The sequence below is a fragment of the Pseudophryne corroboree genome, chromosome 5, assembly GCF_028390025.1.
Source record: "Pseudophryne corroboree isolate aPseCor3 chromosome 5, aPseCor3.hap2, whole genome shotgun sequence".
NCBI lineage: Eukaryota > Metazoa > Chordata > Amphibia > Anura > Myobatrachidae > Pseudophryne > Pseudophryne corroboree.
In genome coordinates this window covers 756,724,068-756,785,015 of record NC_086448.1, presented here as the reverse complement: position 1 = coordinate 756,785,015, position 60,948 = coordinate 756,724,068, and the positions used below count along the sequence as shown (strand labels likewise).

The 60,948-nt window shown below is 45.7% G+C and overlaps 1 protein-coding gene across 1 annotated transcript; it reads left to right on the top strand.

Moving 5' to 3' along the window:
- Positions 1 to 4,766: 4,766 nt before the first annotated feature.
- Positions 4,767 to 8,299, top strand: KCNS2 (potassium voltage-gated channel modifier subfamily S member 2). The gene is made up of 2 exons (XM_063924179.1): positions 4,767 to 5,561; positions 6,120 to 8,299. The coding sequence occupies exon 2, from the start codon at positions 6,151 to 6,153 to the stop codon at positions 7,582 to 7,584; it is 1,434 nt and encodes a 477-aa protein (XP_063780249.1). The 5' UTR covers positions 4,767 to 5,561; positions 6,120 to 6,150; the 3' UTR covers positions 7,585 to 8,299.
- Positions 8,300 to 60,948: the final 52,649 nt, after the last annotated feature.

Here is a 60,948-nt window from a genome sequence, read left to right as displayed (position 1 = left end):
CACACACACTCACTAGTTTTACTGACCCAGCATATACTGGGTCACCTCAGTCCCCACCCCCGTGCTTGGCTCCACCCAGTTCTGGAAAAAAAAAACAATGCAAATCCTGCGTTTGCCACTGCTAACTGTCATTTTTCAAGCCCGTATTGATTGGCTGGTGCGTTATCACCTTCCACTTATCACTGCTTTATCACTTCTCCAGGCTTAATACATGTGCCCCTGAGAACTGTAATTAAATATATGTAAAAATATTGTATTGAGAGTTTAATTTAAGGACATTTCCTGGGGTGACTATAACTGTATGACATGGTGTTGCCTTAAATAACCTTATGGTGCCATGTTTACCTTAACTACAACCTTAATACAGCTGGAAAGCAGTCAATGGGGAGCATATCCAATTAGCCATGGATTGTGTTGTGTGGTTTGTTCTCCCAGGTAAAGTGGAGAGACGGTTGTTACTTCTTACTGCTGCTTGCAGCTAATCAGGTCTAGTCACTAAATAAATTATAGCAAGACCAGCAAAGAAAATAGCCAAAATTGTTGAAGTTTGCTTGAGCCAACCATCCAGTCTACTCTTACATCACATCCGTCTGATTCATCAGGGACTCAGATAACACTATACGGCAATTGTACATTATACAAAGAAGTGGATGACTAATACATTCATTCATAGCTATGTTATTATATTGATTTGTATGTGATGTCAGAAACATGCTGATTTATAATATATGTACACGTTACTTGCATCATTGCTAAGTGCAGTTGGCAGTGCCCATTGTGAATAAATCAATATCAACTTTATGCAGCAATTTTCCTAGTTTTATAATAAAAAATAAATAATGCATTATGCATATACTGTTGCATATGGCTTTATTTGTTTTTCACTGTAGGATGTTTTATAACTTACTACTATACATGCTGCTATAGCATTTTGCCCCAGACTTTTCTTGCAAACAGCTGGTTTGAAGAATGGGACATGGCATCATCACGCTTTGTGCTAAATGTCATCTGGAATGAAATGAAACAGCGTTAACAGTCTCTGTCACCTGACAAGAGATGCGAAGCCTCCAACTGCAACTGTCTAACTAGCATCTGGTTACATAACAGCGGAACCACTGCTCTGTAATTCTCTGCTTCGCCTTTATGCTTCTTCACACTGAGAGACATGCTGATCATAGCTTTTTCCATACAGAGGAGCTGTTCTTGTTGCTACTTGAGAGGTACCCCACAGATAAGCACATATGCAAGGTGCAGGGAAAAAGCTGCACACACAGGGGCTGATGCAGAGAGAATGTAACTCAGCAGTAATTGCTCTCTTAATGTACATATTCGAGGTATCAAAACAAGTGTGCGGACCACCTCTAACCATATGCTTCGTGTACTTATCCTCATCAGTGCGCACTTGCACCAGCCTTATTCTTGGAGTACATGGTGCATCTAAAAACAGGTGTATCTGTGTTTCTAGACAACTCTACCTAACTGCAGTTCCAATGACACGCCCCCTCTGAACTTAGCCCCTTTGGGAACACCCCATTATAGGCCGGTAACGACCCTTTAGTCACAGACGGAGATGGAATGAATTGCGTATGAGCCATACATGAGTGCACATAGTTGCGGAGCATCTGCACAGAGAAAACACACAGCTTAACCTCTGCAAATATTCTTACAGCCAACTCTACATCAGCCCCCTATGCATTCATAATCAGCCATGTCTATATTCTAATAATGACTATATACAGATTTCTTTATGCACCATCTAAAACATAGGCCAAGACAGCATTTAGTTTAGAGATACAAAATGATTGTTAGTTGCCAGCATGGCACATATTCCTCCCTCCCCCCCCCCCCCCTCCCCCTGCTATATGCAGGATTCTGACAAATAACCACCAGGATATGCAATCCTGGTTTTAAAATAAAAGAGATGGAGGAGCCTACATATTACATTGTGCAATCATTGTTATATTTAGCTTTGGAAAGTGACCAGATGATATCGGTATGAATATTTTCAACCAAATTGAATTATTTGCACTTTTACTACCGTGCAGGGACAGTGGTTGCATTACAATGCTGTCCCTGTGAAGTCCCCACAGGTAGTCTTTTCAGTTGTCCAAAAAGACTGTCCTGCTCTGCACATGACGTATTGATCTTTGTTTGGTCACCGCGAGTGGAAGATCTTCGTATATGTTTCGTCATGGCGGATGAAGAAGACGTGTCTGTAAGATTACGTCAGAGATGTGTGATTGAATTTTGTGTTAAACTTGAAAAAAGTGTTAAATGAAACTCATGAAATGTTATGGCAAGTGTATGGTGGAGACACAATTAGCTGTGCTGCAGTATTTTGATGCATTTTCAGTTCCTTTGTCACAATATGCTGAACCTGTTCGAATGAGATGCCAAGTAAAGTTCGCATAAAGATAACCTTCCGTCATTTTGCAACATCTCCTCAGTTTTGGCAATGTTGACATCTGTAACCGCGGTGGAAGGTCTCCCAGAAAGCCCTTCGTCAGTCACTCGCATATTACCCTCTTTGAACTGCTTCCACCACCAAAATGTTGCAGCACGGCTAATTGTTTCTGTATATATAGATATATTGCAAACCCCGAACGCAAACAGTTATATATACTATGCATATATCAAAATCTACATATGTACAATATATATCAAGATCTATTTTGCAGGAAAATCTGACTAGTAATCATTAGGCAGCTTATCCTGACTGAAGTTGCAGTTTACAGATGTGTCCCTTTCAGTAGTTGCGACTCCCGAGATTCGCGGGGGTTGGTGCATACGCTCGCCCCCACGATCCATTCACTATGAATGGCAGACCTGTGGGTGCGAATGATCGCAGCCTCCAGTGGCATAGTGTTACTGCAATGCTTACGCATCATGGCAACATATGCAACAACACTAGAAGAGGACACATCTGTATATATCAATCCAGTAGATGTCACACCAAGTATCTTGTTGTGTTACTCCCTGAAGGAAAAATTGCAAACATTGTTTACAAAGACATTTTGTGAACAATAACCACAATATGAAATATACATCATAATACTAGATGCCACTACTGTCTTTGTAAAATTAGTTTCACTGAGCAACATATATATATATATATATATATATATATATATATCTCCTTTCCCAGTGCTTGTCTACCTTAATTCATATTGCTTCCTCCCCCACACACTCCTTTGTTTCCTAGGTGGAGTTTCCACAAAGGAGGGCATGTGTGTGTGTGTGTGTGTGTGTGTGTGTGTGTGTGTGTGTGTGTGTGTGGTGGGGAACAGTATGAATTCAAGACTACAAGTGCCAGGAAGTGCTCTCTCTCTCTCTCTCTCCCTCTCTATAGTGTACATATAATTATGTACACTCTATCTATCTATCTATCTATCTATCTATCTATCTATCTACACATGTACAAATCTGTGTTATTACACTGCCAAGAACACTAGCAGTGTAATCGCTGAATGAGGGGAGCAGAGTGGGAGGAGTTACAGCGGACTGCAGGGACTGATTGGATGAGATCCATCTGACCTGCAGTTTTCCGCTGAAATAAGGAGATTCCTCATATAATGCCATTCTCAGATGGCGTTATATCAGGTAAGCCTTTAAGGATTACCATCTACAATGCAATGTGGTAGAATTGCGTTCTCTTCTCCATTAACTCTTTTCCTACATAGCTGTGATACTTAAATCATGGGGAAATGTTTGTTTCCGCATGATTTAAGTGACAATTTGCTAAATAGAATTCTGATGATGAAATCACAAGCATGCAGACAACCCTAATACAACCAAAACATGTACAATAGAGAGGCATCTTGAGTGAAACTATAGTGACCATAAGCATTTAATAAGTCAAATATAGTAAGTTATTGATATCCTATGAACATTACAAGTTCTAATCACCCTTTTCAAACAAGACAATCTCTCCGTCTCCTTACTGTATTCCAGGGTGTGACCCCAGTTACTTACCTCTGTCTACCACATACTGTAGTATCTGTCTAACTACTAGTCAGCTCTTAAATGTTTCCATATCAACATATATAGATAATAACTAATGCTCATTCCTCCAAGCTATTTTATTAAAATCAAAAACTTTCAGGTGATTTGATTTGGTTTATATGTGGGACATATCAGTCAACCACCTTACAAATGTATCAAGCTCTCTAACGATATAGACAATATAGATATAGATAGATAAATATATAGATATCATACACGGTATATGTAACATACTAAATCTATACCTCATAAGACTTCCAATGATATGGACTTGCAGTGTACAGTTGAATGCTCTGGTCTCTGAGAACCTAGATAAGAAAATATCATTAGATCCCCTCTGCAGGCAAACACCATTCCTATTGGCTGGGCTGCCTGACTTAAAAGACAAATCCTTTCAAATTCCTGTCAAGCTTTCAAATATTATCTTCTACAATGCTAGATAAAAGCTGGATATGCACTCATTAGTTCGATAAGATATTGTCAGCCTGCGGCTCTCCAACTGATGCAGTACTACAAATCCCAGCAGTGCCTAGTAATTCCACATCAGCCAGTAATCCACAGGTTGTCTGCTCAAGCCTGATCTATATATAGCATTTTACACGCATAACAGAGACTTGTATCTTAACAAGCTTATTCTATTCATAGTATATAATGCATGTTACCTGGCACTATAGTTTATAATTAATTTAAATGTGTTCACCAAATCTGATTGCCACCTACACTGTATAAATCAGTTGCAGTGCCCACTGCCAATCATGGCTCTCCAGCACTCAGCTGCTGATTCTAAGCAATGCAGTGTGAGGAGACTAGTGCATGTGTGTAACAGGCAGAGGAGACATGTCAGGCTCTGTTCATCTCAGTGTGCTCCAGCAGAGCAAATATACATTGCGCATCCTATATAATGCATGCACTGCTTGTGTCATTAGCTGTTACTATGTTACACAGGGCTGCCACTAATCTCATTTTATACCCATGGCTGCACCAAGCTTTCTCTGCTCCTCGCCATGTCTCCTATGTAGGATGAACTTTGCTTTCCAGACAGGCAGCTCATCTGGTTTGTTCTTTCTCCTCCCTCATTGCATGATGCAGAGGAAATCCAGTCTGTAGCCAGCATCACTCACTTGGGAGCACCTGGGCAACCAGGAGGAGTTTCAGCAGCAGTCAGAAAAACAAAACCTGCTCGTCTGGGGGATTGGGAACAGTCACAAGCCGAGGGGAGACAATGACTGGAGAAGTAGGGGCTGAGAGCAGTCCCTAGACAGGGGCTCAGCGCAGGGAGCTGTCCTTTCAGCACCACCTTTCAGCAGACAGCCAGCAACCTGCTAACAGGTCCTCTGTCTAATTGCAACTTGCATCCCTGCATTTAGGACGTCAGATAGGACATGTCCATCAGGAATGTATCTGACCAGGGTCGTACGGGGATACTGAACAAGACACCCTAATGGGGGCAGTCACAGCTGCCAAGAGACGTAAATGGGGTGGCAGACATGGAGAGTACCTCTGGAAGATGTTTTTTTGGGGATTCCAAGCACTTGGTTGTAAAGTTCAGCTGAAAAGAGGTATGCATTCTTACTACGCTATTTCAACACGTTGTTTTATGGCTGGAGCAATGCAATATAAGACAATGCAATTTACTAAAGAGGCATAGTAGAGTGAAATTTGTAAACGAAATTACACTGTTGTATTTGCTTTTTGTTAAACAAAGCCCAATGTACTATTTCTTCAAACCACACATATTATATATAGCAATTGTTCACTGGCTTCTTCTATAATTGATTACATGTCCCTGCATTGGATAATATACATATGCAAATGCTGCATACATTTTTTTGCTATGTTGCATATCATGAGGATGTATGCTCTACAAAGCAACGTAGCCAACTCTGGGGAGGGGGGGGGGGGGGTTACAGCACCCCAGTATTTATGCTGCCCGCAGCTATGATTGTGCAGTCACATTTGTGAGTGATATGAAGGATGTAATTGAGCCCCCCGAATCATTTATAAAAGTTGCCTCCCATGATACAAAGTATAGATTGGGCTTTATGTTAGAGGGTTTGAATTAGATTAGAATATTGACATGATGCACTGTTTCTCATCATGAATTGCTTCGATTCTAGGTCTGTCCCTGTAGAGGCTTGAAATCTCAATATGACAGGCGCACAATTGAGGGATTTCTCTGAAAATGATTCTGAAGATGCAGAGATTAGTATAAATGTTGGCGGGTACAAGAAAAGGTTAAGGTACGACATGCTCCTGAGATTCCCAGATACGAGACTTGGCAAGTTGTTGGCATGTCAATCGAAGGAGTCAATCCTGGAACTGTGTGATGATTATGACGATACGAAGAACGAATTCTACTTTGATAGGAACCCAGAGTTGTTTCCTTATGTGCTGCATTTTTACAACACGGGCAAACTCCATGTCATGGGGGAGCTCTGTGTGTTTTCCTTCTGCCAAGAAATTGAATACTGGGGAATCAACGAGTTCTTCATAGACTCTTGCTGTAGTTACAGCTACCATGGGAGGAAAGTGGAACCAGAGCAGGATCAGTGGGAAGATAAGAGTGAGCAGGAGAGCACCACATCTTCGTTTGATGAGATCCTGGCATTTTATCACGATGCTTCCAAGTTTGACAGACAGCCCTTTGGGAACTTCAGAAGGAGACTCTGGCTTGCTCTAGACAATCCAGGCTACTCCATCTTGAGTAGGATATTCAGCATCTTCTCAATTGTCATAGTCCTTGGATCTATTGTTACCATGTGCCTGAACAGCTTGCCAGACTTCCAGATTGTCAACGCCAATGGCAGTACAGAGGAAGACCCTCGCTTTGAGATAGTGGAACACTTTGGGATAGCTTGGTTCACTTTGGAGCTTGTAGTGCGATTTGCTGTATCTCCAGACATCACTGTGTTCTTCAAGCATCCACTGAACATAATAGATTTTATATCCATAGCTCCCTTTTATATCACCTTAGTTGTCAACTTGGTGGTGGAGAGCAGTCCAGCTCTTGCAAACTTAGGCAGGGTGGCCCAAGTGTTGAGACTTATGAGGATTTTTCGCATTCTGAAACTTGCCAGACATTCAACTGGTTTGAGGTCTCTGGGAGCCACCTTGAAATACAGCTACAAGGAAGTGGGCTTGTTGCTGCTCTACCTCTCCGTGGGAATATCTATATTCTCTGTTGTAGCTTACACCATAGAAAAGGAGGAGAATGATGGCTTGGCCACCATTCCTGCATGTTGGTGGTGGGCTACTGTTAGTATGACCACAGTTGGATATGGGGATGTGGTCCCAGGCACCATAGCTGGGAAACTGACTGCTTCTGCTTGCATCTTGGCGGGTATACTGGTTGTTGTGCTTCCCATTACGCTCATATTTAATAAATTTTCTCATTTTTACCGAAGGCAGAGGCAGTTAGAAAATGCTATGAGGAGCTGTGATTTTGGGGATGGAGTAAAAGACATCGTGTCTGTTAATCTAAGGGACTACTATGCCCAGAAAGTCAAATCTCTAATGGCCAGCATCTCGAATATAAGTAAAAGTACTCCCAGTGAGCAGAGTCTCAACGATTCAATAAACTAGACCAGAGTAAACAAAAGCTGCCTGCTAGTTGCACATTAATTTACTCTCTCCACCTGCTGTCATTGCAATATCGCTAAAAATAAAATCAATACTCCATTTACATGCGTGGGAGCTGTTCTAACAGTATCCCATTACTTGACATCATAACTATCTGCCAACATTGTGTAACAATAACTGTCAATGATTGGCACAGCCCTGCTGCCTGGCTTCCACGTGTTGTTGGTCTCCCTTGTAATGATGCGACAGATTGTTCTCTGCACTGATGCAATTGTTCAGTCTTTTGCGATCACTGTTAAATCTGAGTGTGAGCAATATTCAATGTAACCAGATGTCTCTTTCTGTGGCCATGTTAACAAGTGAACCAAACTTGTACTGTATGCATAAGGTGAAATGTGTACTGTAACTGTGTCGGAATGCCCAGTTCCCCTGTACCCAGTGTTGTTAATCAGAAGCATTGGTTTTACTAACATCAAGTAATTGTAAGGATGTGTTGCTAGCTCACTGTGACCTGCAGACTTGTCCATTGCTCAAACCATGTCTTTCCTAAATCAAATGTATCATTCAAATATACATTCCTCAGCCAAATGTATAATTCAAGTACACATTCTTCAACCAAATGTATCATTCAGATATACATTTCTAAACCAAATGTTTCTTTCAAATATGCATTCTTCAACAAAATGTGAACTTGAAATAAAATGTATGATTTTTTTTATGGTCTTTGTCGAGGTGACGTTTACTATTGTACAGTATCTAGGTAGGTACACAAAAATGTAAGTAAACATTACAAATTGCTATAAAAAAAAGACATTAAAATTGCTAAATAATAATAACAACAACAACAACAACAACAACACTTCATAGGCATTGTAATGTTCTGTCTAATCAGAGAAAAGGATAAATTCATTAATACAGGAACTCTCGCCCTCATTCAGTATGGATTGCTTGTGCGACCCCCTACGCAATTTCCAGATTATCAGGAAACTGCGCAGTCAGAGGACCTGTTCTGCACATGTGCAAAGCATATCCTGTGTGTGGCTCGCATTTTTGCAACAGCCTCTGCTTGATTGACAGGCAGAGGCGTTCGGCAGAGACGGCCAGCGTTTCCAGAAACGGAGGGCGTTTTCTGGGAGTGGTAAAACCAAGGTCTGCATCTCGGATGCAGATTTCTTGGCCTCGCAAGACCGCCTTTGACGACCAGCTTGAGTAAACTGAGGCTTACTCACCTGGGAGTCTGTTGGGAACATAGGGGGTCATTCCGAGTTGATCACTCGCTAGCTGTTTTTAGCAGCCGTGCAAACGCTATGCCGCCTCCCACTGGGAGTGTATTTTAGCTTAGCAGAAGTGCAAACGAAAGGATCGCACAGCGGCTACAAAATAATTTTGTGCAGTTTCAGAGTAGCTTCAGACCTACTCAGTGCTTGCAATCACTTCAGACTGTTCAGTTCCTGTTTTGACGTCACGAACACGTCCTGCGTTCGCCCAGCCACGCCTGCGTTTTTCCTGGCACGCCTGTATTTTTCTGAACACTCCCTGAAAACGGTCAGTTGCCACCCAGAAATGCCCACTTCCTGTCAATCACTCTGCGGTCAGCAGTGCGACTGAAAAGCTTCGCTAGACCTTGTGTTAAACTACATCGGCCGTTGTGAAAGTACGTTGCGCGTGCGCATTGCGCTGCATACGCATGCGCAGAAGTGCCATTTTTTTGCATCATCGCTGCACAGCGAACATTTCCTACTAGCGATCAACTCGGAATGACCACCATAGCAACCAGCGATCACAGCACTGGGATTACAAGTGCAGCATTTGCTGTAGTTTGGATTGCATTTGCAAAGCTGCCTGCGAGCAGATCTACAAATGCGTCCCTGAATGAGGGCTTGTAAACTGCAACAAATTCAGGGATGTTCCTAGCGAAATTGTCTCCTGACATGACAGCTTATCAGGTAAGCTTGACATGCATTGTAAATAACACTGTAGACATTTGTAAACAACTCTAAAGGGATATTTATCAAAAATTGTGAAGAGGTGCATACAGGTGTTGACCACAGCAACCAATCAAAGACTAGTTATCATTCATTTAGTACATTTTATTCAATTATACCTAGATGAGGTTGATTGCAATGGCAACATCTCCATGTGTCCACTTTAGAAGACTGTAGAAATTCCATCCCACAGCTGGTAGAACTGGACTCCACCACCATAGAAATAAATAGTCTTAGCTCCCAGTCATTGGCAACGAACAGTTCAAAATTCACACTGCACCATGTCACTCCGAAACACAGGAGCTGCTTGGAGCTACAGTACTTCCCTTGTTCTGGAAACTGACACAGCACCACTTGAAACACCCCTTTTGATTACCAATGCTTGAAGAATAACAACTGCATACTGTATATTCTCCAAACCTAGTGGATGGTCTGGCAGTGTAAGACTGGCCCAGTGGGGAGCCAGGGTGATTCTCGATGGGTCCCAGTGACACAGAGTGAAGGTCCAGGTTGCCACCATTCAAGGCTAACTTACTTGTTGGGTAGCTGCCCAGACTAGGCACATTCCATACCTCCCTGCCCCCTATGTCCCCTGCAGACCACCAACTGCATCATACAGTAGAACCTCACAGTCACACTGATGGTGTGCGCATATCAGGTGGTGCATGCAGTCTGTAGCCAAGAAAAGTCTGCAAGTACCCCATGCTCAGCTACTTTGTGACATCATGGTGTCACACAAGTTGCACTTTGTGGCTACAACATCATGGAGGTTCTGTGATGTAGCCTAGACCCAGGAGCTCGGACCAAAAGGCAAGGCTGGGCTATTTTGCGGGGAGTTTGCAGGACACCCAGTAGTTAAAATTTGTGGGTGGTTGAGCCAGGTGGTGCCCCCTTTCAACAGGGTCCTTCTGGCCAACTGTTAGTAAGGCCCTGCACATTCTATATTTTCTTAAAAAGTGTTTATTTACTCAGCTTTTTAAGACACAAAACAGTTTATGTGTAACATACATTTTATTCAATTTATATATATCGCCATATAAGTTTATAGATATAACCATAATAAAAGTTATCCTTTAAATGACAACAATTATTACACAAATAGTGCTCCACAAAGAATTTATTGTATTTTTGCATCTAATGCAATTTGAGTATCTAACATTGTTAGTATATCAACAAGGTAGTTTTCTTCTTATTCTGTACATAATCCGAATGGCAACCTTTACCCTAGCACTCACCCTGACCCTCTTGGAAGTGTTGACATTGTCAACATTTGCATTTCAAAATGATGGGGCTGATTAAGAAGTGGATGCTACTTAGATGTTTTTTGCAGATGGACAATATTTAAAGATCCTTGCATACGTGGGAGCTGCACTGTATGTGTGCAGATCTGGGGATGTAATGTTGCTTACAGTGTCCCAAAAGCCTCAGGTTGATTGATTGGGCCAGTGTGCAGGGGGTATCTACTCTTTAGCCTGTACCCTCTTGCGTGGCCTTGGGCTGTGGCGAAGAAACAGCTTCATTATTTGGCTTTAAACTTTGCAAATGCCTGACCGCCTTTGCAACTTCTCAGTTCATCCGGTCAGCACAGATATGAAGCTGCATCGGCTTTGCTACACTCAGGAAGGATCTACAGTATTTTCTCCAGTTGGACTCCATACTAGATGTAATGGTCTGTCTACATGTGGGTTGATATGCTGCACTGTAGAAGCTTCAGAAGAGACATCACATTGTATACAAGGTATGTGGTACTGTTATTTTCCTTTTTTTTTTTTTTTTTTTTTACTGTGCCAGTGAATCTGTCTTTCTGTCTCTCTCTCGTTCTCTCACTCAATAGTTATGTTATTTTTGTCATTTTCCCTAATTGTGCTTTTGTTGTGTACTGCATATTATTGTGACAAGATGGTGCAGAATAATCTTTAGGGATTAATCCATACATTTGCCTATCAATACATTTGTAATAAATGTAAATCACTACAATTTGACAACATGAGAACACCCAACATGCATGCTAAATAAGTCCGCATAGGATGAAATTGCGTGCACTTGAGCCCGAGTCTCTGGGAACATGGCTTCTGTGGCATGTTCCCATTGGCTTCTCTACTGGTCATGCACAAATCTCTGTGAGATGACCGCTGCACCATTTTCCTGGTGATTTTTGCAGCTTTGATGTGGGACTCTTTCTCCACCCTTCTGGGTACAGTGGTTCCACACATTCACTAGTATTCCCTTGTCAGTCTCCCCTGCTCTCCATCTGCAGGCACACTTGAGGGTCCATTTATCAAACAATCAGGGGCGGAACTCCCAGAGGCAATGGAGATGCCTGCCTCCGGACACCAAGCCCTGAAAGGGGTATTTGCATGTACAGCAGCACCTGCGTGGTTCACAGCAGAATCAAAGTGTTACCACTGTTCTTCCAACGGAGCTCTGCGGCGCACCCGGTACTGCTGCAGAGTTAATGGGCTTGGGGGGTAATTAAGAGTTGATCGCAGCAGCAAATTTGTTAGCAGTTGAGCAAAATCATGTGCACTGCAGGGGGGGCAGATACTGTGTAACATTTGCAGAGAGAGTTAGATTTGGGTGGGTTATTTTGTTTCTGTGCAGGGTAAATACTGGATGCTTTATTTTTACACTGCAATTTAGATTTCAGTTTGAACACACCCCACCCAAATCTAACTCTCTCTGCACATGTTATATCTCCCCCCCCCCCCCCCCCCCCCCCTGCAGTGAACTGCTAACAAATTTGCTGCTGCGATCTACTCTGAATTACCCCCTTGGTCCGAGGAGCCCTGCTAACACTGCAATAGAAGACAGGATGGCCACTGCCTGGTACCGCTCAGCCTGCACTGCAGCAGGCGAGGGTGCACCTGCCACTTCTGCTGGACTGTGAGATGGAACCCGCCAGTCGACGCTGAATCACAGCGAAGCTGGAGCCCTGACAATTCACTGTGTTACCGCAGCCAGGTAGGAAGAGAGTGGAGAGTCAGGAGGCTGCAGCTGCAGCATACAGAGCTGTTGCTCTCAGCTTTAGACAGGCAGGAAATGTGTTTACTGTCACTCTCTGTCTGCCATGGCTGAGCACAGATAGCAGTTGCAGAGGAAGCCATGCAGAGCCCGCGGAGCTATAGAAACCTTATGGCCATGCAGGATAAAGGTAAGAAATGGGTGTACGGAGTTGGGGAAAGGGGTCTAATGTCAATGCTATGGGGATGGGGGGAGGGGAGACCGATGGGAAGTGGGGGGAAGAGGGCTAATGACATTGCTATGGGGGAGACCTATGGGGTGTGAGACACAGAAGGTGGGAGGGAGGTGCAGAGGTGATGGAAGGTGTGAGCGAGATACAGGTGTGAGACATGGAAGGTGGGAGGGAGGTGCAGAGGAGCTGGAAGATGGGAGCGAGGTACAGGTGTAAGACATAGAAGGTGGGACAGAGGACCAGGGGTGAGATATGAAAGGAGGGAATGAGGTGCAGGTGTGAGGTGCAGTGTTCACTGTACAGAGGAGTGAAGTGCTTGGTTGATAGAGGGAAGGAGGGAGTGAGGTACAGGCAGGGCCGGCTCCAGGCCTACTAGTACCCTGAGCGAGAACATGTAAAAGCCCCCCCCATATGCGCGCGACGAAGGCGCGCTCCAGGAAAAGTGGGTGTGGCCTCTGGAAAAGTGGGCGTGGCCTCATAACTTTATATTATTAGACTATAAATAAATATATTTTCACACCCCCTCTACGCACACAATTAGCAGCCTTACACATAACAGCCACAGTTGTGTTCCTTACACAATGTCTCCAGTATAGTGTCAGATACACATAATGTGCAGTGCCAGATAGACATGATATGCCCCCCAGCAGTGCCAGCTACACACAATATACCCCCCAGCAGTGCCACATAGACATGACATGCCCCCCAGCAGTGCCAGCTACACACAATATACCCCCCAGCAGTGCCACATAGACATGACATGCCCCCCAGCAGTGCCAGCTACACACAATATACCCCCCAGCAGTGCCACATAGACATGACATGCCCCCCAGCAGTGCCAGCTACACACAATATACCCCCCAGCAGTGCCACATAGACATGACATGCCCCCCAGCAGTGCCAGCTACACACAATATACCCCCCAGCAGTGCCACATAGACATGACATGCCCCCTCAGCAGTGCCAGCTACACACAATATACCCCCCAGCAGTGCCACATAGACATGACATGCCCCCTCAGCAGTGCCAGCTACACACAATATACCCCCCAGCAGTGCCAGCTACACTTGATAGTGTTCACTTTTTAGGGCAGGGTGCTGATCACAGGGAGGGCACATTTTTAAGTTAGGAGGGCAAAATGATGTACATACTGTAATGCTTGGTGCTCACCTACCCACACGGTAAAGAATGGACAGTGCGCGCAGCAAAAATTTAGGGGCGTTGCTTCGTGGGAAACGTGCGTGGCCACATAATAGTGGCAATTCGCATTACACCACACAGTAGTGCAGTTAATACACACTGCACCAGGTAGAACCTCCTAGACACTTTGCGCCAGGCAGAGCACGTTAGACACTTTGCACCAGGCAGAGCACATTAGATACTTTGTGCCAGGCAGAGCACGTTAGACACTTTGCGCCAGGCAGAGCACGTTAGACACTTTGCGCCAGGCAGAGCACGTTAGACACTTTGCACCAGGCAGAGCACGTTAGACACTTTGCGCCAGGCAGAGCACTGAGACTCATTGCCTAGCCACAGACGCCTAGCGGGAACACTACATGATATGCTCCCCAGCCGTGCCAGCTACACATGACATGCCCCCCAGCAGTGCCAGGTACATAAATGCCCCCACAGTGCCAGATACATAAATGCCCCCACAGTGCCAGATACATAAATGCCCCCACAGTGCCAGATGTCCCCAGAGTTCCAGATACATAAATGCCCCTACAGTGCCAGATACAGAAATGCCCCCACAGTGCCAGATATGCCCCCACAGTGCCAGATATGCCCCCACAGTGCCAGATAAATTCCCCCACAGTGCAGATATGCCCCCACAGTGCCAGATAAATGCCCCCACAGTGCCAGATAAATGCCCCCACAGTGCCAGATATGCCCCCACAGTGCCAAATACATAAGTGCCCCCACAGTGCAGATATGCCCCCATAGTGCCAGATACATAAATGCCCCCACAGTGCAGATATGCCTCCTCAGTGCCAGATACATAAATGCCCCCACAGTGCCAGATACATAAGTGCCCCCACAGTGCAGATATGCCCCCACAGTGCCAGATACATAAGTGCCCCCACAGTGCCAGATGCATAAATGCCCCCACAGTGCCGATATGCCCCCACAGTGCCAGATGCATAAATACCCCCACAGTGCAAGATGCATAAATGCCCCCACAGTGCAGATATGCCCCCACAGTGCCAGATACATAAATGCCCCCACAGTGCAGATATGCCCCCACAGTGCCAGATACATAAATGCCCCCACAGTGCCAGACACATAAGTGCCCCCACAGTGCAGATATGCCCCCACAGTGCCAGATACATAAATGCCCCCACAGTGCCAGATACATAAATGCCCCCACAGTGCAGATATGCCTCCACAGTGCCAGATACATAAGTGCCCCCACAGTGCAGATATGCCCCCACAGTGCCAGATACATAAGTGCCCCCACAGTGCCAGATACATAAGTGCCCCCACAGTGCCAGATGCATAAATGTCCCCACAGTGCCAGATGCATAAATGCCCCCACAGTGCCAGATATGTCCCCACAGTGCCAAATATAAAAATGCCCCCACCATGCCAGATATGCCCCCAATGCCAGATACACATGTCCCATGCCCCCAGGCCCCAGTGCCAGACATGTCCCCAGTGCCAGATATCCCCCCCCCCTCCCTCCCTCCCTCACCTGCTCCCGTGCAGCTCACCGGTCAGCGCGTCTGTTGCTGAGGTTGCTGTTCTTTGGCTGAGGGCAGGGAGGAGAGCGCAGCGTGCGCCTCTCCTAGGAGCCCTCAACCTCCGGCGGCCTCGGCGGTGTACAGGTTCAGTTAGGCGCCGGTCCGCAAGCCAATCAAAGCTCGCGGTCCGGCAGCCAATCAGCCTCAGCTGCTGGACTGCGAGCTCTGGTTGGCTCACGGGACGGCGCCGGTTAGCAGGGAGGGGAGGGGAGCGGACTGCAGCTGTAGCGATGGCTCCAGGCTCCAATATGGCGGCCAGAGCTAGCGGCGCCCATAAAGTGCGGCGCCCTGTTCGGCCGCTCTATTGGAACATGCCTGGAGCCGGCCCTGTACAGGTGTGAGGTGCAGGGGTGAGAGATGGACGTGGGAGTGAGGTACAGGTGTGAGACATGGAAGGTGGGAGTGAGATACAGGGGTGAGACATGGAAGGGAATAAGGTACAGGTGTGAGGTGCAGGCAGGGCCGGTTCAGGGGCTTTTTGCGCCCCGGGTGGCAATAGAAGGTGTGGCTTCATACAGGGGGCGTGGTCAGTTATGCCCCCTGTACAGTAGTAGCGCCGCTGAAATGATGTGCGGTGCGCGATGACGTCATCGCGCACCGCACAGCAAAGGTCCTCTCCAGTCTAGTTTCCCTTCACAGCGGGCAGCGGAAGCGGGACACAGCGGGCAGCGGGGGGCACAGCAGCAGCGGATCTTGCCCTGGTGCGGCGCCCTCCGGAAGGCGGCGCCCCGGGCAAAAGTCCTGCTTGCCCGTGGCAAGATCCGCTACCGGGTGCAGGGATGAGACATGGAAGGAGGGAGTGAGGTGCATGGGTGATAGAGAAAAGGAGGGAGTGAGGTGCAGGGGTGAGACCGAGAGATGGAACGAGGGACTGAAAACTGCAGGGCTAAAGAGGTACTGAGGGCATGAGAGGTGCAAGGGGGAAAGTAAGGGATGGAGGAAGTTAGGGGAGCAGGGGTGACATATGAGACATTAAGGAAAAGTGAAATAAAGCAGATATGGGTAAGAGGTGGATGGACACATGTGGTAGGGGACACAGCTTGGAAAACATATTATATGTGGTTTATTTTATACTATATATTGTTAAAAATGATCTAAAATTGATTTTTATCAAAATCCCTAAAGTTTCTGGAGTTCTAGGTGTACCTCCCATACTCAGCCATTCTATTAAAATTTCTATACCCCCCACTTCTAAATTCCCACTTTGACCACTGGAAGGGGTATTTGTAACGTTGTTAATCTTGTTCACATGCCAGTGCCTGGGATTATCTGCTTGGGCACCCGCCAAAATCTTACCTAGGGCACAAAATTGGTTAGGGCCGGCTCTGTATGCAGCCCACAAACACTACAGTCTGACCTATCTCACCTTCCCTATATATCCAGTCATGTATAATTTGTCTGTACACTAATCCAGCAGACAAAGGGGGTCATTCCGAGTTGATCGCTAGCTGCCGTTGTTTGCAGCGCAGTGATCAGGCTCAAAATCGTCTGTTCTGCGCATGCGTATGAGCCGCAGTGCACACAAATGCAAAGTACTTTCACACAAAACTATGTAGTTTTAAACAAGGTTGAGTGACTCTTTTCAGTCGCTCGGCTGATCGGTGAGTGATTGACAGGAAATGGGCGTTTCTGGGAGGTAACTGACCGTTTTCCAGGAGTGTGCTAAAAAACGCAGGCGTGTCAGAAGATAACGCAGGCGTGCCTGGGGAAACGGGGGAGTGGCTGGCCGAACGCAGGGCGTGCATGTGAAGTCATAACAGGAACTAAATAGTCTGCAGTGATCGCAAGGTAGGAGTAGGTTTGCAGCTACTCAGAAACTGCATGAAAATTTTTTCGAGCAGTTCTGCTAACCTTTCGTTCGCACTTCTGCTAAGCTACGATACACTCCCAGAGGGTGGCGGCCTAGCATGTGCACTGCTGCTAAAAGCAGCTAGCGAGCGATCAACTCGGAATGAGGGCCAAAGTACCCACAGGGATCACCTAACTTACTGCATTTGATGTTACGAGGAAGAGGTCCCGATAGACAGCAGTGTGTTGGGGAAGGGCTGTAGTGGGCAGGCTGGAGGGAAAAGGGAGGGGCTGTGCAAACTACAGCTAAAGTGAACAGCCCTTACAAGATGAGACTGGGTAGATAAATTACTCTGTCACGGCAGCCACAGACTACTCTCCAGCAATCCCTGCTGACAATGGGGGTAATACTGAGTTGATCGCAGCAGCAAGTTTGTTACCAATTGGGCAAAACCACGCACAGTGCAGGTGGGGCAGATGTAACATGTGCAGAGAGAGTTAGATTTGGGTGGGTTATTTTGTTTCTGTGCAGGGTAAATACCGGCTGCTTTATTTTTACACTGCAATTTAGATTTCAGTTTGAATACACCCCACCCAAATCTATCTCTCTCTGCACATGTTATATCTATCCCCCCCTGCAGTGCACATGGTTTTGCCCAACTGCTAACAAATTTGCTGCTGCGATCAACTCAGAATTAGGCCCAATGACAGAAGATGATAACAAATACTGTAATGCAGCCTTGCTGGTAGGTAGTTTCTAAATCCTTGTGGGCAGGGCCGTAACTACGTGTGTGCCAAGGGGGCTTGGCACACAGCGCAGTTGCCCTGGGGGCGCACGGCCAGCGGCATGTAATGAGTCAAATTGACTCATTACATGCCGCCTCTGAACTGCGCCGTGCGCCGCGCTGGAGGAGAGAAGACAGGAGCAGAGCGCCGGGCAGCGGAGGAGGAGGGAGGGGGAGCAGAGAGCCGCAGCAGCGCTATTTGATTGGTAGTAAGCGCTGCTGCAGCATCCCCCTCTCCTTCTGTATTGGCTGCCTGGCGCTGCTGTGGATGCATCCCAGCATCCACAGCAGCGCCGGGCAGCCAATACAGAAGGAGAGGGGGATGCTGCAGCAGCGCTTACTACCAATCAAATAGCGCTGCTGCGGCTCTCTGCTCCCCCTCCCTCCTCCTCCTTCTCAACTGACTTCACACTGCACCGAGAGGGAGATGCACGGGGAGCCTGTCAGCGGGGAGAAGGTAAGTATGTCTCTCTCTCTCTCTCTCTCTCTCCTGCAATGTGTAAAAAGGGGTCCCATCTGCTGCAATGTGTAAAAAGGGGTCCCATCTGCCGCAATGTGTAAAAAGGGGTCCCGTCTGCCGCAATGTGTAAAAAGGGGTCCCATCTGCCGCAATGCGTAAAAAGGGGTCCCATCTGCCGCAATGTGTAAAAAGGGGTCCCGTCTGCCGCAATGTGTAAAAAGTGGTCCTGGCTGCCGCAATGTGTAAAAAGGGGTCCTGGCTGCCGCAATGTGTAAAAAGGGGTCCCGTCTGCCGCAATGTGTAAAAAGGGGTCCCATCTGCCGCAATGCGTAAAAAGGGGTCCCATCTGCCGCAATGCGTAAAAAGGGGTCCCGTCTGCCGCAATGTGTAAAAAGGGGTCCCGTCTGCCGCAATGTGTAAAAAGGGGTCCTGGCTGCCGCAATGTGTAAAAAGGGGTCCTGGCTGCCGCAATGTGTAAAAAGGGGGACTGGCTGCCGCAATGTGTAAAAAGGGGGACTGGCTGCCGCAATGTGTAAAAAGGGGGACTGGCTGCCGCAATGTGTAAAAAGGGGGATGCTGTCTGCTGTAATGTATAAAAGGGGCTCTACCTGGTGTAGTGGCGCTACTGTGCAGCGTAATTTGAATAATGGAGACTACTGTGCACCGTAGTATGAATTGCTATTATTTTGTTGCCACGCCCCTTCCCGTGAAGCCACGCCCCTATATATTTTTCGCGCGCCTACGGCGCGCACTGCGCCTATCTTGTACGGGGGGGGCGCCAATGTCAGTTCTTGCACACAGCGCTAAAATGCCTAGTTACGGCACTGCTTGTGGGCTTGTAGTTTCTAAATCCTTGTGGGTATGTATACTGTCTGAGAGCGGTGGCTATCGGAAACAAATTCCTTCTGTATTTTGTATTGGGCACTGATATACTTGGCAATAAAGTGATTCTGAGTCTGGTATATTTGCAATACCATGCCTTGTAAGTGATGCCCCTTTAAAAAAATGTCCGAGTTCGGCCGGCATCCCACATGGCCGCCAAACATGGGCGGCATTACATGCCACCCTATATACCAGTGGTTCCCAAACTTTTCTGAATCACGGTGCCGTAGAGGATCAGAATATTTTTCACTGCACCCTGAAGCCAAAAGTTTCTTTCTGGGAAATTTAGAAAGAAATATTAAATGAAGTAAATTGGGTTTATATGTTAACCTTAGGTTCAGTTGTGTGAGGGACAGGATTTGCTTCTGTTCGTCCACATTTGTAATGATTCGCAGCCACCAGCAATGGTCTTGCTTATTCCATTGACCATAAATAATTTGAATTGGTCCTGGGCCCTTTGATAAATGTATATTTATCAAGGGGCCCTAGCCAGGCACTCGCTAATGTTTTGCCAAGCCTCTAAGCATGAACCCCTACTATTGCATTCCCCCGATAGGCCATTCTTGCCTCAGTCCGACACTGTACACAATACAGAGATTTAGATTTGCATAAAATACAGTAACCATGAACATAATACAAAGGTGCAGCCACCATCTTGGGTCATCAATCCCAAGGAATATTCATCAATGGAGCCAGGCAGCTATTTTAGGCACACTACATAGGATTACACTGTGCAATGCCTGGAAGAGATGAATTAAGGTGAAAAAAATACTAGGAGAGATCCTTGCTAATTCATCAGAATCATGCATTGTTTATACTTCATAAGAGAGTACCAGGCACAGCAGCCATCTTGGGCTCACTACATTGGTCACAATGGGGTCATTCCGAGTTGATCGTAGCTGTGCTAAATTTAGCACAGCAGCGATCATGAACTCAGACATGCGGGGGGGGGGGGGACGCCCAGCACAGGGCTACTCCACCCCGCATGTCAGTGCTGCCCCCCCCCTTCCCCCTGCAGAAGTGCAAGGGCATCGCACAATTACAGTGATATTGCCATATAATTCCCGTGATACTGGCATGTAATTACAGTGGTATTGCCGTATAATTCCCGTGATATTGCCGTATAATTCCCGTGATACTGGCGTATAATTCCTGTGATATTGCCGTATAATTTTCGTGATACTGGCATATAATTCCTGTGATATTGCCATATAAATACAGTGATATTGCCATATAATTCCCGTGACACTGGCGTATACTTACAGTGATACTGCCGTATAATTCTCGGGATACTGGCGTATAATTCCTGTGATATTGCCGTATAATTCCAGTGATCCTGCCGTATAAATCCAGTGATATTGTCGTATAAATCCAGTGATCTTGCCGTATAAATCCAGTGATCCTGCCATATAAATCTAGTGATCCTGCCGTATAAATCCAGTGATCCTGCCGTATAAATCCAGTGATCCTGCCATAGAAGTCCAGTGATCCTGCCGTATAATTACAGTGGTACTGGCCAGAGGCGGAACTACCGGCAGTGCAAGCAGTGCGTTGCACTGGGGCCCGCCTCTGTCCAGGGGCCCAAGCATGTAATGAGTCAAACTGACTCAATAAATGCCGCTGTGCGCTGCAGGCAACCGCTGCCCGCAGCGCACAGCCGTCCGGAGAGGAGAGGAGCAGCGGCACGGACGGGGGAAGGAGGAGGAGGGAGGTGAAGGAGGGAGCCGCAGCTGCGCTTTGTTACTGGTGGAGGCGCTGCTGCTGCTGCCCCTCTGCTTCACTATAGGCTGTCTTCCGAGAACAGCCTATAGGGAAGCAGAGGGGCAGCAGCAGCAGCGCCTCCACCAGTAACAAAGCGCTGCTGCGGCTCCCTTCTTCACCTCCATCCTCCACCTCCTCTACTGCCCGGGAATCGTCTGACGCAACTGCACCGAGGAGCCTGAGCCGGCGGAGAGGGTAAGTATAATTCTTCTTTCTTTCTTTTTCTCTTTTTCTCTTTTTCTTTCTTTCTTTCTTTCTTTCTTTCTTTCTTTCTTTCTTTCTTTCTTTCTTTCTTTCTTTCTTTCTTTCTTTCTCTTTCTTTTTTCTTGGGCCTGCCTGCCGCTATGTGTAAAAATGGGGGACTGCCTGCCGCTATGTGTAAAAAGGGGAATCAGCCTGCCGCAATGTGTAAAAAGGGGGGACTGCCTGACGTAATGTGTAAAAAGGGGGAATCAGCCTGCCGCAATGTGTAAAAATGGGGGACTGTCTGCCGCTATGTGTAAAAAGGGGAATCAGCCTGCCGCAATGTGTAAAAAGGGGGAATCAGCCTGCCGCAATGTGTAAAAATGGGGGACTGCCTGCCGCTATGTGTAAAAAGGGGAATCAGCCTGCCGCAATGTGTAAAAAGGGGGGACTGCCTGCCGCTATGTGTAAAAAGGAGGGACTGCCTGACGTTATGTGTAAAAAGGGGGAATCAACCTGACGCAATGTGTAAAAAGGGGGGACTGCCTGACGTAATGTCTAAAAAGGGGGAATCAGCCTGCCGCAATGTGTAAAAATGGGGGACTGCCTGCCGCTATGTGTAAAAAGGGGTAATCTGCCTGCCGCTATGTGTAAAAAGGGGTAATCTGCCTGCCGCAATGTGTAAAAATGGGGAATCTGCCTGCCGTAATGTGTAAAAATGGGGACGCTGTCTGCCGTAATGTGTAACAAGGGCACGCTGTCTGCCGTAATGTGTAAAAAGTGCACGCTGTCTGCTGTAATGTGTAAAAAGGGGAATCAGCCTGCCGCAATGTGTAAAAAGGGGGGACTGCCTGCCGCTATGTGTAAAAAGGGGGAATCAGCCTGCCGCAATGTGTAAAAATGGGGGACTGCCTGCCGCTATGTGTAAAAAGGGGAATCAGCCTGCCGCAATGTGTAAAAAGGGGGAATCAGCCTGCCGCAATGTGTAAAAATGGGGGACTGCCTGCCGCTATGTGTAAAAAGGGGAATCAGCCTGCCGCAATGTGTAAAAAGGGGGGACTGCCTGCCGCTATGTGTAAAAAGGAGGGACTGCCTGACGTTATGTGTAAAAAGGGGGAATCAACCTGACGCAATGTGTAAAAAGGGGGGACTGCCTGACGTAATGTCTAAAAAGGGGGAATCAGCCTGCCGCAATGTGTAAAAATGGGGGACTGCCTGCCGCTATGTGTAAAAAGGGGTAATCTGCCTGCCGCTATGTGTAAAAAGGGGTAATCTGCCTGCCGCAATGTGTAAAAATGGGGAATCTGCCTGCCGTAATGTGTAAAAATGGGGACGCTGTCTGCCGTAATGTGTAACAAGGGCACGCTGTCTGCCGTAATGTGTAAAAAGTGCACGCTGTCTGCTGTAATGTGTAAAAAGGGGAATCAGCCTGCCGCAATGTGTAAAAAGGGGGGACTGCCTGATGTAATGTGTAAAAAGGGGGAATCAGCCTGCCGCAATGTGTAAAAATGGGGGACTGCCTGCCGCTATGTGTAAAAAGGGGAATCAGCCTGCCGCAATGTGTAAAAAGGGGGAATCAGCCTGCCGCAATGTGTAAAAATGGGGGACTGCCTGCCGCTATGTGTAAAAAGGGGAATCAGCCTGCCGCAATGTGTAAAAAGGGGGGACTGCCTGCCGCTATGTGTAAAAAGGAGGGACTGCCTGACGTTATGTGTAAAAAGGGGGAATCAACCTGACGCAATGTGTAAAAATGGGGGACTGCCTGCCGCTATGTGTAAAAAGGGGAATCAGCCTGCCGCAATGTGTAAAAAGGGGGGACTGCCTGCCGCTATGTGTAAAAAGGAGGGACTGCCTGACGTTATGTGTAAAAAGGGGGAATCAACCTGACGCAATGTGTAAAAAGGGGGGACTGCCTGACGTAATGTCTAAAAAGGGGGAATCAGCCTGCCGCAATGTGTAAAAATGGGGGACTGCCTGCCACTATGTGTAAAAAGGGGTAATCTGCCTGCCGCTATGTGTAAAAAGGGGTAATCTGCCTGCCGCAATGTGTAAAAATGGGGAATCTGCCTGCCGTAATGTGTAAAAATGGGGACGCTGTCTGCCGTAATGTGTAACAAGGGCACGCTGTCTGCCGTAATGTGTAAAAAGTGCACGCTGTCTGCTGTAATGTGTAAAAAGAGGAATCTGTCCGCTGTAAGGTGTAAAAGGGTCTCTACCTGGTGTAGTGGTGCTACTATGCGGCGTAATTTGAATAATGGAGACTACTGTGCACCGTTTTATGAATTGGTATTATTTTGTGGCCACACCCCTTCCCCACGAAGCCACGCCACTATGTATTTTTGCGCGCCCCTATGGCGCGCACTGCCCCTGTTTTGCATGCAGGGGTGGGGCTCCGATGCCGTTTCTTGCACACAGTGCTAAAATGTCTAGTTACGGCACTGTTGCTAGGTATCCATTTCTCTGGCCCTGAGCAGGTCCCCCTCACCAGATCCTCTCCAGGGGTGAGGGGGTGGACTTGGATGGGATGTGTGTGGGAGGGGGATGTGGGGGGGGCCCACAAAGCATTTTGTCGCACCTGGGCCCACCGCTCGCTAGTTCCGCCACTGGTACTGGCGTATAAGTCCAGTCCAGTGATACTGCCGTATATGTCCATTAATACTGCTGTATATGTCCAGCGGTACTGCCGTATAAATCCAGTGATCCTGCTATATAATTCCAGTGATCCTGCCGTATAATTACAGTGATCCTGCCGTATTAATCCAGTGATCCTGCCGTATAATTACAGTGGTACTGGCATATAAATCCAGTCCAGTGATACTGCCATATATGTCCAGCGGCACTGCCGTATAAATCCAGTGGTACTGGCGTATAAGTCCAGTGATCCTGCCGTATAATTCCAGTGATCCTGCCGTATAATTACAGTGATCCTGCCATATGACTCCAGTGATACTGCCATATAATTCCATATAAATCCATATAATTCCGTATAAATCCAGTACAGAATAATTATCACAGGGTTTGATGTAGAGGTACGCTCTCCTGTACCGCATATTTTTACATAACTCCAGAAAAATAATGGAGAACAAAAATTTGGAGGATAAAATAGGGAAAGATCAAGAACCACTTCCTCCTAGTGCTGAAGCTGCTGCCACTAGTCATGACATAGACAATGAAATGCCCAAGGCCGATGCCTAATGTGATAGTAGAGGGCATGTAAAATCCAAAAAGCCAAAGTTCAGTAAAAAGACCCAAAGATGATGAAATGCTAAGGCCGATGCCCAGTGTGATAGTAGAGGGCATGTAAAATCCAAAAAGCCAAAGTTCAGTAAAAAGACCCAAAGATGATGAAATGCTAAGGCCGATGCCCAATGTGATAGTAGGGGGCATGTAAAATCCAAAAAGCCAAAGTTCAGTAAAAAGACCCAATTTTTTTAAAAATGGTCTGAGGAGAAACATAAACTTGCCAATATGCCATTTACGACATGGAGTGGCAAGGAACGGCTAAAGCCCTGGCCTATGTTCATGACTAGTGGTTCAGCTTCACATGATGATGGAAGCCCTCATCCTCCCGCTAGAAAAATGATAAGAGTTAAGCTGGAAAAAGCACAGAAAAGAACTGTGCATTCTAAGATGGTGTCACAAATCCCCAAGGAGAGCCAAGTGTGTCGGCGGTTGCGATGCCTGACCTTCCCAACATTGGATGGGAAGAGGTAGCTCCTTCCACCATTTGCACGCCCCCTGCAAGTGCTGGAAGTAGCACCCACAGTCTAGTTTCTGATATTCAAATTGAAGATGTCACTGTTGAAGTACACCAGGATGAGGATATGGGTATTACTGGCGCTAAGGAGGAAGTTGACAATGCGGATTCTGATGGTGATGTGGTTTGTTTAAATGAGGCACTGGGGGAGACACCTGCTGTCCATGGGATGAAGAAGCCCATTGTGATGCCTGGGCAAAATAACAAAAAAGCCACCTCTTCGGTGTGGAATTATTTCTCCACAGATCCGGACAACAGGTGTCAAGTCATCTGTTGCCTCTGTCAATCTGTAATAAGTAGGGGTAAGGATGTTAACCACCTAGGAACATCCTCAATTATAGGTCACCTGCAGCGCATTCATCAGAAGTCAGAGTCAAGTTGTGAAACTTTGGGTAAGAGTGTAAGCAGTCCACTGACACCTAAATCTTTTCTTCCTCTTTTACCCAAGCTCCTGCAAGCCACACCACCAACTCCCACAACGTCAACTTCCTCCTCAGTCAGGAACGTCAGTAGTCCTGCAGGCCATGTCCCTGGCAAGACTGAGGAGTCCTCTCCTAACCAGGATTCCTTCGGAGGATCCTTGACTGGTACGCCTGCTGTTGTTGCTGCTGCTGCTGTTGTTGCTGCTGAGAGTCGATCGTCATCCCAGAGGGGAAGTCGGAAGACCACTTGTACTACTTCCAGTAAGCAATTGACTGTCCAACAGACCTTTGTGAGGAAGATGAAATATGACAGTAGTCATCCTTTTGCAAAGCGGATAACTGAGGCCTTGACAGCTATGTTGGTGTTAGATGTGCGTCCGGTATCCACCATTAGTTCAGTGGGACTTAGAGAATTGTTTGAGGTACTGTGTCCTCGGTATCAAATCCCATCTAGGTTCCACTTCTCTAGTCAGGCGATACCGAGAATGTACAGAGACGTCAGAAAAAGTGTCCTCAGTGTCCTACAAAATGCAGTTGTACCCACTGTCCACTTAACCACGGACATGTGGACAAGTGGAACAGGGCAGACTAAGGACTATATGACTGTGACAGCCCACTGGGTAGATATATGGCCTCCCGCAGCAACAACAGCAGCGGCACCATTAGCAGCATCTCGCAAATGCCAACTTGTTCCTAGGCAGGCTACGCTATGTATCACTGCTTTCTGTAAGAGGCACACCGCTGACAACCTCTTACGGAAACTGAGGGACATCATTGCACAATCGCTTACCCCAATTAGACTCTCCTGGGGATGTTATATTGGACAATGCCACCAATATTGTGCGTGCATTACATCTGGGCAAATTCCAGCACGTCCCATGTTTTGCGCATACAATTAATACAATTAATGTACAATTAATTTGGCGGTGCAGAATTTTTTTTTAAATGACAGGGGCGTGCAGGAGATGCTGTGGGTGGCCCGAAAAATTGCGGGACACTTTCGGCATTCAGCCACCACGTGCCGAAGACTGTACCTGCCCTGCCATCACCTGAATCAAGAGGTGGTAACGAGGTGGAATTCAACACTCTATATGCTTCAGTGGATGGAGGAGCAGCAAAAGGCCATTCAAGCCTATACATCCACCTACAATATAGGCAAAGGAGGGGGAATACAGCTGACTCAAGTGCAGTGGAGAATGATTTCCGTCTTGTGCAAGGTTCTCCAACCCTTTAAACTTGCCACATGTGAAGTCAGTTCAGACACTGCCAGCTTGAGTCAGGTCATTCCCCTTTTTAGGCTTTTGCAGAAGCAGCTGGAAAAATTGAAGGAGGAGCTAAGATGGAGCGATTCCGCAAAGTATGTGGGACTTGTGGATAGAGCCCTTCATTCACTTTGCCAGGATTCAAGGGTGGTCAATCTGTTGAAATCAGAGTACTACATTTTGGCCACTGTGCTCGATCCTAGGTTTAAAGCCTATGTTGTATCTCTCTTTCCAGCAGACACAAGTCTGCAGAGGGTCAAAGACTTGCTGGTGAGAAAATTGTCAAGTCAAGCGGAACGTGACCCGTCAACAGCTCCTCCTTCACTTTCTCCCGCAACTTGGGCTGCAAGTAAAAGGATAAGATTTCCAACCCCACCCGCTGGCGGTGATGCAGGGTAGTCAGGAGCGAGTGCTGACATTTGGTCCAGCCTGAAGGACCTGCCAACGATTACTGACATGTCTATTGTCACTGCATATGATTCTGTCACCATTGAAAGAATGGTGGACGATTATATGAGTGACAGCATCCAAGTAGGCATGTCAGATAGTCCGTACGTATGCTGGTAAGAAAAAGGCAATTTGGATGCCCTTGCACAAACTGGCTTTATTTTACCTAAGTTGCCCCCCCTCCAGTGTGTACTCTGAAAGAGTGCTTAGTGCAGCCGGTAACCTTGTCAGCGATCGGCGTTACTTTCACAAAATGTGGAGAAGATGATGTTCATCAAAATGAATTATAAATTCCTCCGGAAAGACCTTTACCAGCAATTAGCTCCAGAAAGTACACAGGGACCTGTAATGGTGGATTCCAGTGGGGACGAATTAATAATCTGTGAGGAGGATGTACACAGTGAAAGGGGTGAGGAATCGGAGGATGAGGATGAGGTCGACCTCTTGCCTCTGTAGAGCCAGTTTGTACAAGGAGAGGTTGATTGCTTCTTTTTTGGTCGGGGCCCAAACAAACCAGTCATTTCAGCCACTGTCGTGTGGCAGACCCTGTCGCTGAAATGATTGGTTTGTTAAATTGTGCATGTCCTGTTAATACTACATAAGGGTGGGTGGGCCGAGGACAATTCCATCTTGCACCTCTTTTTCTTCTTTGCATCATGTGCTGTTTGGAGACTAGTTTTTTTTAAAGTGCCATCCAGTCTGACACAGCCATACAACTCCAGGGGTACTGCCATATAATTCCAGGAGTACTGCCGTATAAGTCCAGTCCAGTGGTGGTGTCCTGTGCTGTATATTGTTTACTCCAAATAAAAGGGTTATATACACTACTTATAGTATTATCCAAATTAATTTTACAGGCTTTGCCGTGTGTGTGTTTGGTTTAAGGGTACACTATCCTGTGCTACCAATAATAGGGGTCATTCCGAGTTGTTCGCTCGTTATTTTTTTCTCGCAACGGAGCGATTAGTCGCTAATGCGCATGCGCAATGTCCGCAGTGCGACTGCGCCAAGTAAATTTGCTATGCGGTTAGGTATTTTACTCACGGCATTACGAGGTTTTTTCTTCGTTCTGGTGATCGTAATGTGATTGACAGGAAGTGGGTGTTTCTGGGCGGAAACTGGCCGTTTTATGGGTGTGTGTGAAAAAACGCTACCGTTTCTGGGAAAAACGCGGGAGTGGCTGGAGAAACGGAGGAGTGTCTGGGCGAACGCTGGGTGTGTTTGTGACGTCAAACCAGGAACAACACTGACTGAACTGATCGCAGATGCCGAGTAAGTGTGGAGCTACTCAGAAACTGCTAAGAAGTGTCTATTCGCAATTCTGCTAATCTTTCGTTCGCAATTTTGATAAGCTAAGATTCACTCCCAGTAGGCGGCGGCTTAGCGTGTGCAAAGCTGCTAAAAGCAGCTTGCGAGCGAACAACTCGGAATGACCCCCATTGTGCGTTTATTACATCTGGGCAAATTCCAGCACGTCCCATGTTGTTTGTGCCGCACACTTGTGTCGCTTAGCTTAGTTATCCAGCTACCTCATTGCACCTCTTTTTCTTCTTTGCATCATGTGCTGTTTGGGGTCTATTTTTTAAATCTGCCATCCTGTCTGCCACTGCAGTGCTGCTCCTAGATGGGCCAGGTGTTTGTGCCGCACACTTGTTTCGCTTAGCTTAGTCATACAGCGACCTCGGTGCAACTTTTAGGCCTAAAGACAATATTGTGAGGTGTTCAGAATAGACTGGAAATGAGTGGAACTGAATGTTACTGAGGTTAATAATATCGTAGGATCAAAATTACCCCCAAATTCTGTGATTTTAGCTGTTTTTATATATTTTTCAAAAATCATCCAGATCCAAATCCAAAACACAAAACCAAGCCAAAACCAAAACACGAGTGGGGAATTAGAACCAAAACCAAAACACGAAAAGTTTCCGCCGCACATCTCTACTCAAGACCGACTTCTTCATCAAACCCAACCATCTTTCATCCTAACCCTCTGCTTCATGCTCACTGTAGTATCCACACATGTGTCACCTCTGTGTGTCTGCCTCCTCCCCTTTAGAATGTAAGCTCTCATGAGCAGGGCCCTCTCCTCTCGTGCTTTTCCTTCTCTTACCTAGGGGAGTATCCAATTAGCCGCGATAACGTGATCCCTGATCGCAGCTAATGTTATCGCACCTATCACATAAAAAATCTGCTTATCGCACCCTGGCCTTCATTCCGAGTTGTTCGCTTGCTAGCTGCTTTTAGCAGCATTGCACACGCTAGGCCGCCTCCCTCTGGGAGTGTATCTTAGCTTAGCAGAATAGCAAAGGAAAGATTAGCAGAATTGCTACTAAATAATTTTCTGCAGTTTCTGAGTATCTCCAGACCTACTCCTAGACTGCGATCACCTCAGTCCGTTTAGTTCCTGGTTTGACGTCACAAACACGCCCTGCGTTCGGCCACCTACTCCCCCGTTTTTCCAGACAATCCCGCGTTTTTACCTGACACACCTGCGTTTTTTAGCACACTCCCGGAAAACGCTCAGTTACCACCCAGAAACGCCCCTTTCCTGTCAATCACTCACCGATCAGCAGTGCTACTGAAAAGTGCCACACGAACAACAGCAAAACTGCTAAGTTTTTAGTTAAATTACTAAGCGCATGCGCCCATGCGCATGCGTACCATGCGTACCATGCGCATGCTCATTTAGCAACGAATCGCAGCACAGCGAAAATCGGCAACGAGCGAACAACTCGAAATGACCACCCCTGCCCGCTACCATTTTTCGCACCTCTCCTATTCCAAAATGGTGAAAACAGGATTTGCGCGATTATTCTAGCCAGCAAAAGCGATGATAAGTATAGAAGAAAATGGGGAAATCTACCTGTAACCCCCCAAAATCCAAACTAATATAGGAATACATTATAGAAGTCTATTAGTGGCCATAAAAAACTATTTGGTTTCATTAAATTGGGTTAAATGGCTGTTAAATGTTTTTTTTTTAATGTGGAAAAATGATGGGCTAATTCAGACCTGATGGCTGCTGTGCGTTTTCACACAGCGGGTGATCAGGTCTGAACTGCGCATGCGTATGCACCGCAGAGCCGGCCTTAGCTATAGGCAGGCTAGGCATTTGCCTAGGGCATTCAAGCATGTCTAGGGGCATCCAAGCATGTCCCTGCAGCATCTCATGCTGAGAGGGACAGTCCGCAAACTAACTAACTAACTGTTACTTTCCAAATGTATTCAATCAGTACTTGTATACACTGCTGTTTACATTTGTCCAAAAAAATGCACACGGTGCCTTAAACTTCCTCCGACATGCTTGAATGCCCCTGACTTGTGAGACCTCAGACAGACAGCAGAAGCCCAGTAAATGCAATTCCTGGACCTGTGACATTTTTACTGACTAAATAAGGTTATTACTGGATGGCTTCTTATGATAACACGTGTATTTTGGAAGACTGCTTCACAGAAACCTGACATCACCTATACTGCTTGTGCACATGGGGGAGGGGGACCCTGCCATCCTGTGTGTGTCCCTTATCCCTGTGCAAACCCCAGGTGTCTGCAGGGACATAACATGGGCAGTGTTCTCCCCACACTTTATTTCCTAGTCAGTCCATACCGTAAAATTCCCCTGCCATCTAGCACTGTAACGTGGTCAGTAAGTTGCGTTGTGTTATTTCTATATGAAACATCAGTGCAGCGTGACTTTTGGACACATCAGACTGGAGGGCAGAGCATTTAGCTCCCACAGTATAAAGTAAAGTGCATGCAGTTAACGGGAGTAACAGACACCAGCAAACACACTGAATAGTGAAGAGAATGGACAGTTTCTACATGTTTGATACTGATCTTTTTGTATAACCAGCAAGTGTGGCAGTATCTGTGGCAGTATATGTGTATTATGGGCATTACTAATGTGGGGCATATGTGTAAGGTGCATTACTGTGTGGCATTATGTGTATTATGGGCATTACTAATGTGGGGCATATGTGTAAGGTTCCTTTACTGTGTGGAATTATATGTATTATGGTCATTACTGTGTGGCATTGTGCAGAGTTGAACTGGCCCACAGGGTAACCCCCCGGTGGGCCCCACTACCTGAGCGTTGCAGGTACAGATGCAGAACTAGCGGCGGAGCTAGGGGGCACCAGACAAAATTTTGCCTAGGGCATCAAATTGGCTAGGGCCGGCTCTGATGCACCGCAATGCGCAGGCACGGTGGTCCACAGTGCCGGGGAGTGCCGGGAAGCGACAGGATGGTGCGAAAAATCTGATTGCACCGGCGATCGCATGAAGATTGACAGCAAGAGGGCGTTTGTGGGTCACAACTGACCGTTTTCAGGGATTGTCCGTAAAAACGTAAGGAGGGACCCGGCGTTTTGTGGAAGGATTTGTGACGTCAGCTCTGGCCCCGATCATCGCAGCGGCAGAGTAAGCCCTGGGCTGTGCAGAGCCAGAGACTGCACAATCTTCTGTTTGTGCAGCTCTCCTGCACATGTGATCGCACCCCTGCACAGCGAATTCCCCCTCCCCCTGTAGGCGGCGACTACCTGATCGCAGGGATTCAAAACACGCACCCTAGCGATCAGGACTAAATTACCTTACATAAAAATGTTTTTAAGCATATATTTGGGTCATTTTAGGGGACTTTTTTTTTTAAAAAAGTGAAAACGACCAATTACACCCACCTGCAAGTCTAAAAACAGTTTTCCCACTCATAAAGCACCCCAATATACCTATCCTATACCTTGTACCCTAATTTCCTTCTCTTTGCATTTTTGGACCCCAAAAATGATGTCATTATTGGCCAATTAAAAATAATTAAAAACTTCAAAGTGCCTAATTAGTCATTCAGGGGGGTGTCCCAGGGGTTCAGAACCAAACCCCGACATTTTTAGCTTAAGTAGTGATTTTGCACTACTTATCCCCAGCTCAGAGGTGCTGAAGAAAAATCTATGGAGACTTATCACTGGTAATAGGATACCAGTGATACCAGATGTGCGAAACCACAATATTGCGGCTAATTGGATACCCTTCATCAGACTATCATCTACTCCAGAGGTTCTCAAACTCGGTCCTCAGGACCCCACACAGTGCATGTTTTGCAGGTAACCCAGCAGGTGCACAGGTGTATTAATTACTCACTGACACATTTTAAAAGGTCCACAGGTGGAGCTAATTATTTCACTTGCGATTCTGTGAGGAGACCTGCAAAACATGCACTGTGTGTGCCTCCGAGGACCGAGTTTGAGAACCTCTGTTCTACTCCATACTTAACGGCACTTAACCCTCGGTTTCTGCCACCCTGATGATTATTTCAGTGTCCTATCCCCTAGTGCAGAAATGTTTATATACCATGTACTTGTCCTTATCTTCCACTATCAGTCTTTGTTCTCTTGTTGTGCTCATGTGTTTATGTACTTTGTTAGGCACTGCGGGAACCATTGTGGAGCCATATGAATAAACGATGATAATAATAATAATAATAATAATAATAATAATAATAATAATGGTGATGATGGGCCTAATTTTATGTAAAGGTCTCTGCCCCATTGTGTATCTGATCCTGGCCTATCAGTCTCCAGCTTTCAGAACCGAGACCAGTAATGTTCTCTTTCTTTTATGTGGCAGTCTCACCGAGTTCTGCATGGGTTTCCATTTTGGACTTTGACATTTTATTGTGTATACTGTTGTGACATATATGCAGGAGACATTATTGAACGACGATTCACTGCGCGAGCTCAGACTTCCACCCATAAAGCATAGATATATCAATATTTGCTGCCATTTTATTTGCCCTTCCGCTTTTTCTTTCTTGTGTTTTTATTTATTTTCAGACCATTAGACCCAGGATAAGTGAAGTCTTCTTGCTACGGTATTTGGAGCTTGTGACCTGGATATACAGTCATACGTGAACACATTGTAATTCTCTCCTCTTGTGCAAGAACAAAGGAAAGCTTTTAGATCCTCAACATGACTTTAACCGTTTACTGTAATCCTGTATCTTTGTTTTATTATGAAGAGGTTTCTACAATCACTGGATGTGTTAGGGCACGACCTCTCACAGTTTTAACTTAAAGATACATTTATTTTCTGCCTGCCTTCTGTGCTTTTACGCTGTGTATTTATTATCTTATGGGCTGAACTGTTTTTTCTTGTTAGCCTGGGATATGAAACAAGTGCTCTCTGGGTATAATTAATAGGATAGAGAAAGCAGAGCAGAACTGTGTCGTGTCCCAAGGCAATAAACAATAAACAACTCAAAACAAAGATATATGTTGTAAATTTGCTTGAGAACAGAACACAAGGAAGATGTAAAAATAAAGCAGTATATATAGTCAATGCCTAGGAGTCTTTTCAGAGGAGGGAGAACACGTGCAGTCTGCATGTGCGCCCCCCACCTTGCGCTGCCACACAGCGGCATAAGTTCATCCTGGTCATCCGGAGGCTAGTTGGAGTCTGGTGACCACCCTAAAAAAAAACCACACACACAACTTACAGGGACCGGTGCCGGCAGTGAATTGGCTGGGCTCCAGTTACGCTATGTGACATTGACGGTGACAAGATTCAGCCGTCTACAGCATGCAGAATCAGTGTTCACCAGCCGGTCCCATCACACAGTCCAGCAGCGGAGGATGCACTGTCACTTGTTGCAGCACAGGCTGACCAATACCAGGTTGGAGCAAACTTTTCCCCCTGTGTACGTGTTAGCAGGGCTCCTGGGATAGAGCCAATTAATTATTCAGTAGCAGGTGTGCTGAATAGATCTGTTGGAAGAGCAGCGGTGACACCTGAATCCCGCTCTGAACCACACAGGTGCTGCTGTATGTGCAGGTGCCCCTTCAGGACTTGGAGCCCGGAGGCAAGCGTCTCCATTGCCTCTGGGAGTTTCGCCCCTGCCGCCACATGTGCTTTGAAGAAACTAGCTAGTGACTAATACGAATATGTATATCTCTTGGAATATTGGGGGTCATTCCGAGTTGATCGCTCGCTAGCTAGTTTTAGCAGCCGTGCAAACGCTATGCCGCCGCCCACTGGGGAGTGTATTTTAGCTTAGCAGAAGTGCGAACGCTTGTGCAGCTGAGCTCTGCAAAAACAGTTTGTGCAGTTCCAGAGTAGCTCTGAACCTACTCAGCGCTTGCGATCACTTCAGCCTATTCGTGTCCGGATTTGACGTCATACACCCGCCCAGCAAACGCCCAGCCACGCCTGCATTTTTTCAGACACGCCTGCATTTTTGCAAACACTCCCTGAAAACGGTCAGTTGACACCCAGAAATGCCCCCTTCCTGTCAATCTTCTTGCGGTCGTCAGTGCGACTGAAAACTTCGCTACAACCTGTGCACACCCACAACGGACTTTGTACCTGTACGACGCGCGTGCGCATTGCGGCCCATACACATGCGCAGAAATGCCAATTTTTCACCTGATCGCTGTACTGCGAAAATCAACTCAGAATGACCCCCATTGTCCAGGTGCAATTTGCCTGGTGATTTCTGCAGTGGAAATGTGAGTAAAGTTAATAGGTACAGGGTATAGACCACCTTGACTCAAGACTTTGTTGCACGAGTCAGTGAATGAATATTAGTGGATGGTTGAAAACTTCTTTAAAGGGCTCATAAATCTGAAATGTGACTGTATAAAAGACCCAATATTACAATGGGATGATGGTAAAAGTGTAAACCAAAATATTAATATTGTAAAGCAAACAAAGCATTCTAGCCCCAGCATTCTATTGTATAGACCTTACTGTAAACATAAATTACACAATTTAAAAAAACAATAGGAGGAAGATTATAATTTTATTCAATTAACTAATAGTTATAAAACTGCAGCCTCATGAGGCATCACGTTACACTTTAATACCTATTTTCTAAGTAACGGCGGTAATGGAATTGTAAATCAATAAACTTAAATGAATCCTATTGCTTGTCTTGCCCCTAATTGAGCAGACAGAACACTGTATATATAATGTACGGTAGCTATTATGAGAGCAGACTGATATATCTATTCAATATGTATTACCGAGGCAGGAATTCCCTGTTGCCTGGAAGCCAAAAGGTTTACCATGAGCTGTGTTGTATTACACCATGATATATAATAAACAAAATTACTAACATCACTTAAAAAAACAAAATTCAACAAATTCACAAATTTTCAGTTCCGTCTGCGAAGGGATCTCATGCTTTATAGCAAACTGCACCTGTATCGAGAGCCTGCATACTCATCTTAAAGTTAGTATGAACAATTCACAGTTGAATACATCTCTCAGCCATATCTCCACATGCGACTGTGTATTTTTGGGTGGCAGTAAGTTGTGTGTTAATGGGCAATGCAGTGGCAAACACAGGATTTGCATGGGGGGGTTTCCAGAACTGGGTGGAGCCAATCACGGGGGTGGGGACTGAGGTGACCCAGTATATGCTGGGTCCGTAAAACTAGTGTGTCTGTGTGCATATATATATATATATATATATATATATACACACATATCTACACATATATATATATATATATATATATACCGTATATACACCTATATATGTATATATGTATGTATGTGTGTATACACCTATATATGTATATATGTATATGTGTATGTACATATATATACATATACATACATACACATATACATAGCATATTAAACATGCATACACACACACATATATATATATATATATATATATACATCCAAGAAGAGTACAGGCACTCACCACTTCCTTGATGATAATGAATTTATTATACCTCACAGGTGTATCTCACATAGAGAGGAACGACAACATGTCAGCAAAAATGTTGACGTTTTGGCTCCATCCGAGCCTTTGTGAAGACAGACAAAATCACATCAGGTTAACACCCAGCAGCCTGATGTGATTTTGTCTGACTTGACAAAGGCTCGGATGGAGCCGAAACTTCGACATTTTTGCTGACATGCTGTCGTTCCTCTCTATGTGAGATACACCTGTGAGGTATAATAAATTCATTATCATCAAGGAAGTGGTGAGTGTCTGTACTCTTCTTGGATATATATATATATATGTGTGTGTGTATGCATGTTTAATATGCTATGTATATGTGTATGTATGTATGTATGTATATATATATATTTATATATATATATATATATATATATATATATATAGGTGTATATATACGGTATATATACACTGCTCAAAAAAATAAAGGGAACACTAAAATAACACATCCTAGATCTGAATGAATGAAATATTCTTATTAAATACTTTGTTCTTTACATAGTTGAATGTGCTGACAACAAAATCACACAAAAATTATCAATGGAAATCAAATTTATTAACCCATGGAGGTCTGGATTTGGAGCCCCCCTTAAAATTAAAGTGGAAAAACACACTACAGGCTGATCCAACTTTGATGTAATGTCCTTAAAACAAGTCAAAATGAGGCTCAGTAGTGTGTGTGGCCTCCACGTGCCTGTATGACCTCCCTACAACGCCTGGGCATGCTCCTGATGAGGTGGCGGATGGTCTTCTGAGGGATCTCCTCCCAGACCTGGACTAAAGCATCCGCCAACGAGGGGCGTGGCTTGGCTAGCAACTGAAGAAGACGTGCAGTGCCTCAGCTCTCCCCAAACGGCACCCACAAAGCCTCCTAATCCCCTATTCCCACACCCCCAATCAACCAAAAGCAGCCTTAGAGGTCGCTCCTACCCTGTTGCCGGCATTTGGGGAACCCGCGGAGTCGGGGAGCGCTTTTAAGCGCTCCTGCGGATTGCGGCCTACCTCCCCAGACGGAAGCCGGGACCTGGAGTGAAGCGGACACCGGACGGCACCTGCCCGATGCATACGGGCCTCCCGTCGGGACCTGGTTGCTTCCCCTGCACCCATCGAGACCTGCCGGCGGGACGAGGAAGCGGATCCCATCTCAGTGGTGAGTTCGCTCCATAGCCGGAGCCCGCTCTGCGACCGCTACGCTGCCCGACCTTACCGAGCCACTGAGCCGCTAAGACACACGCGGGCGGGTTGCCTCCCGCCCGCGGCTCCAGGACGTGGCGGCTTCCCCCCGCCCGGACCGCCTCAGAGAGGAGACACACTGATCTCCCGCCTTGCGCGCCGCACAGTCCCCGGGGCACGCTGCACCTCCGGACGCCCGGCCTTGAAGGATCCCGGCCGGAGATAGCTGACCCGCCTGACGCAGTGACCCCCCGCATGGGAACACACTCCCCTCCCATCACCAGACCCTCACCTATTATATTAAAGAGGTTTAACTACCCCTCTGCTGAAAACTACAGAGTCAGAGGAGACCCCTGCCGCCTTCCTGCGGGCCGAGGCCTAGCCCCCCTCCAGAATCCGGGGACTCCATTTTTACACGATTCCTGGCAGACATTGGGACTCACCAGGCCACAGGCTCCACAGTATAGCCTATGCCAACGGCTCCCCCTGGTGGTTACTCTGGGGTAATTTACAGAAGAAACATAACTCTGCTTACACAAGAAAGATTAAACGACCACGTCTCAATCACCCAGAGCCTGTAATGCTATAAGTAATGCTCCTACACCGGCTGCTGCGACCATCGATGCCGTAATGTGCTGCTGAAGCCAACCCATGGGGAGCCACGCAGCTGAAGGCACTCACATGCTGAATATGTAATCATATCTCACCTCGTCAACCTGATTTAGGGGAATTAAGCTTAACGCCGCTGACCGAGCGATGTCCAGGAACAAGAGATCTTCTCAGAAGACAGGCAAATCGACTCCACGAGGGAACATGTCACAATCTGCAATGAGGTCCTTCCTACAACCTACCTCACCCGCTCCAACTGACAACCCCCCCCCGCAGCAACCTCCCCCACTCTCCCACCAGCCCCGTGCCCGTCTCCTCCGAGCACAGATATATTGCATGCTCTCTCCTCGGTTGGCAAAGATCTGCAAGACATATTAACTTATATGAAGACCCTACCCACTAAACAAGATCTACAAGACACAGTGAGACGTGAGCTGGCTGCCATGAGACAGGATATTTCACACATCTCTGACCGGGTATCGAGCCTAGAAGATCACCAAACTTCCTCCGATACAATTCTAAAATCTTTGACGACCGTCATCGAAACTCAATCATCGGAGATCCGCTCCCTACAACTGCGGCTGACAGATTTGGACAACAGAGGGAGAAGAAACAATATCCGCGTGCGAGGCCTACCGGAAGCAGTTCCTCCGACAGGCCTGATCGATGCCCTTACGAAGATCTTCAACGAGATTCTGGGTAACGATCCCAATGATACCATCACCTTCGATAGGGCACATCGCGCCTTGAAGCCAAGAGGCCTCTCCGCGGATAGACCACGTGACGTCATATGTAGACTGCATTACTTCTCCCAAAAGGAGGACATCATGCGCAAAGTCCGCCAACTTGATGGAATAGATTTCAATGGTTCCGTGATACAAATTTATCAAGATTTGTCCTGGCACACACTACAACAACGAAAAGCCCTCAAGCCCCTAACGAAAGAATTCCGCAAACGTCAGTTGAAGTACCGATGGGGCTTCCCTTTCAGCCTCCAGGTCTCTTCATCTGGAAAAACCCATACCCTCAATTCCTACTCAGACCTTCCAGAGTTCTGCACGGGACTTGGCATACCAAAACCTAATCTACATGACTGGGACTTCTCTACTCCAGAGATACCGTCGTTCCAGCCCCTGAACATAGGACCACCCTGGCAGGTGGTGCGGAAAGGTGGAGGAAGAGGCACTAAAGGTTCTCCCCCCAATAAGGATCCACCTGTTACCTGACTGATTTCTAAGACCCATTGATTGTCCAAGTTCTACTTTAGATATTCCCACAGGTCACAATGTGATACTGTTCTCAGAACACTGCGTGACACTGCTTTATGCCAATGAAGAACCGCCATGCAGACTCCCGTTGTTATAGAGGCTCGGGCCTCACCTTCCCCACACGTTTTGGGCCGTTGATTGTTATTGCTATTTCTTGTTCTAATACCACGTAATTTCCTACATTTTTCACTATTCGAAGATTTCCCCCTGTTGACGAGGCTTAAGATTTACAGCTTATTGTTTATACTCAGCTCAGCTTCTACGTACATATTGTTTAGTGTATTGTTAACTCTCATTACCACTATGCCTTTGGCGGTGGCTCACTTATCCGCCCCACACCCGCCCCTGGCTGTTTGGCCTCTTGGGCGCCCGATCCCTATACGGATTGGCTACCCCAATGCGGGTTTTTTTGAATGTTTCTTAAATGTTATTATAATTCTTTTTTCTCCATGCTCTGTCCCTCTCTTTTTCCTCCCTGCTCCCCTTACTCTGCTTTCACTGACCATTCTGAACTCAACGCATTTCATCATAACACATAACCCCTATGACGTCCACCGGCAAAATTAAAGTCGCTTCAATTAACGCGAAGGGTCTCAATGTACCGGAGAAAAGATCATCCCTTTTGAGGTCCCTTTGGGCTGACAGAGTAGATGTTGCAATGGTCCAGGAGACGCATTTCAAAATTTCAGCTAAGAATCCTCCCCTGACCAACCATCGCTACTCCCAGGCCTTTTACAATAACAACCCAGACTCTAAATCGAAGGGCGTAGCGATAGTGTTCTCCAAGACCCTCCAGCTGTCAGACATATCAGTCCATAAATTGATTCCGGGCCGTCTTCTGATGGTGCGTTGCAAAATATGCACATGCCCATACACATTTATCGCACTTTACGCCCCAAATAAAGATCAGGTCCCATTCTTCCGTACTGCACTCTCCCAAATAGAACCATTCCTTTCAGGAGTGACTGTCCTTGGTGGTGACCTGAACTGGATAATGGATCCAATATTGGATTCATCCTCTAACGCCCCCCGGACCTCTCAATGTCAGTACCGACGGGTCAGACGACTGTTCCACGACCTCCAATTAGCTGACTCCTGGCGGGTTCTTCACCCCTCAACTAGAGACTATTCCTTCTACTCTCCTCCACACAATGCATACTCCCGCCTAGATTACTTATTCCTGAGTCACAGACATCTCCCCTTACTAATAGACTCCTCCATCGGCCCGATAACCTGGTCTGACCATGCTCCTGTACACATGACACTCTCGACCCCGCAGAATACCCCAGGTCAATGGACCTGGCGTCTCAACGAGTCACTGTTGCAAGACCAGTACTGCAGAGGTGAAATAGAAAAAGCTCTGGCTGAGTTCTTCTCCATAAATGACACCAAAGACGTCTCAAAGATTACCCTGTGGGAAGCACACAAATGCACCATACGGGGTAAACTCATACAGTTGGGGACATTCGTGAAGAAGCAGAAGTCAGCACTAATCACTAAATTATTAGACCAACTACATCACCTCGAGTCCCGGCACAAATCGACCCTATCGGAGACTGATTACTTGGCCCTACTAGATACACGAACCCAATTAAAGAAAACCCTTACTGATAGTATCCAACTCTCAGTTCGGAAATGTAACTCTAAATATTACCAGTGGGGTAATAAACCTGGTCGCCTTCTGGCCCAGGCCCTCAAAGCCCAACGCTCCTCCTTGTATATAAACCAAGTAAATGACTTTGGGAATACCCTCCGATTCAAAACCCCAGAAATTGCGGCAAGCTTCAAACAGTACTACTCCCTTTTATATAATCTAAAAAATAGACCGGACGACACCGCCCCCCCCATACGATTTTTTGCAGGCGAAGGCTTACCTAGAAAAAATGTCCTATCCTGTCCTATCACCTTTAGATAGGGAAGCACTGGAACTACCCTTTACCCAACAAGAACTAGAGAATGCCCTGGCTAAGACCCCGTCTGGCAAGAGCCCAGGACCAGATGGCTTCACCCTCACCTACTACAAACAATTCAAGGACCTCATATCTCCTTATCTTCTTCAGGCCTTTAATTCAATATCTGCAAACACTCATTTTTCTAGCCAATCCTTAGAGGCTCATATCACCGTTCTGCCCAAGCCCGGTAAGGACCCCTCGGTGTGCTCCAGCTATAGACCCATATCTCTCCTAAACGCTGATGTCAAACTCTTCGCTAAATTAATGGCAAACAGATTGAACTCATTCCTGCCTTCTTTAATCGACAGCGACCAGGTGGGGTTTGTCCCGGGCCACGAGGCCAAGGATAATACCACTAAGGTACTGAGCTTGATCCATATTGCGTCCCGGGACGGTCCTCCCACAGTGAAAAGGCTTTCGATAGGGTCAGTTGGGGCTTTATGAGGTCCGTGCTGGAGCATATTGGACTGGGTCCCCAGATGCTTGATAGGATAATGAGCCTTTATAGATCCCCCACAGCTCGGGTCCCAGTGAACGGATCATTGTCCGACTCCTTCCCTATAGGTAATGGGACACGACAAGGTTGCCCACTATCTCCTCTACTCTTTGTCCTCTGTATTGAAGCCCTCGCCAGAGCTATTAGGGCCAATGACGACATCACAGGCTTGACGATTGGAGATACGGAGCACAAACTCTCCCTGTTTGTGGACGACCTACTAGCCACAATAACACACCCGATCTCCTCCCTCCCCCACTTTATGCGAGAGCTGTCCCACTTCGGTTCACTCTCCAACTTTAAAATCAATATGTCCAAATCATGCGCCTTAAACATCTCCTCCTCTCCCGACACCGTAGCTAAACTTAAGCGAGCCTTCCCCTTTAATTGGAATGCCTCTTATCTGACCTACCTAGGAATACAGTTGCCAAACGACCTATCCCACTTATACACTCTAAACTTTACCCCCCTTCTTCGAACACTCAGGGCTGACTATAGCAGATGGTACCTCAAGCCACTCTCCTGGCTGGGGAGGGTGAATGTTGTAAAGATGAATACTCTCCCCAAACTGCTCTACAAACTACAGACCCTCCCCATACAGATCCCAGACTCCTGGTTCAGATCCATCCAAATGTTAATAGAACAGTTCGTCTGGTCTCGGAGACGGCCTAGAATTAGCCGATCCATTATGATCCGCTCTACCCGAAGTGGTGGTTTCCAATTGCCGGACATCAGAGGCTACTATTGGGCAATAATGCTCAATAGGGTTCTGGACTGGACGAGGAGTCGAGAAACAAAGCAATGGGTGGCCATAGAGGGACTATACATGCAGCAATTCCCAGAGATCTTTCCCTGGCTCCCCTCCTTGCCCAAACCCCCCTCACCCCACCCAACTATTACAGCGACCCTATCCTTTTGGAAAAAGGCACGTCGCTGGCCCTTCCTCTCTTCCGATTTTGGCCCACTGACCTCTTTTCTAGCAAACCCCGACTTTCAGCCCGGTTTGACTCCATCCCACTTTCGTGACTGGGCCCTCGAAGGCCTCTTTAGAGTAGGCCAGGTGACACTCTCCTCAGGAGTCAAACAATTTTCAGAAATAAGGTCAAAATGGGAAGTCCCACAACGTGACTTTTGGAAGTACCTACAGCTTAGACATTTCTTGCACTCTGAGCGTAGGTATCTCCGGGCCTCACGTGAGTTAACACAGTTCGAGAGGATGTGCGTCGCCACGTGCCCCCCTCAGCACACCATCTCCTCACTCTATAGGCTACTACAGTCCCCAGACGCTCAGACGCCCATGCCCTTTAAGCGGGCCTGGGAGAGAGATCTTGGGATCCCCCTGACAGATAAAGACTGGCAGATGATATTCCTCAAATCCCACAAAAGCTCAGTCTGCATACAAGTTAGGGAAACTCAATATAAGCTTCTAATGAGATGGTACAGGCACCCCTCTCTCCTCCACTTCATGTACCCTGGAGTGACGGATAGATGTTGGAGATGTCTCGGCGCCACAGGATCCCTGATGCATATCTGGTGGAACTGTCCCCTACTAAAACCATTCTGGAAGGATGTTATATCCACCTCTCAAGACATACTTCACACTCCCATTCCCACGGACCCAGCCTTCTGGCTACTTTCCCACTCCTCTATCTCACTAACCCAGCATAACACGTCGTTACTTCGACACCTGTCCAATGCAGCGAGAGCTGTCGTCCCCACACTATGGAGATCTCAGCTCCCACCCACTAGGAAACTATGGTTTAACAGAATCAATCACTATATGAATATGGAAAACATCCTCCTGGTTTCCAGAGATAAACTCTCAGAGTTTATGATTATGTGGATGCCCTGGATAGAGTATACGTCCTCCAAAGACTATAAGGATTATGTTTATACCGTTAAATGATTTCAACGCATAGTCTATCGAACAGATAGACTACGTTACACCTCCTCCCCAATTCGACAACGTTCCCCCCAGTTTGGTCGCACCATGTTTTCTCCCTACTATCCCTCTCATTTCTTTCCTCCCTCTTTTCTACTGCTTCTCTACAATGCCATCTAAGATCGCGAATACATTATAGTATAGATACATGGCGAAAAGATATCAGATGGGTGTCACAGAAACACCTACTAACACTAGTGCCTTTACCAACCCCCAGCGACGGGGATGATACGCTACCCTACTTTTTAAGGCTATGATGTATTAAACCTCCATTTGTGTCTTGATGATATTCTTATTCTTTTGTTAAAATGTGAAGCAATCCTTATTCTGTTATACTGTCCTAAATAAAAACAGATTATAAAAAAAAAAGCATCCGCCAACTCCTGGACAGTCTGTGGTGCAACGTAGCGTTGGTGGATGGAGCGAGACATGATGTCCCAGATGTGCTCAATTGGATTCAGGTCTGGGGAACGGGCGGGCCAGTCCATAGCATCAATGCCTTCATCTTGCAGGAACTGCTGACACACTCCAGACACATGAGGTCTAGCAATGTCTTGCATTAGGAGGAACCCAGGGCCAACCGCACCAGCATATGGTCTCACAAGGGTCTGAGGATCTCATCTCGGTACCTAATGGCAGTCAGGCTACCTCTGGCGAGCACATGGAGGGCTGTGCCGCCCCCCAAAGAAATGCCACCCCACACCATTACTGACCCACTGCCAAACCGGTCATGCTGGAGGATGTTGCAGGCAGCAGAACGTTCTCCTTGGCGTCTCCAGACTCTGTCACGTCTGTCACATGTGCTCGGTGAGAACCTGCTTTCATCTGTGAAGAGCACAGGGCGCCAGTGACGAATTTGCCAATCTTGGTGTTCTCTGGCAAATGCCAAACGTCCTGCACGGTGTTGGGCTGTAAGCACAACCCCCACCTGTGGACGTCGGGACCTCATACCACCCTCATGGAGTCTGTTTCTGATCATTTGAGTAGACACATGCACATTTGTGGCTTGCTGGAGGTCATTTTGCAGGGCTCTGGCAGTTCTTCTCCTGTTCCTCCTTGCACAAAGGCAGAGGTAGCAGTCCTGCTGCTGGGTTGTTGCCCTCCTACGGCCTCCTCCACGTCTCCTGATGTACTGGCCTGTCTCCTGGTAGCGCCTCCATGCTCTGGACACTACGTTGACAGACACAGCAAACCTTCTTGCCACAGCTCGCATTGATGTGCCATCCTGGATGAGCTGCACTACCTGAGCCACTTGTGTGGGTTGTAGGGAGGTCATACAGGCACGTGGAGGCCACACACACTACTGAGCCTCATTTTGACTTGTTTTAAGGACATTACATCAAAGTTGGATCAGCCTGTAGTGTGTTTTTCCACTTTAATTTTGAGGGTGACTCCAAATCCAGACCTCCATGGGTTAATAAATTTGATTTCCATTGATAATTTTTGTGTGATTTTGTTGTCAGCACATTCAACTATGTAAAGAACAAAGTATTTAATAAGAATATTTCATTCATTCAGATCTAGGATGTGTTATTTTAGTGTTCCCTTTATTTTTTTGAGCAGTGTATATATGTGTAGATATGTGTGTATGTATATATATATATATATATATATATATATACACATACACACTAGTTTTACGGACCCAGCATATACTGGGTCACCTCAGTCCCCACCCCCGTGATTGGCTCCACCCAGGTCTGGAAACCCCCCCATGCAAATCCTGTGTTTGCCACTGCATTGCCCATTAACACACACCCTACTGCCACCCAAAAATACACAGTCGCATGTGGAGATATGGCTGAGAGATGTATTCAACTGTGAATTGTTCATACTAACTTTAAGATGAGTTTGCAGGCTCTCGATACAGGGGCAGTTTGCTAAAATAGAGAGGAACGACAGCATGTCAGCAAAAATGTCGACGTTTCGGCTCCATCCGAGCCTTTGTCAAGTCAGACAAAATCACATCAGGCTGCTGGGTGTTAACCTGATGTGATTTTGTCTGTCTTGACAAAGGCTCGGATGGAGCCAAAACGTCAACATTTTTGCTGACATGCTGTCGTTCCTCTCTATGTGAGATACACCTGTGAGGTATAATAAATTAATTATCAAGGAAGTGGTGAGTGCCTGTACTCTTCTTGGATATATTTTTGACTATTTGAGAGCCCTTTATGGAGCACCGCCCATGATGTAATTTGCAGCAGTGAGTGGGTGGAGGGGGGGTTTCTGGGTGCTCGGAAACCCCCCTGGATGCGCCACTGCAATGGGGTGTAGAACAGCTTTCACATTGACATGCGAATGAAATTGAGAGATGATAAAATGCATAATTCCATCTGACTTCAGTTTGATCTTTGGTATCAAGGATAAGGTTTATGCAATGCGCGCTGATGATGTTGCGGTCACAATTGCGTCAGCTTTACATGCAAGTCTGATTCCGATCTTCACCTATAGCAGCCGATTATTCCATTGGGAGCTATGTATGTGCTCACCAGTATTCAATTTCTGTAAGGTCTTTTGAGCTATAATAGAGGTTTATTTTAAAAATATATGCATAGAGACCTTAGCACAGACACGGAATAAAATATATATACAATTAGAGGAGTAAATAACACAAATCACAAGATGGTCATATACAATCCAAAATTAGGGCAGGCGGCTAACAGAACAAGTGTGGTCACAAATCATGGTCAGGGCAGGCAGCAGACAAGGATATTAAAAAAAATAGAAAACAGTATAGGTGGCAGATAAGCAATAGACAGAACAAGCTACAGTCAAACACTGAGCAGACTTCAAACAGATACAGAGCACAATGCCTAACTGTGCTATTCTATGAATAAAACATGCCGTACTCAGAAAAAAAGATGTCAGAACTCCCCTTATTTTACAAGTTCATACAAAAATGTATACAGTAGTAGCTTCTACACTATGGATAACTGTTCTGATACTTATTTTTATTTGTTTCTGAATTAATTTCACTGAATTCTTCATGTTTCCGGAACTAGTTCTAAGAATTAAAAATTAGACAATCCAAAAAAAGGTGACTGTACTGGCATTCATGTTGCCGGCTGTCGAACTCCCGGCTGTCAGGAAACCGACACCGGTATCTCGACACCCGGTGAAATACGATTCTGACCGCCGGTCGGAATCCCCACTCGGTCGAGGTCGCCACTGGTCCTGAAACATGGCGAGCACAGCTAGCCCACGAGGGGACATACTGCCCTGGCCGCGGTATTCCTCCGGGATCCCGCAGCCGGGATATCAAGGAAAGAAATAAAAAATAAAGCCACTGGCTAACTGCAAAAGACTCAGTTATACAGACTATGTTTTCAATTAGGTAGTTTTTTTTGCGGTTGGCTACCATCACACAGCTGCTGACTATAGGTAATTGAATTTATCTCCCTCTCAGTGCCTGGGATTAACTGTTGTTCCTTTGGTTTAGAAAACCCACAAGACCCAATCCCTGCAGCAGATCAGTCAGCCATCTCAGCACTGATACTAGCGTAAGCATCTGATTATCAGAGAAGCTAAGCAATGTCATGGTAACACATGTAACAGTAGAAATAGACTAAACATCAGTGCAACACTTTCATCTGACAAGCCACAGTTGGGACTGCCTGGCTGTAAAGGGCCCCATACACTAGAACGATTGTGCCCGATTTCAGCCCAATTCAGGCATTCGGCCCGATATATTGAGTGAAATCGGGCATTTTGGCTGTGTATCCGATCCGATGTGCGGCCCCGTGAGCATTGGATCGGATCCTCCAGATTGAATGTGCTGCACATTCAATCTGGTCCGACCCCGCAGGCGTGGCTGGGATCGGGCAAGGATCACCCAAGATACAGGACAGCAAACGATGTATCTTTGCCGATCCTGCCCTCCGGGACGCTGCCGGGGTGATCGCCAGCGATCGCCTGCAACATGTCAGATGGACATGTCGCAGTAGTGTATGGGGCCGTTAAGTGTGGGACTGTCCTGGAGAGTAGTCACGAACGCACTCACCAAGCCTGTGGAGTATACTGAATTGATGTTGAATTTCTGAAAAACCATGTTGAATCGGATTCGACAATTCAATACGGCACTTATCGACAAAAAACCTGTCGTTTCAGTTTCGACTTTTTACTATTCGACAATTTCATGTCTGTAATGTTAAAAATGCGGCATTTCGACAAAAGTATATTCAATAATTGAAGAATGTTGATTCGACATCAGTGCTTTTCGACAGTCATTTCGTCAATTTCATTGCGCCTACTTTTTCTGGCGTGAGCTGATAAGAAATCTTAAATACTTTTATTTTTTTTGTGCTTTTTTGATTTCTAATAGCATATCTATTTATATTTGAAGTGATTATCTACTTGGTTTTTCTATTTATGACCCACAGTATTATATATTCAAATTTTTAAAAGAATATTTTTTCCTGTACTCGGCTGAGGGAAATGTACCCATGATTCCACAGTTACCCAGGATACACTTCTCCAAAGCCACTCCTCTCTCCTCACTCCCGTTTTTGAGACTTCAGGGAGACGAGCAGCCATTACAGTCAACTCTCTTGTGGAATCGTTTTTTTAGGACAATCCCTGCGTTTTCCAACATATATATCCTATTGTTTTTATATCTTATATATGTTTATAAATGGCGGGAAGTCGAATCCAGGCCGCCCACTATTTGACCATTGGTCCGTTTTCGACAGAGGGCGTGTCAAATCCGTTTTTAATTGAATATGTCGAATTCAGGGTCCCGGGTGGAGGGTTTCGGCTGTCGAATAGTATTGAATCCAAAAACTGACGAATCCACGCCGTAATTCGACTTCAATTGAATATACCCCTGTAACTTGGATCCTATGATAAGGGGAGAAGTAGTCATTATGTTGGTAGTCAATATGAGGGGAGAATAATGACACAGTGAAAGCATTATAACAGTCTCAATTGTGTTAATACCTGGTGTACAGTACATCAGTGCCACTGAATGTGCAAGCACTAAGACGCCCACTTTGAGAGTAGTTAGACGCTGCAATACACTGTGGTATGGTGCGCCATTAGACGTAAGCATCGGTTGCATCATCAAACTTGCACCTGCCCCATGCTAGGTGCAGATTCTCCATCAGAGTATGGCCTCCAGTGTAAGCGATTAAGCGCCTGAGTTTGCAACCAGCCCACAACGCTTTCATAACACGTCCATAAAACAGACTAACTTCATGCATCTCAATGGCCGCCTCCCAGTCACTGCCCAGGAACACCCAGAACATTTCCAAGACACACGTGTGTCTCCATCACAACTGCACCACTGTACATACATACCACGGGACGCCATGTGGCTTTAAACTACTTAGACCACAAATATCGGCAATCAGGTCCCACGTCAGTTCAAGTATGTAGTGCACTTCCCAAGTGGTGTTTACCACACAGGTAAAGCTCCAGGTTTAATGAGTGGAGCTATTCAATTAATTGTCAGTTTAAGCAGGCAGTAATCCTGCAGGTAACCCATATAGTCTGCATTAAGTGGGGGAATGTATGGGTTTTCCCAGCTGTTAAATCCCAGAGAGTGCATTTTAATGTGGAATTTTCCAACCAGCTCCTGAGGCTAGGGATGGCAATCGGTGTGTTCACCATTGATGGTTGCCATTGGTGGTGAAACTGTGAGTGGCCATCGATGGTCACTAACTATGTGAGACCATCAATGGTTTCACTCATCGATAGTCATCCATGTTATTTCTGTGAATGAACCGTGGCCAATCACAACCTGGGGGTGGGGCTTCATAGGTTTCGGGGCGGAGCTATGCTCCATGTCTCGGCATCTTGTAAAAATAAAATAAAACAAAATATTTGTTTAGGCTAAGCCATCGATTGAGGGAAACCATCTGGTTCTCTCCCATTGATGGTAAAACCGACATTGGCCTTAAACCATTGATGGTTAGGAATCATCAATAGTCGATGGCCACCCCTACCCTAATCTCTCTCTCTCTCTCTCTCTCTCTCTCTATATATATATATATATATATATATATATATATATAGATGGAGAGTGGACCCATTTATTCTGAACAAGACCTGTGAGTGCCACTTGCCAGTGAAACTATTGTGAGCAATTGATTTATGCATAAGAGGGCACCGGGCATTGATGTACATTAGTATACTGGAGTGCAGAATACACAGCTCTAATATATATATATCTATATATATATATATATATACATATATATATATATATATATATATACATACACACACACACACACACACACACACACACACACACACACTGTATGTACAAACAAAAAATTCAGTCCTCACCATAGCAAGCTCACTTATCCTCACAACATCAATAAATAAATGATGGGGGTTTAGTTAGTGAATTGGCCAATGCACGGAAGCCTGCAAACTGATCCCCAAGGTACCCCACCTTCATGCAGGTCCTACACTATCACAGAGTCTTATAAATTAAAACCTGGCAACTGTATCACACATAATATAACTGCAAATATGCCTACTTGGTTAAATGTGCACCTGCCACATACCTTATGGCTTTTAAAGGTACACTAGTCACCTGACACTGGCTGATAAATTACTAAGGAACAGCTGACACAGGTTTAGGACAATTGAGTTTACAGATGTAGCCACCTTTATCTTGAGTGGCCGCGGCGGTTGTCCCGTTCGTCCATACGCAGCGTACTGTGGCGTAGCGAGGCGCGCCTAGCCACAGAGAGGCTATCTAATCGCACGGAGACAGACATTTGACGTTTGGCGTTACCTTTACGTGTAATACCTGCGATCAGCCACCAGATGTCGCTTTTTACAATCACCACTGCGCATGCGTGTGGTCTCCCGTAAAATACAATACTGACATACATAATAAGGACTACTTTACTAAGGCGTCTCATTACGCTGCATACAGCAAATACTGTACTCATTACGCTGCATTATTTAATACAGTGCTGTACAGTATATACAGTACGACACCGACGCAAATACAGTAGTACAGCATACAGTATATGATCCATCTACAATACTTTATGAATACTGTATGTGAGCGTGCAAGTCCCGCAGACAAAACACAGTACTGTAAAACCAGTAGTGTACACTGTCGCAAATGGATGTGTGTTACAAGTTCACTATTGCCTCTCAAGATTAGGAATTTTCTACAGTGTTATCGTCCTAATCCCGTAGCCATTACAGCATAATCAAAACCAACGGATTTATACATTTGTCTGCGGCGAAGTGGTGAAGTGTTTCGCTTCCTATACTCAGAGTCCAGGGTTCGATTCCTTAAGTACTGTACGAATGCATGTTACTGTAGTTTTTTTCAGACACTTTATTATTTTTTTTATTCACATACTGCAAACCAGGGCATACAGTAGCTGCATGAGCGGTTCTATGCGATCGAGTCCGGTGTACCATAATCTGCAGGTTCTATGCAGGTTAAGGTACTATGCTCCGTACACAGTACACATACAATTCTGTAGCTGGGCAGACTGAATAGAAATGGCTACCACCTATGACTCCTTGCCCCACAGAGGCCCTAGGCTACGGAGCAAGTAATAGTCCAGATTGTACAGACTATGGGGCAATGCTGAATGAGCGTCACAATCCCCTAGCTAAAATACACAGTATGCATATTATGGTACACCGGACTCGATGACATACTGTAGCACACTGGCAGAATGGCCGCCGCCCCTGAACCCTTGTGCAGGTTATGGGGCTATGCTGAAGGAGCGTCACAATCCCCTAGCCAAAATACACAGGGGAGGGATAAGCTACTGTAGGATTGCATACAGTATTACGGTACACCGGACTCAATCGCATAGCACACTGTCAAAACGACCACTACCCATGAACCCCCACCTCCTGAACCCCCACCTCGTGGCAGGCAGCAGTTGGGTATGGAATGAGAAATGGCATAAGCTGTGCAGGCTACGGGGCGATGCTGAAGGAGCGTCACAATCCCCTAGCCAAAATACACAGAGATACTGTAAGCGAGGTCTATGCACATTACAGTACTGTACAGTACGTTACACCGGGCTCGGTCGCATAGCAAACTGACAAAACACAAGTTTTACAGTACATACAGTAAAGCAGGCCAAAGCTGCAGGAGAGTTTCTACTGTAAAGGTTCTATGCACCGTACGGTAATGTACACATACCTGTACAATTCTATAGCAGGGCAGACTCAATTGAAATGGCTACCGCCTGTGACTCCTACAGTAGCTCCTAGGAGGCACTCAGCTATGGAGCAAATAACAGCACAGATTTTGCAGGCTACGGGGCAATGCTGAAGGAGCGTCACAATCCCCTAGCTACAATACACAGGGGTGATAGAGATAATCGAGTGGCTGGAGGGGGGTCCCCTTGATTTAAGGGGCCCCCACTCCTCCAGGGTACTCCGGCCAGGTGTGACTAGTTGGGTATTTAATTCCATGGCCGCAGGGACCTGTATAAAAGTCTCCCCCGGCTGTGCATTATCTGTCCAGCTAGTGGAGCCCAGTGCTGATTCAAAAAATATGGGGAACCCCTACGCTTTTTTTGTCCCCCTTATTTTTTGCACCAGGACCAGGCGCAGAGCCCGGTGCTGGTTCTAAAAAGATGGGGGATCCCGTGTCCATTTTTTCCGTATTCCTTCCGGAATTCGACTGCAATTGCATATACAGTACTGTACCCCTTAATGTCACTGCTTACAGTATACAGTATTTAGACATGAGCTTGTGTACAGTATCTGTCATGAGGTGCTTTTTTCACTGACACTATAACTTTTTTCTATTGTGATATACTGTACTGTACAGAGGCGGCAAACTAGCCAAACGGGAATAATCAGCTTCTGCAGAATAAAATGAGATGCTACAGTACATGCCTATATTCTGTGAGTGACTGCGGCTCTATGAAATTAAATCAGAAAATTTAAATATGAAATGCATTACTAATGTGTGGCATTACTGTACTGTATGTGTATAAGGTGTACTACAATATTTTCTGGTGTAACATAAGGAAAGGGCACTACTGCATGGTCTAATGCAGTGGTTCTCAAACTTGGTCCTCAGGACCCCACACAGTGCATGTTTTGCAGGTAAACCAGCAAGTGCACAGATGTATTCATTACTAACTGACACATTTTAGAAGGTCCATACAGTAGGTGGAGCTAATTTTTTCACTTGTGATTCTGTGAGACCTGCAAAACCTGCACTGTGTGGGGTCCTGAGGACTGAGTTTGAGAACCTGTGGTCTAATGTAAATAAAGATGAATGTGGTGGGGTGTAATGTGAATAAGGGGCATTACTGTTAGGAGTAATGTGGTACTATGATATGATGTCATGAGAATAAGAGACACCACTGCATGATATAATGTGAATAAAGTTGCAGTACTGTGTTGTGTCATTTCATCTTCGGGTATTATTGTGTTACCATGCCCCTTCCCAGCAAGAACATACTGTACACTGTTTTGGGCTGGCACTAAATGTGCACATTGTTCTTATTTAGATTATAGGGGGTAGGAGCGCCAAAATGGGTGATGGTGCTGGGAAAGGGGTGCAGGGTTAGAGGCGGAACTACGTAGCATCTGTGCAAGAGGGCATCAGCCAAAATCTAGCCTAGGGCATCATGTTGGTCAGGTTTGGCTCTGATAATACTGTATACTGTACTCTTACTGTACTTTGCATTCAATACAGATACTGTTTGCACACAGGTTTTACATGAATCATTGGCAATGCTGCAGGAGTGTCTCATTAGGCAATCTAAAATATACCACGACTATGGGTGGGGATACAGTAGGGAAGTTCTGTCACCATAAGCTGTCTGCTGTGTATAGCATATTTCCATCTGAGATGCATTTGTGTGTTTGTAATAAGAAAAAAACATTTTACTGTACATTTAGTGGATACAGTATTTCTCCCCCATAATGACGTATCATACTGTACAGGTACCCTCATGTACTGTACCGTACCATACTGTAAAATTGAATATTTATTGGAAAAACATCAATATTAATGTAAAAATAAAGTATTACAACATCCGATTCCATGTACTGCACTGATCAAAATGTACAGTACTCTTATTCAGGACTTATAAAACTGAAAATAACTGTTCATACAGTACACATCAATAACATTACTACTGTATAATATTCTACATTAGTTTATGCAATAATCAGACAAAGGCAATTTTATCATTTTTTTTAATAATGCACCAATTTAAAATTTTAAACAGAAAATACAGAACTACATATTTGTGGCTTGACCATTTCTTTCAACTACAACAGGTAATACTTTATACAGGTGATTTATATAATTATTACAATGTTCAGGTGTGAGTACTTCTAGCCAAAATTTCTTTATCCCATCCACCAGTTGCTGTTTTGTTGTTGGCTTTGCAACACTCCTAACGTACCTCTTCAATTGAGCCCACACTAATTCGATTGGGTTCATGTCTGGTGATCTAATTAAAAAAAAAAAAAAAGCGTATAGAAAAAATTAATTACAGTACATTACAGTAAATAGAGAAAATTAAACATACAATATTGTACTGTTTATTAAACAAAATTTTTTTTTACAGTACTAGAGTGCTATCCAAAATTTTACTTGTACACTGTTGAAAGAATACTCACTCTGGTGGTGTGCGTTCCCAATTCATACCTTTCTCTTCCATAAATTTGGCTGAGGCGGAGTGTTTAGGATCATTGTCTTGGAATATCCTATGGTGAGTTGGGTAATATTTATTCACAAATGGCACCATACATTTCTCTACTATTGTTTCTTGGAAATATTTCTTATCCATGATTCCTACAGAAATCAAAAAATGTTGTTCATTAATAAGCAACTCCTTTTATTGTGCAGTTACACGTACTCTACAGTACAACATGTATTTTTACAGAACACAGGCACAGAATAAAGTATAGTACTGTACTGTACCTTCGAAAAATAATAGGGGACCAGCTCCTAATCGTGATATGCCTCCCCATACATGGATTTTCAATGGATGCTTTGGGCGTGGTTTTAAAGAGATATGGTTACGTTTCCTGAATGACATTCTGGAGAACCGCTCAAGGGCAACAGACGATTCATCTGTGAAAATGACATCATCAAATGTTTCACCACTCTCAATCCATCGCCGTGCCTGTTCCACTCTCTTTTCTTTATTCACATCTCTTATCATTGGAGATATCCTGTGAAGAGCCAAAAATAATGAAATCAGATACAGTTATGAAATTACAGATTTACAGATTACTGTATATACAGTAGACTGTATGTGCAGTATACTGTATTATATACCTACTGTATACATTAAACTGTACATACAGTACATTAAGTTACATACAGAGTAATATATATATACATACTGTACATACACACAAACACACACACACAGTATACAGTATGTAATCATCACAATAAGCCGGCAATGCTTCATTGCTGTCTCTGAGTGCCTATACAGTAGGTATCTCTTTTGGGATAGAATACTGTATATACAGTATATACACACACACATACTGTATATAGTATAAAGTACACACTCTGTATAATGATTTATGGCATTATTATATCACGTATCAAGGGATTATTAACAGTGCATTTACTGTATGGTTTATACTGCTTTCAGTATTTTACCTTGTTGCGCCAAAGGTCCATCCCATTTTCCGTCGCATCCTTCTGATGCTGGTGGCCGATATGTCCAGGTCATACTTGGAATGGAGAATTCGTTTTATTTGCAGAGCAGTACGCTCATCATCCTCACGAGTTAGTTCCTCCACAATTTGTTGCACTCTCCTACAGTACAATACAGTATGAAAAATATGAATTCATGAACAGCACAATCACAGTTACAATTGATGAAGTTTTAATTTTATTTCAAAAAAATTGTTTATGGTATAAAGCAAGTCATTTAAACATTACAGTAGTGTACAGTACGTACCATGTGCATTTTGTAGGAAATACAAATCTGGGCGTTGTTCTCTCGAATGCATGATAGCGCACCGTTTCTAAAGTGACTATAATGCCACTTTCCTTGAGCCATGCATGGATCTCTTTGATGGTTTTATTTTCTTTTTTCATGTTGGCGATTATCTTGCTCATCGTTTTGTTGATAGTTACTGGCATGTTGTCCAACTATAATTCCTGTATGGAGAGAAAACATTTGTGAATACTGTAGTCTAAAATTTACACATCTGAAAATGCATAAGAGTTTTATGATAGAAGTTAATACTGTACATGTTTACTATCCAGTACCTGATGTTCAAATTTAAGTATTGTATACTGTACAGTACTGAAAATACAACTTCAGTGTTATGGACTGCAATTAGTTTCCTGTATGAAACAGATACAGTACAGTAAATAACCCTCCTTGGAAGTGCATGGGCCCTGTGAGACTTACAGTAGTGTACAGCATAAGGGTCGACTGACATGATGTACAAGCATTACATACAGTACATGTCAGTACTGTATGTAAATTCTTCAATTATTGCCTAACAACAATGCTGCTTACTGTATATTAAATACTGTAGGCCTAGAAATGTGCATCTCAATATAGTAGTTAAAAACACAGGGGCCTATGTGGATAAGCGAGTTCTATGCACACAAAAAATGGCCACCGACCGTGAACCCCCAGCACGTGGCAGCGCTCGGATATGTAGTGAGATACAGTATGGCATACATTTCACAGTTCAGGGGGCAATGCTGAAGGAGCGTCACAATCCCCTAGCTCAATTACATTGGGATAAGCGAGGTCTACTGTATGCACATTACGGTATACCGAGCTGGATCGCTTAGCAACCTGACAAAATGGCCGCCGACCGTGAACTCCCAGCACGTGGCAGCGCTCGGATATGTAGTGAGATACAATATGGCATACATTTCACAGTTCAGGGGGCAATGCTGAAGGAGCGTCACAATCCCCTAGCTCAATTACATTGGGATAAGCGAGGTCTACTGTATGCACATTACGGTATACCGAGCTGGATCGCTTAGCAACCTGACAAAATGGCCGCCGACCGTGAACTCCCAGCACGTGGCAGCGCTCGGATATGTAGTGAGATACAATATGGCATACATTTCACAGTTCAGGGGGCAATGCTGAAGGAGCGTCACAATCCCCTAGCTCAATTACATTGGGATAAGCGAGGTCTACTGTATGCACATTACGGTATACCGAGCTGGATCGCTTAGCAACCTGACAAAATGGCCGCCGACCGTGAACTCCCAGCACGTGGCAGCGCTCGGATATGTAGTGAGATACAATATGGCATACATTTCACAGTTCAGGGGGCAATGCTGAAGGAGCGTCACAATCCCCTAGCTCAATTACATTGGGATAAGCGAGGTCTATGCACATTACGGTATACCGAGCTGGATCGCTTAGCAACCTGACAACATGGCCGCCGACCGTGAACTCCCAGCACGTGGCAGCGCTCGGATATGTAGTGAGAGATGGTATACATTTTAAAATACACCGGGATAAGTTGTACAGGCCATGGAGCAATGCACAGGGACATTCATCATTTACGTACAGTACAGTACTGTATATAAATAATTGTAAACCGTAAATGAAAGAATTACCGGTCAAATACTGTATGACGAAACTGTGTCAATGAGCTGGAACAGTATGGCCTGTGAAGAAGTTTTCGAAGGCAGAAACGGAGAGCAAATTATCAGGAGATTTCTGAAAGGTCGGAGAAGATCCACACAGCAAGTCTGCCTACGAGGAAACAGCTTTGCAAAGTGGGTAGCGGGGCGGTGACTGAGACGCTCTTTTATTCACATTCACACAAAAGGAATTCTTACCGCTGTGATTGGTGCCAATATAGGCGCATTCATCCTTACACCAATCACAAATCATAAAGAATCGCTCCTGCAGATGTACTTTGATTTATGTGAAACCTGTGTGCATCCTTCCATTGACTGTCTTACAATGGAAATAAAATAATACAGTGCATTATTACAGAAAAAAAAAAAAAAAAAAAGAAAGAAAGCACATCATGTCTCGAACCCTGGACCCCCAGTGAGGGAGGTGGGAGCCTTCACCCCTAGCCCACGACGCCTCATGAGAGATTTCTAATTTCATGTGTGAAAGTACTGCAAACAGCGCCCGGCCCTCGCCCCATTGCTGTTGGTTTATGCCTTAGAGGACTCGGACGCTCGCATTTGTAAAGCACGGTGTTTTCCTCCGCCTCCTGCTAGCCTGTTGCCCTTCCCCCATGGGAGCCTGCACAGATCATGCAGTAGACAGGGAGGGAATGCAGGTCATGTGCAATACACAAACGCCCACTGTGGTACTATTTTGCTCACTTACAGTACCGTACTGTAGGTTGCATTTAGCGTAAAGAATCGCTCCTGCAGATGTACTTTGATTTATGTGAAACCTGTGTGCATCCTTCCATTGGATGTACAGTACTGTATTGGAGAGAAAAAAAAAATGTTAAAGTGAATGTCACGGGAACACATTAAAAATAAGGTTGGCACTTCCTTCCCATTGGTGTTGGTTTACAGTATGCCGTAGTGTACTCGGACGCTCATGTAATTGCAGTTCAAAGGCACAGTATTTTCCATCGTCTCCCCCCTACCCCCATCGCCCTTCCCCCCTGGGGGCCTGCACAGGGAGGAAATTCAGGTCCTGTGCAATGCACAAACGCTGAAGATCTACAGTACTGTTTTGCTTAGTTGGTAGCGCCAGAATACAGTACACTCATTTCATTCACGCTGTTTGGGTGCATTTAGCGTAAAGAATCGCTCCTGCAGATGTACTTTGATTTATGTGAAACCTGTGTGCATCCTTCCATTGACTGTCTTACAATGGAAATAAAATAATACAGTGCATTATTACAGAAAAAAAAAAAAAAAAAAAGAAAGAAAGCACATCATGTCTCGAACCCTGGACCCCCAGTGAGGGAGGTGGGAGCCTTCACCCCTAGCCCACGACGCCTCATGAGAGATTTCTAATTTCATGTGTGAAAGTACTGCAAACAGCGCCCAGCCCTCGCCCCATTGCTGTTGGTTTATGCCTTAGAGGACTCGGACGCTCGCATTTGGAAAGCACGGTGTTTTCCTCCGCCTCCTGCTAGCCTGTTGCCCTTCCCCCATGGGAGCCTGCACAGATCATGCAGTAGACAGGGAGGGAATGCAGGTCATGTGCAATACACAAACGCCCACTGTGGTACTATTTTGCTCACTTACAGTACCGTACTGTAGGTTGCATTTAGCGTAAAGAATCGCTCCTGCAGATGTACTTTGATTTATGTGAAACCTGTGTGCATCCTTCCATTGGATGTACAGTACTGTATTGGAGAGAAAAAAAAAAATGTTAAAGTGAATGTCACGGGAACACATTAAAAATAAGGTTGGCACTTCCTTCCCATTGGTGTTGGTTTACAGTATGCCGTAGTGTACTCGGACGCTCATGTAATTGCATTTCAAAGGCACAGTATTTTCCATCGTCTCCCCCCTACCCCCATCGCCCTTCCCCCCTGGGGGCCTGCACAGGGAGGAAATTCAGGTCCTGTGCAATGCACAAACGCTGAAGATCTACAGTACTGTTTTGCTTAGTTGGTAGCGCCAGAATACAGTACACTCATTTCATTCACGCTGTTTGGGTGCATTTAGCGTAAAGAATCGCTCCTGCAGATGTACTTTGATTTATGTGAAACCTGTGTGCATCCTTCCATTGACTGTCTTACAATGGAAATAAAATAATACAGTGCATTATTACAGAAAAAAAAAAAAAAAAAAAGAAAGAAAGCACATCATGTCTCGAACCCTGGACCCCCAGTGAGGGAGGTGGGAGCCTTCACCCCTAGCCCACGACGCCTCATGAGAGATTTCTAATTTCATGTGTGAAAGTACTGCAAACAGCGCCCGGCCCTCGCCCCATTGCTGTTGGTTTATGCCTTAGAGGACTCGGACGCTCGCATTTGTAAAGCACGGTGTTTTCCTCCGCCTCCTGCTAGCCTGTTGCCCTTCCCCCATGGGAGCCTGCACAGATCATGCAGTAGACAGGGAGGGAATGCAGGTCATGTGCAATACACAAACGCCCACTGTAGTACTATTTTGCTCACTTACAGTACCGTACTGTAGGTTGCATTTAGCGTAAAGAATCGCTCCTGCAGATGTACTTTGATTTATGTGAAACCTGTGTGCATCCTTCCATTGGATGTACAGTACTGTATTGGAGAGAAAAAAAAAAATGTTAAAGTGAATGTCACGGGAACACATTAAAAATAAGGTTGGCACTTCCTTCCCATTGGTGTTGGTTTACAGTATGCCGTAGTGTACTCGGACGCTCATGTAATTGCATTTCAAAGGCACAGTATTTTCCATCGTCTCCCCCCTACCCCCATCGCCCTTCCCCCCTGGGGGCCTGCACAGGGAGGAAATTCAGGTCCTGTGCAATGCACAAACGCTGAAGATCTACAGTACTGTTTTGCTTAGTTGGTAGCGCCAGAATACAGTACACTCATTTCATTCACGCTGTTTGGGTGCATTTAGCGTAAAGAATCGCTCCTGCAGATGTACTTTGATTTATGTGAAACCTGTGTGCATCCTTCCATTGACTGTCTTACAATGGAAATAAAATAATACAGTGCATTATTACAGAAAAAAAAAAAAAAAAAAAGAAAGAAAGCACATCATGTCTCGAACCCTGGACCCCCAGTGAGGGAGGTGGGAGCCTTCACCCCTAGCCCACGACGCCTCATGAGAGATTTCTAATTTCATGTGTGAAAGTACTGCAAACAGCGCCCAGCCCTCGCCCCATTGCTGTTGGTTTATGCCTTAGAGGACTCGGACGCTCGCATTTGGAAAGCACGGTGTTTTCCTCCGCCTCCTGCTAGTCCTCCATTCCCATTATGCATTAGCGAACTCAGACGCTCATACAGTATATTTTATATTTTAAAAAGCACGGTGTTTATACATTGTACTGTACATTATTCCTTTTACACAATTACTGTAGTTGCGTCTCCATACACATACAGTACTGTACTCCATACTTTTTCCACCGCTTCCCGTTACGCCTACAGTATTGCCAGAGCTGTAGATCAATCCGCCGCTATACTGTACGATCGAAAGTACTGGATTAGTGGAGCATTAGCCACACAGTGGTGGAGATGTGTAATGCATGATGAGTATCTAGATCGTCTCAACGCGCCTGCCTGTGATTAAACTCAGCTATCGCCTTAGCGTGGCTAAACGCCCGTCTCGGCGGAGAAACAGTCAAGATAAAGTTGGCTACATCTGTACATAGGGGTGCATGAAAAAGCTTGTGGCCAGAGTTAATAAGAGTTAACCAAAGATTAACCCTGTAATATACAAACAAATATAAAACCACAGCACTCGCCACCCCAGAAGCGGGGTGCAATGTCTGCACTCACCACTCATAGGGTGGGGTGCATGTAGCCCATGGCCACCTACTTAGATATATACAAACGGAAAATTCAGCACTTACCAAAGCAAGCTCACTTATCCTCACAACATCAATAAATAAATGATGGGAGTTTAGTTAGTGAATTGTCCAATGCACGGAAGCCTGCAAACTGATCGCCAAGGCACCCCACC

Excerpts from the sequence above, each read along its gene's own strand:
- KCNS2 (XM_063924179.1), top strand. The coding sequence starts at position 6,151 with ATGACAGGCGCACAATTGAGGGATTTCTCTGAAAATGATTCTGAAGAT.